The 53,738-nt window shown below is 37.3% G+C and overlaps 2 protein-coding genes across 7 annotated transcripts; both read left to right on the top strand.

Moving 5' to 3' along the window:
* The first annotated feature begins 1,018 nt into the window (after positions 1-1,018).
* Positions 1,019-50,097, top strand: phldb2b (pleckstrin homology-like domain, family B, member 2b). Of its 6 annotated transcripts, XM_084103276.1 has the most exons (21): positions 1,019-1,300; positions 10,140-10,208; positions 10,277-10,400; positions 12,744-12,926; positions 17,793-17,912; positions 19,923-21,079; positions 24,152-24,493; positions 26,417-26,554; positions 27,817-27,954; positions 32,342-32,470; positions 33,663-33,818; positions 34,838-34,948; positions 35,074-35,163; positions 37,291-37,434; positions 38,115-38,220; positions 40,996-41,194; positions 46,475-46,565; positions 46,906-47,052; positions 48,114-48,333; positions 48,411-48,496; positions 48,813-50,097. In XM_084103276.1, the coding sequence occupies exons 1-21, from the start codon at positions 1,277-1,279 to the stop codon at positions 48,951-48,953; spliced, it is 3,915 nt and encodes a 1,304-aa protein (XP_083959402.1). In that variant the 5' UTR covers positions 1,019-1,276; the 3' UTR covers positions 48,954-50,097. The 6 variants fall into 6 exon arrangements, with proteins under 6 accessions (XP_083959402.1, XP_083959403.1, XP_083959407.1 ...); XM_084103277.1 differs by lacking the exon at positions 32,342-32,470; XM_084103278.1 differs by lacking the exons at positions 1,019-1,300; positions 10,140-10,208; positions 10,277-10,400; positions 12,744-12,926 and adding an exon at positions 15,158-15,296.
* Positions 50,098-51,097: 1,000 nt separating this feature from the next.
* On the top strand, positions 51,098-53,317 carry LOC311075765 (phosphatidate cytidylyltransferase 2-like). The gene is made up of 2 exons (XM_084103352.1): positions 51,098-51,362; positions 51,497-53,317. Exons 1-2 carry the CDS (start codon positions 51,228-51,230, stop codon positions 52,010-52,012), a joined length of 651 nt encoding a protein of 216 aa, XP_083959478.1. The 5' UTR covers positions 51,098-51,227; the 3' UTR covers positions 52,013-53,317.
* Positions 53,318-53,738: the final 421 nt, after the last annotated feature.

The following is a 53,738-nucleotide window of genomic DNA, read 5'->3' as shown; positions in this document are numbered from 1 at the left end:
TATTGTATTTAGATATTTCGATATGAGATAATATTTAGATATTTCTAAATAAAGCATATACTTTAACAGTGTGGTTTAATTCAGTGTTATATATTGTTTGAGTGAAATATATCACAAAGGAAACTTCAACTAAATAGATATTACTCAACCTTTTACTAGCCAAGTTAAAATTACTTATTTTCTTTGTAACTTTTACTTAACTTAGTTAAGTAGAGTTTACTTAATTCCATATGTGAAATTATCTTTAAAAATATGTGTGTAATTTACTTAAAAAATATTTGTGCAAAAACTTGCCAAAGAAAAATGTAGTAAATTTTACTTCGTTTTTTTTTTTTTTTCTTCGGTGTGGGCAGGTTTAGGAGTAGGGGGATACACTGTGTATATATATATATATATATATATATATATATATATATATATATATATATATATATGTATTTATGTATATGTATATATATATATATATATATATATATATATATATATGTATATATATATATATATATATATATATATATATATATATATATATATATGTATATATATATATCTATATATATATATAAAATCAATCAACTTGTACTTAAATGTTTAAGTTATTTAAACTTAAATTACATTAGACTGACCTAAAAAACGAATTGAATCTTTAGGAAAAAAAATGAGTTAAAGCAATGTAAAAAAAATAAAAAAATAAAAAAAACAGTGTAGAATATACAGTTTGTACAGTATAAAACTGAGAGTCCCAGTAAACCACATATGCGTGTGTATGTGTGTGTGTAGTAGTAGTAGCCTACTGAATTATGGGAGGGCAGGTGGGTTTGGGGTTCGTAGTGAGTGTTAACGACAACGTATTAATACATTAAACAGAAAACATCAAATCATATACATTTGTGTTAATAACATTCTATCGATAATCTCTGATTAATTTCAAACTGCTGCTTTTTTAAAAGACAGATGTATGTTTTATCCCTTGTGTCAACAAACTGCACGCGCCGGGGGCTCCAATGCGCACGCGCACACCAGCGAACGGCTCAGTTCCAGCTGTTGCGCATTCCACAGCACAGCGGAGTCGCCGCTGGCCAAGAGCGACAGGACAGCGCCTTTCAGTCACCAAAGAGCCTCAAGACTTGTTTAATTCCTTTGGAAATTAATTATTTTGGTCTGATAGTTTCACTTGTTTTCATTTTTTATCATTAACTGGCGGCAGAGGGTTGGTGTTTTCAAAGAAGAGGAAATATTGAATAGGCTTTAAGTGTCTTTGGAGTTGCCATTCAAGATGACAGACATCGTTTCGGCAATGGTGAGACTTTTTATCATTTACACAAATAAACCTTGAAGTAAAAGTCTGTTTACTTAAAATAAGCACACTATCTCTGTCTATAATGAACAGGGTTTATTATTATTATTATTTACTTAAGGACACTTACAATATTGGAAGATTAAACTTAAGTCTATATTATCTCATACATGTGTGATGGATTGTTATTACAGTGACGTCTAATGAAATGAGGCTATGAGGGTAATGACAAAAACTATACAAAATATAAATAATATTAAAGTAAAAAATATATAATATTGCTGAATCAACCTAAATACAATAATTTATACCAACAAAATTATTTTTGTGTTAAATCAAGTAAAAACAGCTCTTTAAGTTACCATTTACAGTGTATTTTTATCATGAATGTAAAAAAAAAAGGCTCTCTGCTGTCCTGGCAGATGTGTTCACCTCTATCACTTTCATTTTCACCATAAACCTTTAAAAAAAAACTTTGTCTGAAAAATTGCTTGGTGTGATGGTAATGACAGCAGTATTGTGACTCAGTCTTCTCTATACTAAGTATACATCAAATGAATTAAGAAATATTATTTTCTTTTTTAATTGTCCCTAACTGAATCAATCAGTACCTGTTTGGTGATGCCTAATGGTTAAAGAAACTACTAAATATGACTGATAATGTTTATTTTGGCTGCAGTCTCTATTTAACTTATTCTACTTGACTCTTGGCACAATTTGGCTTGTGTTTTGTCTGTTGAATTCATCATGGGCACTGAATCATGACTTTGAACTGAGAGATTGGCATCATATAAACATCAAACACCAGAGACAATGATAACCCTCTCTAAACCAACCTGAAAGAAAACAGGTAAAGAACCAAAAAGAGGTGGGATTTCATTGTCTGACAAAAAAAAAAAGAATCAATCAAATTGAACTGAACAAACAGCTGAAGGTTTATAGTTGTTTTTGTGCATTGTTTTGTTTGTTGACTTAAATGACCCATGCACTGTGCAAAAACAATAGCTTTAGAACCCTCAAACCAGATGTTACGGTTGTAAAAACACTGTCTATGACACTCAGCACACAATTGTTATGAGTTACATGCATAAGAGCAGCAATTATTTCGTGAGTCACTGCGACATGATGAAAAGATTTAAACATGCAGACAGACGAGAGGGATGCAGATGCTATTTAGTGAACCAGATGCTATGGTTGTGAAAACATTGGACCTGTCACTCAACACTTTTGCAATTGGCTCAGGTGTGTTAACCTGTGATCCAGCTGACTTACAGAGCTCTCACTGGCGGACAGGTGTGAAATCATTGTTGAGTGTGGTTACAAAGACAGTAATTGCATGTGTTGAGTGATGATTCTGTCAATCAGTTGTGACAAGAGAAAAACATCTGCATGAGGTCTGCTTGCATTCAAAAACACCATCTTGGTTCCAAAACAAGTTTTTCGCAAAATGCCAATTAAACTTAAACTAGTATTTCTACTGTGAAGAGAGTTTTAATAATCAAAAGAACCTTTTGTACAGTGAAAATGTCTCATGGATGCAATGGATTCTTTATGAAACCATAGATGCCTGTAAAGAACCTTTATTTTTAATTTATTTTTAACCCTAAAATGACATTTTAAACAAAAAAATCCATTTAAAAGTTTCACTTTTGACTTCGTCTGAATGGTACAAAACTTGGTGGCTTTTCTGGCAATTACTTTATGAACAGAAAAATTTGGACATGATTAGAAAAGGCTAAATGGACAATGAAGTAGTCTTTGATAATGCCTAAATATATATCCAAATGCAAAACCTATTAAAAGTAAGTTAAAATGTCTGAAAATACTCTTAAATGCAATTAGGAATACACAGCTCTGTAAATATATTTAAGGCTAAGGTATTTAAATACCTTTGCTCCAATTTGAACCTAATCACTGCATTAATTGATTTTTTTTTTTTTATTTGAACTATTTGTATTTAATTAAATAAATGGTGCATCATTTAGTAATCTAGTATCAAGAAATCGCCTCAAAATACAAAATATTAAGGAATAAATATTATTGAAACAAAATGTAGAACATTAATTTTACTATATTTTTAGTATGAAGAAGTAGCCTACTGAATTATGGTCAGAGGGCAGGGGGATTTAGTGAATGTTAATGTAATGTAAATGTCATAAACAGAAAACCAACAACAATCGTACAATGTAAAGAGTTCAATTTGTAAACTGACCTATTAAAGAGGCTTTACGTGTAAAACGCTCTATATGATGGTAATGGCTTCTTCAAAGAAATCTTTGCTTGAGAGGAATACTGTTAAAATAATATTACATAAGGTTTTGCAGCCTAATGTGGATTTCCTTACGGTTCTTATCCCTGCAGACAGATGCAGCTGTAACAACATTCCACACGCTTTCATTTGTTAACTTTGGAATTTGGGACTAATGACTTAAAAGCTCTTAATATGTTTTTTCAGACAATTTTAAAAATCTTGCATTCTAATGGTGCAGGCGAATTATTATTCAGTTCCTCAAGTCGTTTATTAAAAAGCAAAATATCCGCGAGTCACATTTGCCCTGTTCCGCAACAAACTGTTCCAAATTGCTTCCATAATTACAGTCTTTATAGATAACTATTGTTATTTTTAAACATAACAGCATTAATATTACCCTCCTTATGCAACATAATGATTTTCAGTGGCCTGATACACAAGTCAGTGAAAGACTATAGAAGGGGAGGAAACTCAGAACAGAGAGTGGTTTGTCTACCTAAAAGATCTCACATCATTGAGTGTGTCCAGGGGAAGCAAGGGGGCTGCTTCAACCCTTGGTTAATGAGCTGCATGCCATGAAGGGAATCCCATATTAAGCTGAGGTCCAGGCACAATGAGATCATTGTCACATGTGACAGACTGGACTAAATAAGCAACGCAGCTTTGTCACCTTTGAGAGATCAGATGGGCTTTCTATGCTGATATTGTTAAAGATGCGAGTGTGTAACTTTAATCAAAAGATAATGACCCCTGATAAAAGGTAAGCATGTCATGGCTTCTCTTTAATATGACACTATAAATTCAGAGCCAGCACAAAGCCTGCATTCACAATCTTATTTGACTTTTTTTTTTTTTACTGCCAAAGATTAAGACATTTTATTTCCAAGATAATAACTGGACCCCGACGACATGTGATAATGTAACATGCATATGTTTGAAGCTTTTATCATAGCAATAAGACCCAAGAAGCCGTGGTTTACAGTGAATTTAGAACAGCTAAGGGGAGTTGTTAGACACGACACGGAGAGGAGTGCCTAAAAATCCCTAAGCTGTTCTAAATTCACTGTAAAGCCCGGTTTCACAGGGCTTATTGCTTTTAAAAAAGGGTTAGTCAATAAAAATACTTATTTTAATGAGGTCACAGCCAGGTTTGGAGAGTCATTTACAATGGCGAACGCAGCCCAACCAATCAGAATCAAGGATCTGTTTTATAATGTGCTATAATGCCTAAAATTTGTAATTTTGAATAGCGGTGCCATGGAAGAACCATTTTGGTTTCCTCTAAGAGCATTTCAGTAAATAACTCTTAAATGAAGCATTTTCTCATAGGGTGAAGAACAATTTAGCAATCTAAGAACCTTGCAATGAAAATGATCCATCAATGTCAACAAAGAACTTTTAAGAGTGGCGGTATACAGTAAATAGTTAGTATTCCATTCTGAACATAGCCCCTATATGTAGGGCAAAAAGATGAACCCGGCCATCACAACCAATATCAGCCTACCTCAAACGCATTTGGAAATGACCTGGAAAGCAACCATGTCTCTGCCAGAGTTCTTGTTAGATCTGATGAGGGAAAGGAATGAAAACAGGAGGAGGTTGACGGACCGTTTCCCTTTTTAAATCTCCCACCCGTACGCCGAAATGCTAAACTTGTGTGTGGCTGTCACCACCCGTCCTGCAGCTCTGGGCGAGACTATATGAAATGTGTGATCCTTCTTTGATCGTCCCATGTGCGTTACAGCTGAGCTGATAGTTTGTCAGGAATGTCCTCCCACATCATGCCTTGCGTAAAGCAAAAGGACTCAAAAAGCCCTTTGTGTAAGATTTTGGCCTTGTCTGCTCCTTCTGTTTCTTCATCACAGATCTGACGTCTCAATGTTCTCGTAACACTTCTGTCTTTCTCTCCACAGTCTTATCTTTCATCCTGTCTCAGTGGCTCATAAAACAAATGTTGTTTTCAAATTAACACTCTCCCCATTTTCCTTCCCCCATTTGATTTCTTTCCTGCATGTTATTAACCCACCGCAGTCTTTATGAAAGACCTGGCTTCTTTGTTTGCTGTGGATGTCTGAACATGCCTGAACATTGCAGCTTTTACCTGCATCAAGAGGTCTTGACAATTAAAGCCACAGTCAGGGTCACCTAACAAAGATCCGCCTGTGTGTAAACAGCAAACCTGCTCTTATCGCCCCACAGTTGCCCACATCTATAATCCTAAGAGCTGATTGGACGTAGAGGTGCTAGAGAGGAATGTAGCTGGTATTTTCATCCTGGGGTGACATACCCAAGTAGTTCTCAAAAGCAAAACATCTGGGACATTCCTGCAGGAGCATGCCTGTCTACCTGTCTGGAAAGAGGGCAAAGAAAGTTGAGGAAGGGGATTATGGTTCGTGTGCAGTTGGTGTTAAGCTATAAAGTGGGTCATGTTATTGTCAAGTGCCCCCTTTGGGATGTGGCCAAACGTGAACTTAGGGTCTAAAAGTTCTTTAAGGACTTAAGTAACATAAAGTTGACCTTTTTCAGAGAGAATTAAGCTTAGTTTGAATGCAGTGAACGCAGTAATGTTTAATTTCTGTTTACTTTAAAGGCACACTGTGTAGAAATTGTGTTTTTGTCAAACAGCGACCCCTAGAGTCGCTGTGGAATACTTGCACTGTAGTAAATAATCGCAAGAATCAACGTCAACAGCGTCGTCTGATATCCCTCAGGACTACGTGATAAATACACCTGACAACACCTGAGTTCAGCTGGCAAACTAGTTCGTGAGGCAAGCTAGGCAATAAAACATAACGCAAAAAACACATAAGAGAAACGAGTGTTTGTTAGCAAGTCTGTTAACAGCTCTGATAATCGAAAGCTAGCTAGACATATGTGGAAATTATTGGACTGGTCTAATTATCAGCAATGGATGAATGAACAGCATGTAAAAAAAATGACATACTACAAGAAAGCGCAACAACATACAACAGAATGCAAACAAGTTTAAAAATAAGAGATTTATTTACTGGCCACTTCATGCGTTTTCTCAGATCGGATAGCTATCTGATTTATCAAAACGATTCCATTTACACCTGCTCACATAAATGTGTTTTTGCGAAACGGATTTAAATCCGTTCTTCAATTCCCGCACAATATGCAGATTTAATGGAGTGCACGTCACCGAAAGCAACAGATATGAACTGCATTTTATTGATCATCAGCTAAAATTTCAAAATCAAAGACCGCAATAAGAGAGAGCAGCAACAGCCCTGGTAAGATCATTTAATTTCTTTACTTTTAATGATGATGATTGTGTGTTAAGCGCCTGCGACTTACTTTCACTTTGATTTGCGATAGTTTGCACGTTGTCTTGATGAATATGCTCAGTTGCTCATCTGCGGTGATGCGTGTTCCAGTAGCGTCGTCATATCTGGCTATAACATATAGCCTATAACACGCTCTCACACGTTTTTTTATTTATTTATTTTTAGCATTTTTGGGAGGAGTACAATTTACATATGTGGTTTCAACAACCAGATGCATTTACACTTGTCCAGTTTCGTCTGGAATGCGGCACAGACCTCCTCCTGAAGTGGTTTGAGCGATCGGATTCAAATCCGTCTCGAATGCGTTTCAGAGGGCATTTACACCTGGTCTTTTCACGATCGGATGGCTATCCGATCTGAGAAAACACATGAAGTGGCCAGGTGTAAACAGCCCCCATGACAAAAACATACGCACGAAAGCCGAAAACAAACGCTGGTTGGCCTCTCACGTCCAAATTTGAGGAAGTGGTGGGGGAAGTGACGTATGCCGTAAAGCAGTCGAATTTTGTAGTTCTTTTTGTGCTCGGGTTACTACCCGAACCCCGAAGTTACTTAGTGCCAGTAAAAGCGATACAGACCCCGTCAGGCTCTGGCAAATGTGTCATTCAACCTATTGTAAGTCGATGTACCATCACAAGGGTCTTGGAAATATATTATGAAGGTTGAAAAGCTACATAGTGTTCCTTTAAATCAAGAGAGTTTATAGTATAAATAACCTTATCTACATACACTACCATTATGTGAAAGAAATTAATACAGCAAGGAATCATTAAAAACTTCTACAGTATTTCAAATGAACTGTTGAACTTTCTATTCATCACAGAATCCTGAAAAAAATATCATGGTTTCCACAAAAACATTAATAAGCACGTGTGTTTTCAACACTGATAATAATAAGAAATGTTTCTTGAGCACCGAATCAGCATATTAGAATGATTTCTGAAGGATCATGTGACACTGAAGATTATATAACACTAGAAAGTTACAATATTTTGAAATATACTGAGACAGAAAACTTCTTTTAAATTGTAATATTTCACAATATTACCATTTTTACTGTATTTTTGATCAAATAAATGCAGGTAGTTAAGCATAAGAGACTTCTTTCAAAAACAATATAAAAATCTTACCGACCACTAACTTTGAACAGTATAGTGTACCTATACGCAGGCCTAAAAAGTTTTACAAATTTCTCATTCCTTGCATGTTTGTTAAATATTTTATTGAGGCAAATGTAAATGTCTGTTTTATAAAATAAAAAAAAACTTTATAAGTGCGCTAATTTAAAAAAAATGAAATTTTATGACCACTTTAAAAAAAACTAAAATCTTACAGATTCTGCAAGGGGTGTGTAAACTTACTAGCAAAACTGTAGCCTACTGCTAATATAATAAAATGAAATAGTATAGAAGCCTGGTTGTAGGTGCAATCTGATTGGACCCTGGTGTGTGGATTGGAAATTAGGGTGTTTGAACAGCAGTGACCTCATTCAGGAAGTCAGTTTTGTATCTGAGGAAACGGGAACAGCGTGAGGCGGTAATGGTCAAATATTCCTCTCAGGCTGAGTAGGAATAGCACATTAAAGAATGGTATAAGAATAATGGCTGTTTTCAGGTCTGGAGAAACCAAAAAATATATATGTGGACACTTAAGAAACTCTTAAATGTATTGCAAAATATATCAAAATATATTTTTATTTAAAAAATAAGCACAAACAATATTTTGAAGTTTCTAGGGTTTAAATTTTGAAACATGAAGGAAACTAATTTCATACAGTACATCCTAAAAATCATAAAGTAACCAATTTGCAAAAATGGCTCAGAAAACTGAGGTTAATTCTGCAGTCTAGCATGGCATCTGCAACCACTTGGTTTGATATTGACACTGAAATTATTACATTAAGTGTCCATATACATTTTGGGGCATCTGTATACATGTTTATGTGTCTGTTTGGGTGAGTTGGGTTAGCTGCAGTGTACTGTATGTGGTCCCTCCTCTCTATGGTAACTGCAACTGTCAGCACCAAGGCAAGGGCAATTTCTCACTACATATCCAGTGGCATGGTATGCCAAACACTCCCAATGACTCATGGGAAATAGTAGACATGGAAAATTCCTGCCTTTTCCTCCCACTCTCTTTTTTGCCCTTTTGGAATTTTTTCACACACATTCCAACCTATGTTACGTGTGGCGTCTGGATTAGAGAGTGTAAGTATGTTCACTCTGATGTTTATGGCCCTCAGGGACTGTTTGTGAGTGTCTATGTGGTATCTATCTTGTTACTGGACTGCCATTAAACATAATAGCTTTTTCCTTACCTGGATACACTCAATGGTGTTTAAACTAGAACTGAAAGATAACCAGCAATTGTTTGCTAATGTAAACTTCACGATCTAAACCACCATGTTGCAGTATTATATAATTCTCTAAACATCATAGACAAGTAAAATTATAATTTCCTCACCATCGTGCTTTTCCAAACCTGTATAATATTCTTCCTTCCAAGGAACACAAACAATTTTTTAAAGAATGTTCATGTTGCTCTTCTCCATATAAAGTTAAGCTAAACTGATGAGCTAAAGCTTTTGAGCTAAACTGATGTCCCTTATTCACAGAAAAAATCTTTGCCTTCTACCAGACCTTTAAAATCATATTCGCGTTTCTTTAGCATCAAATAGAAAACCGTTATTTTAAATGATTATAATATTTTTACAATATTCTTTTTTACTGTATTTTTGATCAATTAGCATAAGAGACTTTTGAATGGTAGTGTATAGAAGGACTATAAACCCTTTATGCATTTTTTGTAGCTTGACAGTGTCTGCATTTACTTTTATTGTATGGAAAAAGCTAAACTTGTATTTGTGTTCCACTTAAAAACAAATAAAATCTCTGAGGTGGGATTTAAAGGGATAGTTCACCCAAAAACGAAAATTTTGTCATAATTCACTCACCAACATGTTGTACCAAACCTGTATGAATTTCTTTCTTCTGTTTAACGCAAAATATGTTTTAAAGAATGTTGGTAACCAGACAGTTGAAGGCACCCATTGACTTCCATATTATTTTTTTCCTACTATGGAAGTCAATGGCTACCGTCAACTGTTTGATTACCATCTGTAACAGTTCGTTGTTGTGGGAAGAAGGAGGCGGGAACCGGCGAACATTTAAAGACTTTTTTAAAATGTAAAGACTTTATAAGTCTGTAAAGCCTTTAACGATTACATTTAAAGTATGTGCATGTTTAAAACATATCATCCCTTTGTTCTCCTTGTGTGGTACAGGATACACAGTCAAACTGCCCAGCGAGTGTCCTCGAACCGGAGTCAGATCAGAGCCTTGGTTCTTCTAAGGTTAGTGGACCAATTGTTCAGCTTTTCTTTGAGGTCAGAACTGTTAATGCTCTAATGTTCTGTTTTAGAGTCCACCACTGGACCTGATTGACACAGGAAAAGGACTGAAGGTACAAACAGCGACCCCTCACCTAGTCAGCCTGGGAAGCGGAAGGCTAAGTGTGGCCATTACTCTGCTACCTCTAAAGGAGGGTATGTGTTTTTTTTCTCTCTGTTTGATTTTAACTATCTCTCGATCTCCCTCTCTCACACACACAACCCCAAATAACCATGAACAATGGCCTGCAAAGAATAGATCTGTAAATAAGACCCTCTGTCTATATATGCCTTCATGAAACAGTGGATGCGGCTTTTATTGTTAGTGCACTTATCATATAGGAAGAGGGTGGAATGATGGGGATTTTCTGATGCAAATATTCCCAAAGCGGGAACCCAATACATCTTATTTAATCTTTACCTTAAAGAAACGTAAGGAGGCAGGAAGACAGGTCCACCCATCTCTGATTACACACAGGTGTCAAGCTTGTCTTAATGACACAACATCTGCAAACATAAAGCTCCCGCTCATTCCACACCCCTCTTATCATTGTCACCATGGTAAACTCTGGAATGCAATCTCAGAATGGCTCAGGAAATGAAGTGTGCAACCTATCAGAATAGAGACAGGAGAAGGAGTCAAGCTGACTTCCTCCTATGGCACTGAGTAATAAAATCACAAGTATTACAGGACTGACTATGGTGCTGGACACACACAACGACTGATTTTAACTTGCTATTTTAAGGCAGTCTAATTATGTTTAGATTTTAAAAAGAGCAAATATTTGAACATATCCGTTAGTAATAGACTGTGAGGTGTTGAAATAAAACTGTATGGGGGCGATTTGCGTCACTGGCTGAGTGTGTGAGCCAGCAGAGGTCAGAGAAGAGTGGAAATGTAAAACAAAAACACACACACCATTCATTGGAAAAGTACATCTCCATGCCAGCAACATGACTCCAGACAAAATTGGTGCAAATGCGACAAAAAACAATTTACGTTAGTATTTGAAATAACTAAACTGGCGACAGTGCAGAAGATTTTGTATGCATCAGTATGCATTGTAGTCAGATATCATTTTGTGAGGTGGCATTAGTTACTTACAATTTTAGAGCTGGAACAAGAGTATCCTGTATATGAGAGGAAAAAAATAATATTTCAATCCTTTTGCGTTAGCTTGCGAAACTTTAGCATTTCCTAACAAAACTTTTGTGTTCTCTTGCAAAACTTTTGGAAAGTTTCTCGGGGGAATGCAAAAGATTTGTGAGTGAAAAATTCTTCCCATGTATTTTCCATCATAATGTCCCCTTAGGGACTCCCGTAATATGCAATATGTGACCCTGGACTACAAAACCAGTCCCATGATTTATACATCATCTGAAAGCTGAATAAATAAGCTTTCCATTGATGTATTGTTAGGATAGGACAATATTTGGCCGAGATACAACTATTTGAAATCTGAGGGTGCAAAAAAAAAAACGAAACATTGAGAAAATCACCTTTAAAGTTGTCCATTTATGTTTGCGATTGTGCTGCATTCACTCACAAAAATAAATGTTTAATATATTTACGGTAGGAAATTTATAAAATATCTTCATGGAACATGATCTTTACTTAATATCCTAATGATTTTTGGCATAAAAGAAAAATCTATAATTTTGACCCATACAATGTATTGTTGGCTATTGCCACAAATATCCCCGTGGCGTGCTACTTTTTATGGTTTTGTGATCCAGGGTCACATATGGATTGAGATTAGGTCTGAATCTGTTTATTGACTGTTTTTTCATTTGACAATGTAATTAAAAATACATATTTACAGCAGTTTTATTGTAATTTTATTGTATTCAAAAAAAAAAAAAAAAAAAAAATCTAATATTTTACAAAAATATTATTGGTTACTGTTTAATATATTGAGGTGACAGAGACAAAATTTTATGAGTAAGGGGCCGTTTACAACTAAACACTGAAAACTTTTTGCATTTTGGCCATTCATTTACACAACAATAGTGTTTTGGGGGCCCGAAAACACAAACCTTTGATTCAAATGGCAAGTGTTTGAAAACGATACCATTATTGTTGCCATGTAAATTTATGAAAACGGTGACGTCATGGGTATTGTGTTCATTTGCACCATAGTGGTTTTTTTACAAAGTGACATCGCCACCTACTGGCCTGGGATGCATAATACAGAGTTTTTAGTTGTTTTTGCTGATCCGTGTGAACGGGTATCATTTTGACAACGTTGTCGCCTGTCCGTGAAAAACGCGAAGGAAAAACTTTTCGTTGTTGTGTAAATGTATCCCAACACACCCTAAATAACTCGAATTTTTATTTCTAGTAACCGTCTTACAGATGAACTGATTTAAACATAGATAACCACATTGCATAACTACAAATGTATTTATTTACAGTCTTTATTTCTTACACTCCAGATTTAATTTTAATCAGTAGCACTAAATGCTTCATACTTCATATTTAGTTGATTTTTATTACAGGAGTGACACGCATAGGCCGTGACGATGCCCCTGTACCTCAGGACATCACTATTGAGGGTCCCGGCATTGAAGCAGAACACTGCAGGATTGAGAACAGAGGAGGGTTCGTCACTCTTGACCCATGCGGACACCTGTGTTCGCTCGATGGAGTCCCTGTTACCAGACCCACACAACTCACGCAAGGTAACCTCAACAGAATTATGACTGCAGCACTTCAGCGCATTTGAAAAAGTGCAAAAATGCATTCACAACAAAGAACCATCATGCATTGCATGCATGTTTTTGTTTGTTTGGGGAAGGGGGAAAAGGGGAAGAGGTTTATGACCTGGGAATGAAGTGTGTTATAGTAGTAATGCATGATGTGTCTATCCAGCAGGGTTTTGGTTTTGGACGTCAATCAGAGTTTAAATGGTGTGGTTTTGGATCTTTTCTTAATGCGACACTGTGACTCAGAGCTTCCAGAAGCGTTAAAGTAAGCTCCCGAGCTCAGCTTTTCAACCCAAGGTTGTATTTTCTCATAATTCCTGCATTCTTTAGCCTCATCGAGTTCCTCAACAAATGATCCATCATACTCCATGCTCATTTTCTTTCACATCTCAGTGAGAGAGAGTCAGATAAACATTTACCAGACTTATTCTGACACTCTTCAGTCCCGAAATACAAATATTGACAGCATTGCGAGATGGGTCCTCAACTTCTGTCTTTGTTTCCGTTGGAGGGAATGTCAACAGGCACGACTGTGATGCAAATTAAAACAAATTTCTTTTCGTTTTTGAATGTTTTTAGAAGAGAGACCCAGTTGTGAAGGAACTCATATTATACATCTGCATTGCAACAAGCAGCCACATGCTAGTTAAAAGGATGCTCTGCTGTCAATGAGAAAAAAAATAGCATATATTTGAGGCTAACCTCCCGTAACTCTAAATGCTTTGAGCACAGAAGATATAGGACTGGTAATAATCAGCAGAGCTCAGTTAGAGGTCTATTCCACCTCCACCACTCACTGTGACGCAACAAGTGGAGTCACGTCCCCCCGGGCAATTGCAAAACTTCATTTGATTGGAGAATTCTTTGATTGGTGTCAGACTCAATCTATTATTAGACGGTTCCAGACTGTGTGTAGGTATCTGTGTGTAGGTAGACTGTCCAGACGGTAAGGTGTGTGGTATGTAAATAGCAGAAAACCTATTATTAAAAACAGACCGCTGAGTGCATGTTTTTTTGTGTTTTTTATATATATACTTTGTAGAAAAAAGGTTGTTTACGTCAAAATGCTCATAATCAATCATATGCTCGAGAACAGTTTTTATTTGTCTTGTATCTTTCTAGAAAGTTTTTCTTCATCACTATCTTCTTTAGCTTGCGCACTGGCTTATTTTCTAATAGCAATATGAATTGTGAAAAGTTCTATACAAATTACAATGTTTTAAATATTTGTCTTGTATAATAATAATAATATTTTTTATGAATAATTCCAACCTGATTTCCTGGGAAAATGTAACTATGTTATGAGAAGGTGATTTCATATGAATTTGTACGATGTGAATCGTACGTGTGATTATTAGGAAAATATTAAGCATAAAGGTCCACTACCCTACCCCTAAACATACATGTCACTAGGGCATAAGAAGATAAATGTACAAATTAGATAATCTGAATTCATTCGAACTATAGCCACCAATTCGCCATAGATGCATCTATATTTTAGAAAGGGGGTTCCTCGTCATCATTTTGGGGTTCTTCGTTCTTGTCATTAAAAAGTTTGAAAACTATAAATAAAAACTATATTTTATACATACAGTACATCATACATTTTGTGCAATTGACTTGAGCCAGACTGAAATCAGATTTCTCATTGTCTACACCATTATGATTGATGACGGCTGGGAGTTTTGTGCTGACATCATGATGATGTGAAGAGGTCAGAAAATTAAACAAGATTATGTTCAATCTTGTGAAAGAGGAACAATTGATTTCTGTTTCAGTCAAGAGTTGCACAAATTATTACTCAACAGGCAAATCCTGCAGAGGGAATGGAAAATATCTTGGAGAAAGTGCAGAAAATGTTTTGATAAACATTTCTGATACTATAGATTTTGTATAGTGTTTCTTCTCCACTAAACATTCCATCAGGTAACTTTATCTCTGAGTAGGTAGACAAAGAAAATGGAGGGGGTGGGGTTTAGTCTCCCCTTTCACTAAACAAGTGTTTGCTTTAACAAACAGAACAACTTTTGAGATGACCAATGTTCATGTTACGCAACTTTGAAAGACAGTGCTTTTACTTACTTCCAAATGCGAAACAGTGAAACAGCTGGACTTCCCTACTATGTTGTACTTGAGTATGTAAAGAGCACCACCCCTTTAGGTTGGGTTTGGAGCGTTTGCTTTGAGTGACCTCAGGAGAGGAGGAAAGTGAACCGGTCGCGTGAGACGCGCGCGTGTTTGTATCAGTGAAACGCACGCGGGTCATGGCTTTCGGCGTGAAACACTAATTGACTGCAGAACTCCGCTCATGCTTTGAGGTACTCGCTTAATGTGACTTCCTGAAAGGTTTGTTTTCTTTCTAATTTATCGTTTTCTTCCAGCAAATTGATCAGATATGTGGTTTAGACATTTTTACATTGAATCTACACTGCAGGTCAAGGACGCGAACGCTGATCGACGAAGCCCGCCGCCTATACGTGCTCGTTCACTTCACATCGTAGTGTTACGTCAAGTGTCACTTATTTTTTAATTAGTAAAACTTTGTTTTTGTGTCTGCTTGTAAGCGTAAGCCTACTAATATTTATCTTAATTTTTTTACGATGTCATAATAAATAAAAAAATAGGCTACATGTAAATATTTAACCTGTTAATTTATTGACATTTGTGACCATGTATGGAGTAACACGTTTTTGGGCTATGTGTATCTAGCTTTTATAATATTCCTACATTTACAAATAAAAGTATTTTAGAAAAGGTTATGTCAAGTACAAATAGTGCTGTTGCCTATCACACTGTCAGTCAGGGTGTTTTTTTTTAATGAATTTATTGTGATCAATTAAAAGCATATATTTTAAATAATACTTAAATAAATATGACACCCCCGTTTAATTTTAATTCAAAATGGAAAATGTAGGAAACATAATTATTTAACAATGAAGTTTTTCATGCCATTCAATATTTGATTGCTGCATGCATGTGTAATAATTGCTTTCCTCAAATAGTTTTAGAGTATCATATGGTTGGGTGTTGTTGTATTGTTGTTTTCTCTTAGTGCTGTTTGCATGTCAGCACATGAACTGTGACGCTTATGTTTCCTGAGCAAAAGGCCAGATAAGGTTTCCTTCTTCTTAATTATCAAATAACATTTACCTAATATCCATGCTATGATCTTAACTGTTTCTCCTCTCTAATTTATAGCATTACACAGGTATATTAAATGTTTTATTGTACCAGAAGATTGTTTCCTTGTGGTGCTGGGTTAATCCAATAATTTGAGCACGGAACTGTTCATAAACGAACATGCACTTTTGATTATGCGATCAAAGGGATCTCATTTTTAATCCAAGCCTGACTTTAAAAGAGAGAGTTTATAAGATGAAGCAGCTGTGTTTGTGGATTCATTTGTGGGGCAGAAGGGCAGGAAAGGACTTGCTATAAACTACAAGTGTAAACTTTCATGAAAGTCTTGGAAACATTTTTATGAACCTACACAAATGTATTCTGCATGGAAGTACATGAAATAGATTTGCAATACAGTCACCTTGGTTGCCAAGCTTAGATGTGCATATCTTTGTTCTTTTGAAAGTGTATTTATTTAGCCTTAGGAGCACAGCTGTGTAGACTAAACACTTATGAGTGTGTGTGTGTGTGTGTGCACGCACACGTGTGTCTGTTTATGTTTCTGTTTCATGACTGTGAAGTGTTGCTCTGGACGTGTTATGCCTTTGGAAGTGACTGACTCAGGGTTTTATTTTTCTGCACATTGTGTCCATCTGTTATTATGAAATCAGTGCATCCCGCAGGTCAAGCTGTATTTGTCCATTCTGTGACACATTAAATGGAAGTCCAGAGAAAGCTTTGAAGAAATGTTCTGCCAGTGTACCAAACCCCAGAATGTGTGAGGCAGATTTAAGAATGTCAGGGGTTTGGCATGTAATGATTCACAAGCCTGGACGTTTGTAGCATCAGTGAGTAAAAGTGCTGGACAAACACATGCACTGTATAATATTTCTACCTACTTCATCTTAAAAGCTTAAGTTCAGTTGCTGCATTATTTTTAAGTGATTTCAAATTGACTGTTCAAATCGTATCAACTTTTGAACATTTCAAAATGATGAAATAGGTCAAAGTAATGAAAAAAACATACCGCCATGACTTACTGATCATATCATGTTTTACAATGTGGAGATCTTGTTGCACAACTGGGCTAAAAGTTACTTTCACAAGGCTTCTTTAAAGCGTCTCATGAATTGAAATCCAGTGATAATTAACAGACGGTTCCCATTCAGAATCCTTGTTTTGATGGAATTGTTTTCTTCTTATGCTCACATAAGTTCTGTCTGCTTTTACATCCTCAGATCCAGTAAAAAAACATTGAGGCAAATATTTTGGGGTTTCACTGAGGAAGAAAAAGAGGTCCTACATATTTTCCATGAGCTGTTATTCCGCTTTCTATGACTTTTTTCCGGGCTCGCATCCATCTACTGTTCTGTGGTCTCTGATTTCAGATTAGTGGAAAATACAGACCCAGACCCTCATGAAGTAGTACTGTACTAAGACAAAATGAGAAAAAATGATGTATAAGTCAGTTTGTGTGGTGAAACACGCTTTTCAAATTCAGTATGTGCAGCCATGCTGAGTAGCAACTTGAATAATTAAATGATGTGGTTGAAAGATTCATCAATGGTTCAGTGTTTTGAAGATTTCAGTGTTTTTTCACATTTCAGTTTCCCCGTGTCTTCAAATGCTGTTGATTTCAACGGACTGTGAATTTGAGTGACGTGAACACTAATCTTGTCTTTCTCTGATTGATCTGTGTCGTTTATTTTCCTCTCTCTGCAGGTTACACACTCTGTCTTGGTAAATCCTATATCTTTCGCTTTAACCATCCCGAGGAGGCCAACCGTATGAAAAGCATGCTTCCTCAGAAGAGTCCCGTCTCTCCGCTGGTGTACAGCACAGGTAACCTCTCCTTCTTCCAAGTGTTCCAACTTATCTTACCATCACCATAATCTTTCCTTCATCTTTCTTCATTAACTTTCCATATTTTGCACCCTAACGCCCTCAGGAACTGAAACCACTGAACTTTTGTGCACACACACAGCCTTTATCCCATATCACAACATGCCAGCTCATCATCCATGGAGGATCTTCTCTGTCTGTGTGTGTTTGTGTAATACATGGTTTCAGTTACCTGTCACAGCTCTTTCTTTTTACAGTCTGCAATAGGATACGAAGCCTTTGATGAAGCTATTTTACAGACAAGGCATCTTTACACAGCTAGTTAAGGCTGCTCGGAGCAAACTGTGCTCTGATTTCTGTGTAAAGATGCACATGTAAAAGCAGTAGTAAAATATGACCCACCTCAGCACCTAGTATCAGATTTTTAAAAATCTTTTTCTAAAGGGTTTTTAATTTTTTTTAATTTCACCCATTTTTTCTGAAATAATTTTTATGCAAATGCCTTTAATCCACGTAAATGTGTTTACATATGTTTTATTAATTAATTAATATACATGTATACACACACACGGTTTGCCAGATTTAGCTAACTAACTCTAGTATATCTAAGCAAACCCACACACATTTAGGGAGCCAGTCTGTCTCATGGAATGTGTGATCTGTAAACAGATGTGGTTTGGATTCACCCCGTTGATTGATTGAACGTTTTGAGTGAGGTGTAGAGAGCGACATAAATTATTACCACCTCCTCTCAGTCGTTCTCTCGGTCTCACACTGTGTTGCTAGACAGCAGGAATGAATCTTCACATAAACAAAAGTGAACCCACTCACTCAAAGTGCATTGTACATAGCAAACCTGGGAAAAACACACATTCGGGAACTGACTTTGCTTACTATAGTTGAATAAGGTAAACTTTAACCCTTATGTTGCTTTCTAGTTGGTTTATGGGGATTAGAGTTTACCAGAGTGGTATATACTGTAGGCCTATACATCAGCTGCATGCATCAGTTTCTTAAGGTAGCCATAAAAAGTGAGCTTGTTGCTAAATGGTGAGCCAGAACCTTCCCATGTATGGTCAAAGTTTGTGTGATCTTGCATGCCTTTCCTTTAATCTTTCATCCTTGTGATATATCTTTCAGTTTCTGCTTTGTTTCCTTGGTTACGTTCACGTGAGAGATTCTTCCTTGATTTAACTTCTGCTCCAGCCAAATGTACGCACACAAGCACCTTAAAGAGATAAAGGGATTTTTCTTGGCATGTGCAGGTTTATGTGTTTTATGAGCATTCACGTCAGTCATCTGAAGTGGGATTTCTTTGATCTTCGCTGTCTTGGCACGTGGCGGATTGAAACTTAACTCTCGTCCAGAAAGCAGATGAGAAAATTGTGTCTGTGAAGGAGGGAGATAGAATAGCAAACCTAGAGGCCAAATCAAACATAGCTATCTTTTATCCAATCTCTTCTTAGCCTGTGCTGGATCATCTACATTATTTTAAATTATAGTTTTAAACAAATTACGATTTTTAAGGAAGTTTTTTTTTTTACTTTTGCACTCCTAGCTTATCTCATTGTGCAATATTTTGTAAAGAGTGGATTTTGGTCAGTTTCCCTTTCTGTTTCTAGAAAATGTTGGACTTTGGTCAGTATCTGTTTTTAGATAATGTCTTAACTGACCAGGTTTATGCAAGTTTAAGCTGTAGAGCCATGTGGAATAGTTTGACAGCAAGGTGGACAGGCTTTATTTTTATTTTATCCCTAAGGGAAAGCTGATGATCTTTTTGTTCCAGTTCATTGCAGGTCAAATGATTCTCAGGTACAGCAGTCAGAGCTCCCTGTACTCCTGCAAACAATTAAAGCAATTCCAGGAGTTAACAATCGCCAAGCAGACAGTTATATAACTCCCATAACCACTTTCTCATGCTTGTAATAGTCTGACCTTTTCAAAAATTAAGCTGCTTGTAAAAAACTCTTGTTTATTGTTCTGAAGAACCTTTCTTGTGTTTATTTTTAGATTATCTGAAGTTCAGCAGTGACTTCAGTCACTGTCTGGGTGGCTCTGGCTCAAGAGGGATGCGCTCCGTCTCTGAGCTCCGCGATTTGATGGACACTTTACAAAAAAAGAAGCAAGCATTGGAAAACAGCTTGCGAGCCAATGGGGACTCAAGCCCCTCCTACTTCAGCATGACACAGTCTCCACCCACCACACCCAATTTGCTGTCACCTATCACCTCGTCCTCCCCAATATCGTATCAGGAACAAGCCCGCCGATTGTACAGCTCCGAACGGCCACCGCTTGTGGCCAGAGTGCCAATGCATTCATCCAGCAGCATGCCTCCGTCTCCTCGCAGTTCCGACCATCGAGATCGCGACACATCACTTCCCTATTCTCGACCCATGAGCCGGAACCAATCTCAGGATAGTCTGCTCCTCAATACGTCAGACAGCCGCCATGCTGCAACCTCAAGCTCAGCACTCTTAATGTGGAATGGCTCGTCCACCAGTGGGACTGATTCCCTCCCTCCAGCACCAGGGGGCGGTAGTGGTGCAGCTAGCATGCCTTCCAGTCCCCGCCTGGCTCGTCGATTCCTCACCCCAGATGCAGGACGTAACGGTGGACTCGAGCCCGCTCCACGGCAACGAAAGTACTCCGCTGGGTCACTTACAGGAATGAGCTCTCACAGTCGCTCCCTACCACGCCTCTATAGACCCACCGATGCCCAACTCACCCTTCCGCCAAGCTATCGGTCTCCCGATGGCCATCTTTCACACTCAACTGGAGCCTCTGATCCCAAACACCAGAATGGTCATTCTGAAGTAGTCTCCATCTCACTGTCCACCAGACCTGGTACTAAACACACCGTAGCCCCTCCGGATGTCACCATGACATCAGAAGAAGCCACCAGCCCCCGGCAAGCCAAGAAGGTGAGTTTGACTTCCACCAGTTCCTACTCAGAAGTGGACAGGCAAGCCATGCGTGGTCCCTCACAAGCTCTGGAGATCGGTCTCGGGGAAAGGAGGCAGTCGTTCGGAAAGGCAGGGCTGGGTCCGCCGAGTGGCTTCAGGGAGAGAAAGGGCAGCATCAGCTCTCTCAGTGGAAAGGAAGAGCTTCAAGACTACCATCAGAGACAGAGGGATGAAAGATTGCGGGAACAGGAAGTCGAAAGACTGGTGAGAAACTTTTGTCACTTTTTGTTGTTGATGTGTTGCTTTAAATGCATGTTATTGCTCTTATTGTGAATGATTCATCCATGCATTTGTTTTTGTGTTTTTCTTTTTTTATATTTGTTGAGCTCATAATTTTAACCAATGTCATAACGTGACCTTTGACTGAAACAACAGACTTCACTTTGGTGACATATGCATGACATCGGCTTAAACCCTATTTTTTACAGTCTATGCTTAAACCCCACCCCTTACTTACAATCGACAGTAAGCTTGCATTCAGATCTGCCTCCATCCAATCAACTACCAGTGGATGGAACCAAGACCCCGCCCTACCTTTTTCGATAATCCATTTCACTGTACATCATAATATGGAAGAAAAGATCTATTGCTACTTCCATTCAATCACGATTTAAAAGTCAACATGAAAAAAAAAAACTATTTACTTGTGTACATGTTTCTGGTTATCATAAATTCTAATGTAAGAACTTGTTCCGCCTCTGAACGTCATTCCTTTTCTGCTGATGTCAGGTACATATAAATTATCAATAGCCAAGTTACTATTTGTACATACTAACTCCTGACTGTATTTTAATGCCGATTAACGCTTATCTAATGAAGTACTGGCTCCATTCTGAGATAGAACGACCACCTTTCATAATCCAATCAATTCCTGATGACTCAAATCCCACCCTTTTTTTCTTAATGTCACGTAAGTAAAATGGGTTTTAAATTCTGTTTCATGTTGACTTTAACACAAAATACGCATATAATTTTTGAAGAATTCAAACATTTGCATGTCCAATCATCTGTTTCCTTTTTATTTTTATTCTTTATAAGCGTATCATTCTTCTTAAAACTCACCCAATATAAAGAACATATGATTTTGTTCTAAAATATTTAACATTCCTCCTCCATGACCCTGTTTTCTTTCCTCATTGTGAGGGGTATCAAGTGAAAAGCTGGTGATATTTCAATTCTTCTTGCAATAAGGGATCTTGAGGGAGCTCAGATACAGGGGATCCCACCAGCAGTATAATTAATCTCCCCACTAAACCTGTGCTCTGGCATTCCACTCCGTTATAAGAAACAGACCATGTGCAGGAAGGCCCCTCTCGTTCTCTGTAGTGGATGCGGTGGAAGACCCAAGCAGAGGTGTGGCTGTATAAACCTCCTATTAATAGACAGCTTGACAGCCCAGAACCACATCCACTTTCATTGAACCCGGCCTCCTGAACACACTCTCTCTGGGAGGGCGCCCACAGCTGCAGAAGATGCTGGCAAATTGCCTACGCTAACATGCTCCATTCTTGCTTCTCAGCTGCTCTCTGTGGGGTTCAAATGAAAGGCATCAGAGTTTTTGTACGCTGTGGTTAAGGGAGGCCACCTGTGGCGCCGCCCTGCTGGGCAGAGGCCAAACCATCAGCGTAGGCCGCCCACTCATTAGTTAGCACCACAACTACAGGCTGGTGATATTTACAAGGCCAGATCTGAGTGAAAACAAGGCCGCTACAGGTGGAGATGTATATCCACACATAGACCTTCACAGGGTTTCTTAGAAAAACATACTCTCTCAGAGGAATGTAATATTACAGACTTTAGCCCTGGTTGTTTAATGATGGCACACAGTTGCATAGCATGTGCGGTTGTTTTTTCTTCTTTTTTTCTGTTTCAGACCCCAATGAGGTATAAATATTGGGAGAAAACTATGGCAGCAGCACTGGACAATTTAATTTCATGCGTTTGAGATCTATTTTTATATTTATTTGTAATTAATTAATTAATATTAATATGTTGCTTGCAAAAATTTTGACTGATTAAACAATGACTTTGAATGTCTAGTGAACAGAGACGCATTTTTCAGTTAAAACGTCAGCTTCATAATGTAAGAGTGCCATAGATACAATAGATTGACCTTGAATTGGTACAGAAATTTTATGTAAATTGTTTAGGATTATTTACATTGCCTTTCATATCCTTGGTAGAGGATCCAGTGAAGTTTGCCCATCGCTCATGCATTGGGGCTGATAGCGTGTCATGAGTAATATTTGTTATTGCTCATGACTATTTATACGCACTATTTGTATATCCTTTCCCATCTAGTGCCAGCAGTTTTTATTGGGTCCAGTTTCACTCTCTGCTCAGTTCCTGAGAGCACCATAATCTCCCTCTCTCTTTCTCTCTCCCATTCGCAATCTCCCTTCCCACCGGCTCGTCGACCTCCTTTCAGAGGGTTTGTGTTTCTGACACTGGCTTGGTGTGGCGCTGAAGTTGTTGAGTTCATGTCTCTGTCATTTATGCATACTATGCTGAGGAACTTTACTGAACCTAGCATCTTTTTGATGATGGCATGATCTTCTCCTGTGAGGAGGAGGTCACCATGTGCCCTCTGACCTCTGGATATGTTGATAAGGTAAGTAGAGCTCTCTGATAAATAGGACCATGCCAATGCGTAAAAATGCCGGGCTTGTTTTGTGGACCAGGTTTCAGTTTACAAGGAAATGTCTTCTTTATGAATTTAATAACTGTTAATGTGCCTATGGTGCAGGTCAGGTTGTTCATTCACAGTTATATGAACCTGTGTGATCATTTTTCTTGGCTCTGGAAATGCTCGCCTGAACTTGCTGTTTGTATTTCTATATCAGTCGATAAATGCAGGGGCTTTTTTTAAGCCAAGTGCACTCCCTCATAAGCCAGGATTGCTTTTGGATGTATATGCCTGGTTGTCTCCATCTGGTCTTTCTCTGACCACAGTTTGGGGCTGTCAAATGTGCTTTTTTTCATTTAAACGTTTGAATCAAAGATATTTGGATATTGGATCTTCTTGAAGATGTTTGAAGGAATAGAAGTAATGCTCTTCTTTATATTGCCCATGAGCTATTAGTGTGAAATATTTGTTATTTGGAGAAAAATCTCATGCTGACATGTTTAGAACTGCTGCAGGTAAATCTGTGTGCATCTCAAAGGTGAGAAATATTTCCAAACTTATTCCCTCCAGCTGTCTAGTTGATTTGTATGATGTGTATGAATACATTTTGTCAAACAGTTTTTTTCTCTCTCTTTCTGTCTGATCCATAGGAACGTCAGCGTCTGGAGACTATCCTCAATCTGTGTTCTGGGCTGGGTCACGCAGAGCAGGACAAAACTGGCTTGGCCGTCGCAGACTTGCAGAAGATCAACAAGGAGCTGGAGAAATTACAGCTGTCAGATGATGAGTCTACGTTCTCAGACTCTGCAAGTTTGTCAGCCAGCATTTCTGCTGAAAACGACTACGGGCTTAAAGCCCGGGAGACCCAGGGCAGCGAGGAGAGACGGGTACGACAGTTCAAGAACAGTGGACACAGAGAACTTAGGGCGGAGACAACAGCTGTCCTTGGCTCCGCCCCCACCCCTTCTCCTCGGCTGACACGGATAAACAAGGTAATTGGTAAAGCCACTTAAGCTAGTTTTAAAAATGAATGAATGAGAGGAACTAACTTCATGCATCTATTAAAAATCACCTTAATTGGGACGTTTTGGCAGTCATTGCATTTGCATTGCATCAAGACATTTTAAATGTCCAAATACTTTTTGGGGCCATGTAATATATAATATAATGTAATATAATATAATTTCTATATTCAAATTAAAATGTACATATTTTAATTTATTAAACTATTTTTTATATATATATATATATATATTATATTATAGAAACCATGGACTTTGGTTTCGTCATATCAGGCCTCTACAATCATACTCTGAGAGGACCTGAAGTCATGTGTTTGTTTGATTGGTCTGTGCCGGTCAGATGACCTTCAGCTTTACTCCGACAGATTGTTTTCCGCTATGGCTTTATGCAGGAAGTCTTTTCTGCATACAGTGTGTGTTTTAATTTCGTTAGGTAATTGAACCATTTGTAAAGCTAGGCTGTTTCCTTACTGTTAATTCCTGTGACCTTGTGGAGCGGTTATAAGAGTTTCCCACCCTTCCTTGGCATGCACATAACCTCATGCACACTTTAATTCGTGAAGGAATGTGCGGGTGTCTTCCCTTCAACTCCCATATAGACTAATCGAATTAGTCTTCCGCACAGTAGTAGCAGTCATGCGTTGGTTCTGTTATTTATCCATCTAAAGATATATGCTATAGAACACAATATGACTTTAGAAACCAGTTTATAGAAACTATAAATTCCCTTTAAGACCGCACAGAAACAGCCGAAGCAGCTCAGAGACAGGCCCTCAATAGTATAAACTGTGATGAGAAGATATAAACATCACTGTCCAAATATAGCAGGGTCATGCGCATTGTGTTTGGTTGATCTCTGCCTCACACAATGGAAAAATGTCTCTTCACCCATACCTAATCATACATGCACGTGCATGTGGATTCTTCCAGGTCACCGGTCAACTTGTTGCTTATAAAACTCAAAATAAGCAGATCGCCTTTCACGGATATTGAAAACCTAGATAAATAATTGGTTTAGGAAATCGAGTATGTATCTCCCCACCCCTCTGTTCCTCGAAGTTTCCGTTGGACCCATTCATCGTTGGTGTTCATTCAGTGAATCCTGTTTCTCAGAGCTAAAGATCAGTGCAGCTGCCAGAAGGGGGCATGTCCATGCTATGGATTGCATTAAAGGGCTTTACACTACTTGCATTGACATAGCCCTGAATGCAGTTCTAAATGTCTAAATGGGTCAATACAAAATCCAGCATTAATAAAAAATTGAGTTTGGAAAGTTAAACATTCTCTAATAGCTGTTGAGAAATGTGTACATACCTGAACGAAAGAGAAATGCATATGATAGCTCTGTTCCAAAGCCTAGTGAGCTGCCTTGCCGGGTGCTTTCTACATAGGCAGCTATCCTCTAAGGGAGTGTCCTACCTGAAACAGAACCTAATAAGTAACTGCTTTGAAATGGGCCAGTGCTGCTTTGAATTATTGTTTTGTGATTTTTGTGATTTTTTTTTTATTATTATTAGTTTTTTGTTGGTAATTTTAGTACTTCAACTTAAATTTGCCCTTCAACTTAAATCTTCAGGTAATCTACTTTTTAGAACAGTCTATAATGCCTTAATACTAAAGTACAAACCATCATGAGTTGCCTACCTAGACAGCATTATTTTTTATAGTATTTATTATTTTAATATTTATATTTTTAGTTTTTAAGTTTAGTTAAAGTTTTAGTAATTTTGTCATGTGCTAGTCATTTTTATTAGTTTAAAAAAAAAAGTCAGTTTTAGTCAACAAAAACAACACTGTTTGGAACTGAGCTAAAGTCTTTTATAATATGTTTTAATTCTTACTGCATTGTACAGTATAGTTATGTGGTTGCTTACAGCATCATGTTTTCAACAGGTGTCTGAGGACGACACTCGGCTAAAGCTGGACGTAAGACGTATAGAGGAGGAGAGGATCCAGGTTCTGAACAATATGGAAGAGTTAGAGCTGAAGATCAAAGACTTGGATAACCAGATGGAGGAGTCCATCAGAGAGGTACAGTTGACACATCCGTAGGTCATATAGGGAGTGGGAGAGATCAGGGATGGTGGGAGTAATGGAAGAAGAGTGTCTATGTGGGAGAGTTGTGCATGTGGCGAAGTAATCAGGAGCTGTGATGAGGAACGCAGCTAGACAAGGAGGTCTGACCTGCCAAGCCTAAACCTGTTTTACTTTCTCTCACTTCAAGCCTCACTTTCTCTGTTTTTCCCTTTAAACTACACATTTCATCCCTGATTTGATTTCAATATATTCCGCCCTCCACTGTAATGCTCTTTCCCTTCCTGTCATCCTCATTTCTCCTATTTGCTCCTTTCTCTTTGTGAGGTTCTACTGAGGTTTGAAGGCCCAGACAAACTCTTACTGTTTACTCTTTCTGTTACTGCATTTCTTTGGCTGTTGCAGTCGGTCTAAAAACAATTGACCAATGAGAAGAAACTTGGGGTGGGACAAGCAACTTTAGATGTCAGAGAATGGATGTTACAATCATGCAATGAAGTGAACAATAACTAGAAAAGAAGTCTCTTCAAAGTAGTGTAGAAAATTGTTGCAGTAGCTAACAGCATTTCTACTTTATTAGCCTACTTTGACATCTTGAAACTGCTTGTTTTTCAAGGTCAACTTGTTTTGAATTTGCACTACCTGTCAAAAGTTTGAAATAGGTATGAAATATAAAAATGTATTTGAAAGAATAATGCTCACCAAGAATAATGCTCACCAAGGATGCATTTATTTGATCACAAATATAGAAAAAACAGTAATATTGTAAAATATTATTCCTATTTAAAATAACTGTGTTCTATTTAAAGTTAAAAGACAGACAGTTCTAAACTTTAAAGTGTAATTTATTCCTGTGATGGCAAACCTGAATTTTCAGTATCCATTAATCTAGTTTTTAGTATCATATGATCCTTCAAAAAGCATTCTTATTTGGTTGGTCTTGTGCCAGCAGTTCCTGCTAAGTCAGCTGTTCCATTAGACTTCCATTCAACAAACCCATAATGTCAGTGTTGTGTTGTAGTTTTATGAGGTTGGGCTTTTATGAGCTCAGAATGTGGGCCTCTTTTTATTTGTGAGAAATGAGGCACCTTCTTGGTGGTCCTGAACGTGGTGACATGACATCACAGTTGACCACAAAATCATTGAATACGTTGCTGTCAGCGACTTCAATTGTTTTGATGGATTTTTTTAAATGTAGAACTTTAGATTGAGTAAAAATTACTTACAAATTAAGTTTGAGAGTGTGTGTTTGTGTTTAGTTGGAAGTGGAGCGGGCTCTGTTGGAAGGCGAGCAGGATTCGGAGACGGCTCAGCTACAGCAGGAGAAAGACGCTCTGGAGCAACTTAAAGAAAAGATGTCTGACATCGAGAACAAAGCGCAGACGGAAAAATCTCAGGTATGTGGCCATGATGAAGTCTTCATCAGTGTTGAGGACTAGTTATCTAACTGTAGAGATGTAGACTGTAGAGATGAATTATGATAACCTCAGTCAGGATTTTTTTCCTATGTGTTTTTATTGCTCTTAGGGCATGAAAAACAAGAATTGATTTTTATTTTATTTTTTTACAAATTTTTCAAAGAGATTTTCAGATGTCCACTTGAGTGGACAGCATGTGGTTATGGTTTAAACTTAAGATATAATATATTAAATATAAGACAATAATCAAACAGATAAAGTATGTGAATTTAACAAACTAATCAATACAATTATATCAAATCATGTGAAAACTATAAAATATATACAAAAATATAAATGCAAAATATTGCAAAGGCTTCAAACAACTTCATACAAGTTGCACTTCGCGTATCTTTGATATCAGAACATGAGGACGTGATTCCATCAGAATTTTCTACAGTCTGTATGAGTCAGTCTGTACAATCACCAGAGTATGGAGATTTACCCTTATAAGCTGATAATTCTGATTATGTTCAAGATGGACATGCACATTTCTATCATAGCCCTCCTCTGAGAAAACCTTGCGATACGTTTTTTCAATCTCATCTGAAATGATCAGTGTTGGGGGTAACGCATTACAAGTAACATGCATAACGCATTCAAATTACTTTTTTGATGTTACAAGTAAAGTAATGTGTTACAAGTAACATGCATTACGTAATCAGATTACTTTTTGATCTAACAAGTAATTAACTACAAGTAATGTGCATTACATAATCAGATTACTTTTTGATGTAACGAGTAAAGAAACGCATTACAAGTAACATGCATTACGTAATCAATTACTTTTTGATGTTATGAGTAAAGAAACGCATTACAATAACCCACATTACATAATCAGATTACTTTTTGATGTTATGAGTAAGGAAACGCATTACAAGTAACATGCATTACGTAATCAGATTACTTTTTGATCTAACAAGTAATTAACTACAAGTAATGTGCATTACATAATCAGATTACTTTTTGATGTAACGAGTAAAGAAACGCATTACAAGTAACATGCATTACGTAATCAGATTACTTTTTGATGTTATGAGTAAAGAAACGCATTACAATAACGCACATTACATAATCAGATTACTTTTTGATGTTATGAGTAAGGAAACGCATTACAAGTAACATGCATTACGTAATCCGATTACTTTTTGATGTTATGAGTAAAGAAACGCATTACAAGTAACATGCGTATTCAGATTACTTTTTGATGTTATGAGTAAAAAAACGCATTACAATAACATGCATTACGAAATCAGATTACTTTTTGATCTAACAAGTAATGCATTACAAGTGTCATACATTATGTAATCACATGACTTTTTTTGATGTCAATGAAAATTACATTCTAATAATACAAGTACATTTATTTACTGTAAAAAAAAGTCACTGCAGATTAAGTTTTTAAGTTTTAAATTTCAAAAACAATATTCACATTATAATTATGAATTGTAGCTGAAATATAGCAATTGATGCATGACGTCCACTACAGTGGACATGTGATTAATCAGAGTTTTCTCTCAATCTAAAATCAAAACTTGGAAAATTTTACTGTGATATGACTCATTAGATATTGCTTGATGCTGCAATATTTTTTTTTACCAACAAGAGTCTCCTAGGATAGAAGGAATGGGTGGATATTCCGGAGCAACTTGGCATGTCTGACTGACCCTTGGCCATCTTGGTTTGGAGGGAGAAAAAATTTGAAACACAAAGGCTTGCCACTTGGTTGCACTTTAGAGGATGATGCACCAGGGTCCAATGAAGAGGCTGATGTGCAACTTTGCCATAAAAACCCGTGCAAATTCAAGAAAATGCTTTTTTTAATAGCTGTCCACTGTAGTGACCACTATGCGTGAAAGGGTTAACTGTCCTTTCTTTTAGTGTGCAGTACTGGCAAATCAGATTCATTTTAGGAAATCAGTTCATTCAGATGGTTCATTTGAATGTCAAAAGTGTGCCACTTGATTTATGCTACTGTTCAAAAGTTTGGGGTCAGTAAGATTGTTAATGTTTTTTGAAAGAAATTATTTTGATCAATTTAATCTATCCTTGCTGAACAAAAGTGGTAGTTAAGACATTTCCCCTTTAATCCACAGACAAGGCTTAAGCTAGTCCCAGACTAAAATGCATGTTTGAGCTGTTGAGAGAGACATGAAAGAAATGAAATTTTTGAATGAAAGCTTTGGTGAGAGTAAGACTCAAAAACAACAACTTTAGAAACCAAAACTGACCCAAACTTCTGAACAATAGTGTATATGATGAACCATTCTAATGTACAATTTACCTAAATTAATCACTGATTCATTTGAGGCCCTATATGTGGAAGTCCCTGTGAGGCATTTTGTAGTCAAATGCCGTAGTTCATCACTGTTTTAGACCCCGATGTAGAATTTAGAATATTTTATAGTTTTTATTGCAAGTTTATCTTTTCAAGTTTATTGATGTCACCCTTATTGAAATTCTAATTGGTTGTGTGCCAGATAAATGCTGTTAATTTGTATTATCTGATGGAATATTATCTGTATTATTTGAGTGATGAAGTTGTATTATCTGATGGAAAGCTTTAGTGAAGTTGGCTACTAATAGTGTTGCTAATGGCATTTTTTACAGTCGTAGTTTAATTTAAAGTTTTGCAAAGATGCGGTTTCAAAGTTTCCTTTCCAGCACAAAAAAAATGTATATTTATAATACATATTACTTCTGAAATATCAATTATAGAGTCTCCCACACACAGACACACTTGCACTTCCTGGCAGCCTCTCAGTTCATGTCACAGTTGGTAATCCCGGGCCTGCTCTAAATACACCTCTGCTAAACTGAGTGACACCCCACACTGTGTTGATGTGAGGGATTTCTGAGCTAGGAGGGGGTGGAAACCCTGGCACCTGCGTCTCAAGTTCAGCCTGACTTCCGGCTCATTCCATTTTGCCTGGCAGCTGCAGAGACACTTGATATACTGAAGGGCCGTTTTTATCTGTTAGAGGATGGTTGATTTGTTCACTGATCAAGTTCCATGCTGTCTAGGATGCTGCTATGTTGGCAATGGAGCTACTGTAATAAGGTTTTGTAACAACTATCAAGTGAATACTATATTGTGTTTTGTTGCTTGGCAAACATAAACCGCCTACAGTTGGACAATATTACTTGGTGCAAGTAATTTATTGAACATTGGTGGCTGTTATATTGCTGTTGCTGCCTTGGGGCCATTCTTTGCTGTGAGTGTTGCTTGCATGCAAAGTGGCCATTTTTATTAAATGTTTAGTTCACCCAAAAATAAAAATTCTGTCATCATTTACTCACTTTCATGCCGTTCCAAACCCATAAGACGTTTGTTCATCTTCTTCGGAACATATCAAGATTATCGGAACATATCAAAATCAAGATTTTCAATGAAATCTGAAAGATGTCTGTCACTCCATTGACGGCCTATGCAACTACCACTTTGACGCTCCAAAAAGTACATTTAGCGAGATTGTAAAACTAATCCATATGAATCGAGCGGTTTAGTCCAAATTTTACAAAGAGACTGGATCATTTGTATGACAAACAGATTGAATTCAGGCTTTTAATCACATATAAACATTCATCAGCGAACATGAACAGAAGTACAACCGTACTTGCTTGTCCCACTAGAACAAGCCTCATTGGTTCAAACGTGCTGCGTAACACACGAGAATAAAGCTCATTGGTTCTCGCACTTAAGCGAACATGCCTGAGCTTCCGTTTACCATATCTGATGTGCGTTAATGAATGTTTATATGTGAATAAAAGCCTAAATTCAATCTGTTCATCATATAAAGCGATCGTGTCTCTTCAGAAAATCCGGACTAAACCACTCAATTCATATGGACTAGTTTTACGATTTCTTGTTGAATTTTTCGAAGCGTCAAAGTGCTAGTTGCGTATACTGTCAATGGAGGGACAGAAATCTCTCAGATTTAATTTCAAATATCTTCATTTGTGTTCCGAAGATGAACAAAAGTCTTACAGGTTTGGAACGACATGAGGGTGAGTAAATGATGACAGAATTTTCATTTTTGAAAAGTTGAAAAACTTTAATATTTTGTCAATTACAGTTCAGTTTGAACTGATTGCTGAGGTATTTTTCAGTTGTTTGAGTATTTATGTTGATTACATCAGCATTATGCCATTCTAAATGATTATTTTCCTGCATTTCATGTTCTCCATTTAATTCAACACCTCCATATACATCATACCCCACTTGTGCTGTTGCTGACTTTATGTAGTAACTAACCCTACCCACCCCACCTGCCCCAGCACTAACCCTTCTCTCCTCTCTCCCTGCATCATTTGCGCGTGAGTGCAGGACAAAGCCAAGCTAGATGCGGAGCGTGTAAAGTTAGATCGACTGGTGCATCTGCTTGCAGAGCAGAAGACTCAGTTGGACACCTGCCCTGAAGCCTTGAAAGAGCAACTTCAGCTGCAGCTCTGCAGGGTCAGTACTCACACACAGCCTTCATCCTACTCTTCCTCATAACCGAGTCTATCTCCTCTTCATCACTAATGCTTGCATCTGTCTCACTTCCATGAAAGACATTTGGGCTGTCTTGCATGCGCTTCCTGTATATAATAATTTCATGTATTGCATATGTTTGAATAAAAAAAATATTTTATACAATCAAAATGTTGTTCTGGCACCAATGGGTAAAGTCAGGGTTATATTATATTTCCATTTAATAAATTAATTTTAAGACAAAAAAAATTAAAATAGTTTTTTTTTGCATGTGACAATATTAAGCACAAATTCACATTACTGTAATACAAAAAAAAATAATCTAATTCGAAATTAAATTTTTTAATGGAATGTTTTTCTGCATTACAATATATATATATCTCATATTGCAAAAAATCGAAAATCATTTAAAGAAAAAACTAATTAATGAAGATCGTGTTTTTTGTATATCTCATATTGTAATGCAGAAAAACATTACAATAAAGATTATCTTTAATTCACTGATATAAGAGTGATATACATAAATTACTATCCAAATAAACAAAATTTAGTAAATTAAATTGTTAAATTACAATATTGAGAGATGGTAGTGGGTGCTTAATTGTCATTAAGATAATGTAACAATGCTAAAAATCTACAAATACAATTTCATGTTTGTTCCAGACATGTTATTGACAAGTTTCATTATATTCACCCTGATAGGCTGATGCACATTCTCTGGTAGTGACCACATAAGCTGTTAATTAAGTTATAGGGAAGGAACAAGGTTATTTAAAGCCGGTTGGTCTTGAATGAAAGTGTGGAGTACGGTAGCTGTTTCTGTAACAGAGTGGAATGGCTGCTGAGTTTCTTGGTCACAGAAAGTCATGTTATGTGAATGTTGACGTGATTGATCTCTAAAGGTCAGTGGTCACGGGTGAAAGTTGTGGCTGGTCCTCTGTTCACTGGCATGTGGTGGCTGAAGGCTTGTTTGGCCTGGTTCCAGCAGAGTGAAACTTTAACCCCTGTCTCTCCATCCCTGGGGAAGGTGGTGGAGCAGAGGAGATTTGGTGTGAACTGTTGTTGGTTTCTTTGAAGCTGATTGAACTGTGGGAGTATGACAACTTCAATTACTTTCCACTTTGAAGATATGGATCTAGCACAAATGTAGATGGCCATTTTTTTTGTTTATCAGGATGCAGAGACGCTAGAGGTGGAGACCAAGCGTTTTGAAGACCTAGAGTTTCAACAGCTGGAACGAGAGAGTCGTCAAGATGAGGAGAAAGAGACTCAGACTCAACACATTCTCAGGGAGATCGCAGAATACCAGCGGAGCACCGTCACACGCAAGGTGAGTTTCCTAGATATGCATTCATCAGCCTATTGGTGACTTCAAGTCATCCTGAGAAGTTCTTACTTGTGAGTTACTTAAGAGTAAGAACTTATATGTGTTTAAAAGATGATGAGATGGGGACTTTTTCTCTTATTGACAAACACTGGAAGATTTAATCCAGCAAAATGAAGAGCAAAAGACGTGCATTAGGTGTGTAATTGCGTTTTAGCTTTTTAAGTTTGGGGTCGGTAAGACTTTTTTAATCTATTTGAAATAAGCCTCTTATGCTCACCAAGACAGCTTTTATTTTGATCAATAATACAGTAAAAACAGTAATATTGTGAGATATTATTACCATTTATAATAACTGTAATCTATTTCAGTCTATTTTAAAATGTAATTTTTTCCTGTGATGGCAAAACTGAATTTTCATCATCATTACTTCAGTCTTTAGTGTCACATGATCCTTATGAAATCATTCTAATATGCTGATTTGCTGCTCAAGAAACATTTCTTATGTTAACAGTTGTGCTGCTTAATACTTTTGTGGAAAATGTGATACATTTTTTCAGGATTCTTTGAATAGAAAGTTCACAATTTAACAACAATTTAACTGACATTTTTTGTAACATTACAAATGTCTTTACTATCAATTTTTTCCTATTTAATACATTAATTAGTTTCTTTAAAAAAAATCTTACTGACAGTAGTTGTATTTTTATCATTTTAGTGCTAGCACAGAGAATGATGGGAAATGCAATTTTATCACAAGCCTCTCTCTTCTTAAAGTGGCAAATGAGTAATATTTTCTGGCCAGATTTATAGTTATCTACCAACTGTACACAAACTGAGTACAAACTACTGTATATTGCACTCTCAACATTCACAAAATTAATCTAAGACTAAATTAACTGATACCATTTAGCTTCTACCATTCTCTATTTGACTTATCTTTAAAATTGAGACTTAAACAAAATCTGCGTTTTAAATATGATCATTCATTTCCAACACGTCCAACAAATGTGTGACACCTTTAGGAGAGGCTCCTGGCCCTGAAGAAACAGTGTACCCAGATTTCCCAGCAGGCTCAGAGGGACAAGGACAGCTTTGTGAAGGAAAAGAACAATCTTCAGATGATGCTACAGCAGGTCTGTCTTTGTAATATCACCATATAGCCATGCTACAGTGTCTTTTGGTTCCTTTTTTGTACCCTTAATTGAAAATCATTTTTGGTGCTTCTGAACCATGACAGTCTTTCTTGCTTTTTTTCCAGGAAAAGGAGAATCTTGTCAACTTGGAGAAGAAATATTCCGAGCTCACTGGGGCATTGGGTTTCCCTGTCAATCCCATCAGTATGAAAGAGGTAAGCCTCATGTGATTGTGTCTTCTCTGTGTATTTAAGGCAAATCTTCTTTGTCTTGACATGGACTATGGCATCCTCTCTTGGACTACACATGTGTTGTGGGCCTGAGCACTTCAACCATGTGTGGCTGGCCCAAAAGGTTACTATAACACCATGAACTATAGTAAATAAGGAAATCTTCACTTTGATTGCTTTTTCGCCCATGCCCTTATCACAACCCTTGCAACCTGGAAATCTTTAGTTGCAGAGAGTTGTTTGTGTTTCCTCGTGGAAACGGGGTCTTTTTCCCCTGTATTCCAGGACTGCTTCCAGTTGGCTGACGTGTGTCCGCCTCATAGTGAAATTTGCCATGCCCACAAAACCCTGTCTCCACTTCCTGCTGACCTCCTGATGTTTTCTTCTCTTCTTTCCTCTCTGTCTATCAAAAACGCTGAGGTAACACACTAGATAATGCATGCAAGATAATGTTTGTTGCTCATTTCCTGCTTTCCAAAATACCTACTAACATACCACTTCTCTGGGTAGTTAAGATTAATAACGCTCTTTACTGTATATTGAAAGTAACATCCTAATTATTTCCTCTTTTACTGTTTTATCAATGTTTTAAATTCCTATAAATTCCATTTGTTTGGATCCTTTAAAGAGGTAGTTCACCCAAATCATTAACTGAATGACTTTCGTCTTACTGTGGAACATTTAAAGAAGTTATTTTGAGAAGATATTTTGAAAAACAATTTTGGTTACCATTAACTTCCATTGTATGGACATAAAAAACGTTGGTTACTCTTTATTTTAAGGTGACGTAGTTACATTGTACTTACTCAGATAAGTACTGAGACTGAGTAATATTAATTAACTACATGTAGAGTTATTTAACTTACTATAGAGTTAGGGTTAGGGTTTGGTTTAGGGTTAGTTACTTAATTATGCATAATTTTCTGTTATCACTATAGTAAGTACATGTAGTAATGTGTAACTACATGACTTTAATTTTTTTGTTACCAAAACTTTTTTGTTCCACAGTAGAAAGTTAATCAAGTTTGGACCAACATGTGGGTGAATAATGACAGAATTTTCATCTTTAGGGTGAACTATCTCTTTAACATTAACCATTAACTATATTTATTTATTTATTTATTTACATTTTAAATTTAATTAAAAAATATATTTTATTTTAGTGATTCATCTGTTATTCATTTGCTTATTAATCAATTTAACCTCCTTGAATGTCTTTCTTTTCACCCCCTTACCTCTCCCCCATTTTCCGAATGGTTTGTTCCACAGGGCTATGTTACAGTCACTGAGATCAATGAACTGTACTCTCAGCTGGGGGTAGACCCCACCCCAGCCCCCCTCCCCACCAAAACCCAGTCCTCCCCTGACGCCCCTGCAACAGGGACTGACCCCAGCCCTGACCCCAGTCCCTCAGAGAGCACTGCCCTACCAGGAGAGGGTGAGGTGTGTGATCAGGATGGTTTATATGTGTTATAAGCATGTCCAGGATTTAGTTGCACATGCCAAGTACTGGAAACACTGAGTAGAAGGTCATGTTACATGGTCACTATGGGTGTGTGTGTGTGTGTGTGTGTGTGTGTGTATATATATATATACACACACAATTTGATTCCCTTTCTCTTTTACTTTTTTATATTAAAGAGGTCATATCATACCACTATAATTCTTATAACTATATAATATAATAATTTGTCCAGATTTCAGGATGTTTTAATGACTATATTTTTGCTTTTTTATTGTAAAACATTAGTCAAATAATTTTTCCATAATATGACCTCTTTAAACCAACTATCCTATCGGTCTACCTTCTTCTGGCATCCTTATTTTCTGATTTTTCTCTTTTTCTCTCTTTGTCAAAGCTCTCACCCTCTTCCTGTCCACTGTCCTCCACCATCCCTTCTTCCTCTTTCACTGCATGCTCTCGTCCCAACCCTAAACCTCCCTCTGTACACTGGCCTGAAGACATGGTCACCTTTCTCAACCCTTCTCCTCCACCTCCTCCTCTACCTGCTAAAAAACAGCGCCGCCACAGGCAGGTAAACCTTGCGAGTGTATGTACATATGAGTGCAATTATCAGTGACATTTCTTACCTATAACCTTCTGTTCCTCAGCATTTCCGCACCCTAGAGGAAAGAAAACGGTATGGTAAGGAAGGCGGAGCTCATCTGAGTGGCACTCTTCCTCGGAAGAAGACCCAGCCCACTGTAACCCCACAGTTCACCTGTGCCACCCTGGGTCGTAACACACCCTCTAAAGTAAGAATATGTTATGCATTTACATACATACATAGAAGTCTCTAATGTGCGTTTTAGGGCATTTACATACAGTATGTTTTAGTCTTAGAGGGACAGTAGCCAAAAACAACCCAAGGATCAAATAAATCATCATAACAAACTAAATATATACTTATAAAAGGGGTTGGTGATATACTGAATATTTACTGTATATTCAGTATTGCAATTATAAAATATATCCAATATCCAGTGTCGCATTGATTTTACTCTTTATTTAGTAACTTGTAAGTTCTGCTTTAAAATGTTTTATAAAAAAATATATTCTTATATAATTGTTGCTGTATATTACTATATTGTTTTGTTATATTGGTGCATTTAAGTAAAAAGTATTATATAATTCCTCCTTGTTTATTTAGTTTAAAAAAAGTGTGAAATATGCTTTTTTGTGTATTTTTCTGTTTTTTACTTCTTACTTTTAACATTTTACTCATTTAAATGTTAAATATCTACTTGGCAACAGTGGTTAATAATATAATATAATATAATATAATATAATATAATATAATATAATATAATATAATATAATATAATATAATATAATATAATATAATATAATATAACAATCATACCCACCTCAAACTTTTGAATGGTAATGTATGTATGAAGTAAAAGCCCGCTCTAACATCACTCCCTGTGTTTAGTCTCATCCACCTTTAGCTCAAAGCTCCAGCTGTGGGAGTGTGTTGAATCGAGCCCTTGCCATCTCCCCTAAAGAGACACACATGGATACACACCGCCTGCACAAGGGTAGGGCTCTCCACCTCATACACACACTGTTTAAAATATACAGTGTTATTATGTAGCATTACATCATACTCATAAAAAGTGGTGCTTTATAAGTCAAATGTTGCCTAATCTTGGATTACTTTCTCTATCCTGCAGGCAAATCTAAGAAAGGTACAGTAGTCTGCCTACTAGATGTGCCTGTTTGAATTTGCATTCAAATAATGTCCAAAGTTTAGCATGTCCTCTCTGGTGAAGAATGTCCTCCTTTGGGGGATATTGATTGCATCAGTCATTGGCTGATGTCAGCCCCTGTCTCAGTGCTTTTTAATAAGTCTGGTCTTACTGAAATGGAGAAACCTGTAGCATTTCTTCACTTTTGTTAACCACTGCCTTTTATGGGTCTTATCGTATGAGGTTGAATCTTGTATGAAATAAAGCTGCTATTTTTTACATATTACTAAGGCATGAAATGATTTATTTAATACAATGGTATTGTGTTATTTTAGGAATTCAGTTCTGCATGATTGGGTGTTTGTCTTTAGTCATTTTGTTTTCATTTTATTTCTATTCATAGACTCTAATTGTTATGTCACCCTGCCGTTTATGGACTGCAGGGCTGAATGTGGGTGTTTATGGGTATTTTGGAAGGAATGAGGCTTCTATGAAATTCTTCAGAGTTCCTCTGCAGGCAAATAAAAGGTCAATTGTCTAACGTGAAGCACAGCTCACACAAAATTCACTTTCAAACCAAGCAGATTTATTTTGGTCAATGCGGGAAATCCGTTTTACCGAATGAAACCTGTTGCGAAATCTACACAGTGAAATCTTTCGCCCTCACACGAAATTTCCAATCGTGTGCAATCAAATTACTGGATTTATATATCATATAATTATATAAAAATTCGCTAACCAATGGTAAATGTAACCGCACCTTTAGGTGCCGTTTACACGGCATGATTTTCAACTAAAAACGGAAACGTTTTTAATGCATTTCATATAACACTTTTGAAAACCAGTTTCATTCGGTCCACATTATTGAAAACGATACCGTTATTGTCTCCATGTAAACTACAAAAACGCGAATTTGTGAAAACTGGCATCATGCGTATTATGTGTTCAGTCTATAAAGGCTTGTAGTTTTTCTTTACAAAGTGACATCGCCATCTACTGGCCTGGAAGGATAGCACAGCATTTTTAGTCGGTTTGGCGAATTCGTGTGAACTTTGTCGCCTGTACACGAAAAACGCAAAGGAAAAACTTTTCCGTTTTTAGTACATTGTTGTCCTGTAAACGTACCCTTAGATTTCTGAAATAAATAACTTTGGGCTTCATCAAATACCCAGCATGCAACAATTCGTAGTGTTGTGTAGTAACCCCAAATGAAGACTAGCAAGCAAATCAATACTTTAATTAAAGTGAGTCTGCCTTATAAGGCATTGATGTTCTCCAATAGAAGGTTTTTATTACAACTGGGTGGAAACTTTTTGTATTTATTTTTGTTTTTGAAGATAGTGAAAGAATGTTGGGAAGATGAAAAACAGGAAATGCTTCCATTTTATTTTAAGTCAAATATCTGCATTACTTTTCAACCTGACAAGTACAAATGTGACTCTTTTATTTTTAATTTGATAATGTTAATACACTAAAGCTTTTTGATGAAATGTGAGAATTATGACTTTACAAATGTAGGTGGAAAAGCTTGAGTTTGTGTTTTTGGATGGTTTATCTGAAGGTCCCCTGGGTAGGATCATCAGAGAGGCGGGTCTCTGCTCTTTCTCGCTGTGTTTGATGTTATCAAGTTGTAGTGGAGTTGAGTCTCATCCGCTTCTAGCAATACTAGATGTCCTACTTACAAGTTCCAAGAGACAGCAACTAAATGGATATCAAGTGCAAATATATCAATCCATCTTTTTATTCTGGATTTATAGCTGAAGAAGGACATCATTAGGGGCTTGGGATCCAATCTGTGAATCAGAGCAAGGTATTCTCTCACATAAACTACCGTTCAAAAATTTGGGGTCAGTTTTTGAAAGAAGTCTCTTATGCTCAACAAAGCTGCATTTATTTGATCAAAAATACAGAAAAGCGGAAAAATATAGTGAAATATTAGAATTTAAAATAACGTTGAACATTTTGTATTTGAATATATTTTAAAATGTAATTTATTCCTGTGATGGCAAAGCTGAATTTTCAGCATCATTACTCCAGTTTTCAGTGTCACATGATCCTTCAGAAATCTTTTTAATATGCTTCTTTGGTGCTCAAGAAACATTTCTTATTATTATCAATATTGAAAACCGTTGTGCTGCTTAAGATTTCTATAGAAACCATGATTAATATTTTTCAGGATTCTTTGATGAATAGAAAGTTCAAAAGTACAGCATTTATTTGAAATAGAAATCCTTTGTAATTTTATAAATGTCTTTACAGACACTTTTGATCAATTTAATGCATCCTTGCTGAATAAAAGTATTTAATTTTTTTAAATCTTACCCCGAACTTTTGAACAGTAGTGTGGGGTGTCAGGATATTATTGCACGGTGGCTGGTCTTTGCGAGCACAGTGAAGGGCCCCAGGGTGCCCTAGGCATTGCCCGGCCGGAGGACACTGAGCTGGGCAGCAGGAATGGAGAATCTGCTCCTGGGAGTGATGCTGCACTCTCAGGTAAAGCAGAGTTAGCACTGAAAACAGGCAGGAGGACTCCTGGGATGCTTGATATTAAATGGTGCTACTCCACAGTGTTCATTACTGCTGAATAAATTCTTGTTTTCTTTCATTGGTTGGTATGTTTCTTAGGGCACAGTCAGCAGCACATTGGTGAGGAGCACCGAACGAGGTTGAGTGATATCGGTGGTCGCGCGTCCTCCCAGAACAACGTCTACCTGGACTCTTTTGGTTACCAAGACAACGGCCGTGCCTTCGACACGCTGAGTATGGACAGCTCGGATAGCATGGAAACCAGCATCTCCGCCTGCTCGCCCGACAATGTCTCCAGGTGAGGGAGTAATTCAAGGATTTTTGTTACTGATTCTATCTGGGGATATGTGTGTCCTCGAAAGTTAGATAAATCTGACAAAACCTTTGTTTGATAGCATCTGGGGATTTTTGGAAAAAGGATTCATATGCTACTGTAAAAAAAATAATAATAATTAAAAAAAATAATAATAATAATAAATAAAAAAAATTAAAAAAATAAAATAATATATATATATATATATATATATATATATATATATATATATATATATATATATATATATATATATATATATATATATATATATATTAATACTTGAATGAATAAATAATATATAAATAATTATAAATAAATGAATACTTTTTTAGCAAGGATGCATTAAATTGATCAAAAGTGACCATAAAGAGATTTATAATGTTACAAAAGTGTTACATATATATATATATACAGTGAGGAAAATAAGTATTTGAACACCCTGCTATTTTGCAAGTTCTCCCACTTAGAAATCATGGAGGGGTAATCTAAAAAAGATTCTAGAATCTAAAAAAAAGACATAATCTAAAAAAAAAAATCCAGAAATCACAATGTATGATTTTTTAACTATTTATTTGTATGATACAGCTGCAAATAAGTATTTGAACACCTGAGAAAATCAATGTTAATATTTGGTACAGTAGCCTTTGTTTGCAATTACAGAGGTCAAACGTTTCCTGTAGTTTTTCACCAGGTTTGCACACACTAAATACCATGTTGATTATCTTGCAAAGAAATTAAAATTCACATTGGGTTTTTTGTATTGGCTAAAGTCCTGTTTTTCATTGGCCTCACGAAAACGCTTAGTTGCTAGCCTTTTCCTGTCACAGATTGATTATGGGGATACTATCTACAGATTTGCCTCTCTGTCCACCTTGTCCAAACTTGACCCCCTTTATCACTCTTCTCTCAGATACGTCACTAACTCTAGTTTTAGGACACATCATTGTATACTGTACAGTTTGGTAGGATGGTCATCCCTTTATTTGCGCAGGCTTGAACATTGGTATATTTTAATTTACATGGTTATTTTAGGAAAACTTCCAAATTATTTAAATAGGAACTTTTTATCATTTCAAAGTTCACATAATCTCAGGTCACATAACTGGCTACAGTTTAAAGTGCCGGCTATCAGAACAGAGGCTGGAAAGCTAAGCCTGTTCTATTATGGCCCTTGGTCTTGGAATGATGTGCAGACCAAACTCAAACTACAATCTCTCATCTCTTTAAATGATTTTAAACATAGAATAAAGAAGTTGGTTACTGTTAATTGTAGCTGTTTTGCCAATTCTACCACTTAACTCCTTATTATACTTATGATTTAAATAATGTTTTTTTGTGATCAGTACTATGTAGGGCAGGGGTGCCCAATCCTGCTCCTGGCGATCGACTGTCCTGCACAGTTCATCTCCAACCCTAATCAAACACACCTGCCTTTAATTTTCAAGTGATCCTGACGTGCTCTGAAGACCTTAATTGGTTGCTTCAGGTGTGTTTGATTAGGGTTGGAGATGAACTGTGCAGGACAGTCGATCGCCAGGAGCAGGATTGGGCACCCCTGATGTAGGGTATTATGTAATACCTAAATGTTTGTGCTGCTGTGCTGTGTTTCGGTGTTGTACATCATTTTTGTCGTGGAGACTTTTTTGTTGTTGTTGTTGTTGTATCAAATGATTGTTATTGTTTGTATATTGTATATTGATTGTATATGGTTATTGTTTTTGTTTTGTTTTTGGCTTGTTATCTGTCTAATCCTGCTATCTGACCCTATCTTGACTAGGTCTCACTTGTAAAAGAGGTTTTAACCTCAATGTGACTTTCCTAGTTAAATAAAGGTTTTAAAAAAAAAAACACAAAAAAGGAGGTTGTTCCCCAAAATCTCGCAATACATGGCCCCGGTCATCCTCTCCTTAATACAGTGCAGTCGCCCTGTCCCATGTGCAGAAAAACACCCCCAAAGCATGATGCTACCACCCCCATGCTTCACAGTAGGGATGGTGTTCTTGGGATGGTACTCATCATTCTTCTTCCTCCAAACACGTTTAGTGGAATTATGACCAAAAAGTTCTATTTTGGTCTCATCTGACCACATGACTTTCTCCCATGACTCCTCTGGATCATCCAAATGGTCATTGGCAAACTTAAGACGGGCCTTGACATGTGCTGGTTCAAGCAGGGGAACCTTCCGTGCCATGCATGATTTCAAACCATGACGTCTTAGTGTATTACCAACAGTAACCTTGGAAACGGTGGTCCCAGCTCTTTTCAGGTCATTGACCAGCTCCTCCCGTGTAGTTCTGGGCTGATTTCTCACCTTTCTTAAGATCATTGAGACCCCACGAGGTGAGATCTTGCATGGAGCCCCAGTCCGAGGGAGATTGACAGTCATGTTTAGCTTCTTCCATTTTCTAATGATTGCTCCAACAGTGGACCTTTTTTCACCAAGCTGCTTGGCAATTTCCTCATAGTCCTTTCCAGCCTTGTGGAGGTGTACAATTTTGTCTCTAGTGTCTTTGGACAGCTCTTTGGTCTTGGCCATGTTAGTAGTTGGATTCTTACTGATTGTATGAGGTGTCTTTATGCAGCTAACGACCTCAAACAGGTGCATCTAATTTAGGATAATAAATGGAGTGGAGGTGGACATTTTAAAGGCAGACTAACAGGTCTTTGAGGGTCAGAATTCTAGCTGATAGACAGGTGTTCAAATAGTTATTTGCAGCTGTATCATACAAATAAATAGTTAAAAAAATCATATATTGTGATTTCTGGAAAAAAATTTTTTTAGATTATGTCTCTCACAGTGGACATGCACCTACGATGACAATTTCAGACCCCTCCATGATTTCCAAGTGGGAGAACTTGCAAAATAGCAGGGTGTTCAAATACTTATTTTCCTCATATATACATGTGTGTATGTATATGTTTATGTATTATAAATATTATAAATATTTTATAAATGCTGTTTCTGCTTATATTCTATTTTAAATTTTAATAACATTTAACAATATTACTTTTCTTACTGTAGTTTTGATCAAATAGATGCAGCCTTGGTGAACAAAACATTTGTAAAAAATCATACCGACCACAAACTTTTGAATTTTAGTGTGTATATACAGGGTGGGCCATTTATATGGATACACCGTAATAACATGGGAATGGTTGGTGATATTAAAGTCCTGTTTGTGGCACATTAGTATATGTGAGGGGGCAAACTCCTCAAGATGGGTGGTGTGTACTAATATATACTAATGTGCCACAAACAGGACTTTAATATCACCAACCATTCCCATGTTATTACGGTGTATCCATATAAATGGCCCACCCTGTAGTATGGAATAATAAAGATAAAAATATAAAGAGTATTTGTATTTATATGAAAACAACAGAAGTCTATGCTATGTGCCCATTTAGATTCTATTGTGTGTTTCCAGACCTACAGACGGATCATATAAACTCATGACGCTTACCATGTCTTTGTAATCGAAAACATCTCCACAGCTCCTATTGTAGTTCAAGCCAAGAGTTCTGTCTGGGGTACAAGGAATGAAATACTGTGGACAAGGGCAATGTGTGAGGAAAAAATAGAGAGAGAAAGACTGAAATCCAGGAACCATATTTGAATGCTCAGGTAGACGTTCTTGTGTAGGTTACCATAAACCTCAAATCTGTTTGAGAGTGACTAGTTAAAGACTTTAGTGAAAAGACTTTGACAGATGAGACCACATGAGGTCATTTCTCAAAGCGATGTGTGTTTATGCTGTATGCGTGTGCGCTGGAGGCTTGTGTAATTTGAGTGGTTTGCTTGAATAATGTGAGTTCTGAGGGGCCCGAGAAGGACCGTTGGTACCCCCTCCTCTGCTCCGGGGATGGATCCACTCAGGTTACAGCAGGAACAGTTAGAGGAAACAGATTCAGGGTTTTTTCCCCCCAGTTTGAATGTAATCAGACGCAGAGCGCGGGTTCGGACTGTTCTTGGGTCTTTGTGTAGTATGTTCCACTTCTCTCTGTTTGATCTTTGGGTTCTAAATCAGGAATGACCTCCGTTCATCTCCGGCATCACTGGTAAGATACCATAAAGATGAAAGAACTCTTTGATGAAGGACATGAGTGGAATACAATGTGTGCAAGTGAATCGAAAAAACGGAAATAAGGTGGCCAGATGTTACTGCTTGGTGATCAGAAAGAATTTTATTTATGTTTTATTTTAAATCTGTTGTACACATAATGCATGATGGGTTTGATGTTTGCATGATGGCTTTGTCTTGATTTGCATTTTGGATCATCTTTGAATTGTCTCTTTAAATGTAAATTAACCAATACGACTTTAAAAGAAACTTTTTTGATACTATAAGAACAAGAAAGACTTTTCTGTCATGCATGCAGAGGCATCTTGTTAATGACTGACAGCTGTCCATCATCAAATTCCAAGACTAAACAGTGCAATTTCAGCTTTAGACTCACCATGCACAGCATGTTCACAGAAACATCTAGAAAAAGTCGAATTGTACATGCAAGGCTGGCACTGTAATTTAAAAATGTATCTGACAGCTATGATGTCATCAGTATTCATTAAGTGAATTCCAATTGGTCTTCCTTATGTTCATTTGCATATGGAATTGTGATTGGTCTTATTTTTCTTACATCTGCCTAACCATCTATAGCCACAATTATGTGTTGATTTTTATGCACATCTGACTTTGCCCTTTTCTAATGTGGTTGTATTGCAAGCACTCTCATTATCTTCATGCAGATATAGTTAGAAACATCACAAAGGCATTTTGGCGGGGAATGCCAGTGTATAACAAATGGGATGGTAGCAAATGGGGTTTGACATGGAAGATGATTCCCTTATATTCTTTACAGGTGAAAGTTTTAGGGATATATTGAAAAGCCAAGTGGTGAGGTGAAGTTTGTAGGGGAAATTTGAAGTTTTACAGAAAGGAGGGGTTGGTCAGATCTATTCCACGTGTTCTTTTTGAAGTCTAAATGGAAAGCATCAGACGTCAGACTGTGGGCCGCACTCTCAAGCTCTCTTTGCCTGGATTGTTAATGCGTTCCAGTGCCGACCCGGTTTATTGGTTCCTTCTGTGTTCTTCCGCATGCATACATGCCAGTTCACATAAGACATGTTTACATTTGCAAGTGTATGCATTCTTCTCGCCATAGGTAAAATGAGAAGTTTTAGTGCCTGGTTTGGATTTTTGTTGTTGTAGCGTTCACTCTGAGAAGTGAAACGTAATGCCTCATCTCCTATTTTTTCGGCAGCGCCAGCACCTCCAATGTCTTGAAGATGGAGGAGATGGAGCGTCTTCTCCGGGAGGCTCAGGCAGAGAAGCACCAGCTCATGGAATACAGGGTAATGAAACGGCCACACAAACCTGCCACTTCCTGCTAGAGCTGACATCAGGTTCACAGTCCAGACTTTCAGCACGCCATAAACCCACATGAACCCCATTTGGCTTCACGGATATTAAACCGTGAGCTTGTTTGCTCTGTTAGAAGTTTTCAGGTCAGCCATGAACAGCAAATAATTTGGCTTGAAATGCAGGAACGCTGTGGGAATCGAGTCATTCTTCCTGTTTTTTATGTTGTTCATGGGAGTTTGTTCTGGAACGGAGAGTACTAATTGTGTGCAGCTTTAAAAAGAAACTCGTTTGGAAGCATATCTGTACAGTACGGTGTCATTTGTGTATCAGGAGAGAGAGATGGAGAGCAAGAGCAGGGCCCTTGAAGAGGAGAGGAGACGACGAGAAGAGCTAGAGAAACGGCTGCAAGAAGAAACCACCAGGAGGCAGAAACTCATTGAGAGAGAAGTGAAACTGCGCGAGAAACAGCGAGTACAGGTGAGCGCTGTGATAAGACATGCATCGCTATTACTAGTGCTCATATTTAGGGTTAGAGATTAAACAAACGCCTTACAATTTTACAATTACAAGATTACAATTCTGTCATTAATTAGCCATCCTCATGCCGCTACAAACACGTAAGACTTTAATTTGTCTTCGGAACACAAATGAAGATGTTTTTAATGAAATCTGAGAGCTTTCCGTCCCTCCATTGACAGCCTACGCAACTACCACTTTCACTCCAACACGTGTTTACGAGAGCACTTCAACGTTGTTGGAGATAAATATTTTGTGCAAACAAAGCTTTCGTGTCGCTTGACTCGCTTCATAGAATCGAGGTTAAACCACTTGGGGTCACATGGATTACTTTAATGATCTTCACTACCTTTCTGCGGCTTGAAAGTGGTAGTTGCGTAGGCTGTCAATGGAGAGACAGAAATCTTTCAGATTTCATTAAAAATATATTGTGTTCGAAAGATGAACAAATGTCTTGCTGATTTGGAACGACAAGGGTGAGTAATTAATGACAGAATTTGAATTTCCTTTAACTTTTTGTAATTTGCCCCTTTACATTTCAGACATGCGTGATAACCAAAAACACATAAGAATACGCTAACAACGACATAACAAAACGCTAAAACACTCGGAACACATAAGAAACCACATAAGAATGCTCTAGCAACTACAAAGAAACATGCTAAACTCTCAGAACACATAGGCAACCACTTAAGAATACGCTAGCAACTGTTTAACTTGCTAAAAAACACTCAAAACACATTAGCAACCACATAAGAACACCCTAGTAACCACATAGCAACATGCTGTAACACTAATAACACATTAGCAACTACAAAACACTAGCAATTGCACAGAAACATGCTAAAACACATTTGCAAACACATAAAACACTTTAGAAACGGCATAACATGCTAAAACACTCAGAACACATTAGTAACCACATAAAAACAGACTAGAAAATGTCAAAATCTAGTTTTAGATTGATTTATGCACAATAAAAATGGCTTGCCTGTAACGTCCTACGTGTCCCCCTGTCGCAGTCTCGTCCATTGACACGCTACCTACCTGTAAGGAAGGACGACTTTGACCTTCGTGGCCACATAGACTCGGCCGGCCACAACACGGAGACTTGTTACCACGTCTCCATCACAGAGAAAACCTGCAGGGGCTTCCTCGTTAAGATGGGCGGCAAAATCAAAACCTGGAAGAAGCGCTGGTTTGTCTTCGACCGTAACCGCAGGACCCTGAGCTACTATGCAGGTCAGATGATTATTCACATGAAGTTGATCGATTCACATGACATCAATATTGACTTTTTGTACTTTTTATGGTTTCAGATAAACACGAGGCCAAACTGAAAGGAGTGATTTATTTCCAGGCCATAGAGGAAGTGTATTACGACCACTTAAAGAGTGCCCACAAGGTACTTTTCCTCTGCTGCTAATAATTATGAATACAATAAGCTTTATATTTATAATATTAATAATTTACTTTGATTTTAATTAATAAATTCTTTAAATGACTGCTATAAGACAATTGTATGTTGCGATGCTGCCCCCTTGAGGCCAAACTGTAATCTTCAGTGTGTCGCTCTCTCTCTCTCTCTCTCTCTCTCTCTCTCTCTCTCTCTCTCTCTCTCTCTCTCTCTCTCTCTCTCTCTCTCTCTCTCTCTCTCTCTCTCTCTCTCTCTCTCTCTCTCTCTCTCTCTCTCTCTCTCTCTCTCTCTCTCTCTCTCTCAGAGTCCAAACCCTTCCCTAACATTCAGTGTGAAGACTCACGATCGTGTCTACTTCATGGTGGCACCATCTCCTGAAGCTATGAGAATATGGATGGATGTTATCGTAACAGGGGCGGAGGGATACACTCAGTTCATGATTTAGATGATGAATAATAATATGTGCAGTGTGTGGATTTAAAAACCACTGGACTTGATCTGCACCCTTTCACATGCTGGTTTCAGTATTGACTCCTGGACTGAACTTATGTTATTAGTTTTGCGCTCGTATCTGTCTTTCGATCTCAATCCACAGTATTGAAGCTATTCTCTTCGCTGCATTTATATTTTTTTTAAGCAACATGAACTTTTACTTGGCGGTCCAGATGATGGAATGGAGCACATATCCTATAATTTTGTGTGTATGTTTGTGCTTGTGTCTTTTGGTATTTTGTCCGTCTGTTTGTGTAACGAGAGAAAGACGTGTTAAATGATATTCAGTGCCAATGTGCCAAGTTGTGTGTGGTCTGTTTGCTACTTTGTGTGCAGGGCCTCAGGGACACACACATGATGATATAAACAGCTGTTCTGCCAAAGATGAAATTCACACTTACCACACGCTATAGAGTTTATGTATAGATGCATGTGTTGGTGTTTGCCACAGTGCCTTCAGTTCTATATTATACTGATATGTCTTTATACTCAACATTCAGATTAATCGAAGGTGCTATATTTGTGGTCAAAAGCTATTTTAACACTACAGTTATTCATTATAAAAGTCTCACAACTTCCAAAATATTAAAGCTGCTTACCGTTCAGGTATTACACTGATGCAAAGGAATAAAACTAGTTTTTTAGGATTTTTTATAACACTTGATCATTTTCTCTCAATGCATATGTAACTTTTGCATTTTTATGGTCTGGATTCAATGTTTTCGGACCATTTTCAGGCTATGATTACTTAATATTTGGGAAAAAATTTGGTTTCCTTGATTCCTATAATTCAGCTTCAGGTTCAGCCAGTGTTACAACATACCATGTGCTTAATTTCATACAGATTGTGTAGCTTTATTAGTACAAGTCCAATCAGACTGAATTTGAAGTGTAATTTCACTACCACTGACTAGCAGGAGACGACACATTCACATGTACTGAACATGTTAACCATAATCTTGCATCTGTGAATTAGCCAGTAGTCTATTTTGAATTTTCTTTGTATCTCATTTGAGATGAATATTTATACTTTTGTTTACCATGCATGCACCTTTATTTTTGCATACGGCAAAATAAAGCAGATGTATATTGTTTAAGATCTCCGTGTGCTTTATAACCATGCTAAACCTTATGTCCTGTCAGTATGTGTTCATCCATAGACGTCTTACCTCACTCTTTTCAGTCAAACAAAACATGCTGGACTGATATTAAATTAACGACTTGAGCAATAACAGGATGGAGAGTAATACTGTTAAAAATGGACAGATGAAAGTATGAATGTGTCTGGATGATCGTTGATGAATGAACCATCTAGATATGATCATTAGTTCATAAGCAGAAACAATATTGTAACCCTTTTAAAACAACAAATAGCTTAAATGAATCCTAAATTAAACACACTTGTGCCCGGTTCCACAGACAAATCTTAAGATAGTCCCAGACTAAAATGCATGTTTGAGCTGTTTTAAAGCAACTTGCACTGACATATCTTAAAATGTCAATGCCATTGTTTTGTCTCAAGATGCACAACAATAATGTTTTTTCTAAGGTACATTAAAAAATGTATGATTAAATGTAATAATCTAAGAATAATCTAGTAATCTAATTTAACTAAAACCTAATCCTGGCTTAATCTTAATCTAATTAAAAACTTAAATTTTACTACAGATTAGAATTCATAATAAACGTGACACTTGATACAGGACATTACACACCTTTTTAAGTTCATATCTTCATAAATGAATGCATTTACACAGAAATTTTCAATGATTTTAGTCTGTATACTGCCATTTACAAGTCCCGTCCCAACAAGGTGCATTTGCGCATGAATATTAATTACATGATGTTTTCATTTAATTTAATGATGTGACACATAATTTAATGGCCTAAAGGAAAATGTTAAGATCTATTCACATAATATTTATTTCATTACATGGTAACAAGATTAGCAAGCTATTAAACATGCTAAAAAAATGCATCATGCATCTGTACATTGACAACTGAAAAAGTGTCCTGTGTGAAAAACTTAGTTGTAGGTATTTATTAATATGGTTATGTTGATGTTGTTACCCTCTTTAGGTCTGACTTCTCAGAATATCATCAATGACCCTGAGTCCTCCCCACTGCAGAGGAACCCATCACTGCTCACCCTGAAATTGATGATGATGATGACATCTTCCAAGATTGTGTGTGTGATTCATCTGAATGTAATGCTCTCAACAGTGTCATGTGTGACTTTCATGTCAACTCTCTCAACTTTAATGTCCCTCAAATTCCAGTCTCTGCCATGTCAGACTGTAGAGTTGATGTCATCCAAGCTTCAGATTGTCCAAATGAGGACACTGTGGATGATGGCCTTCAGGTGAGGTTTTCATATTTATTACTTAGAACTGTCACACATGCTGCAGTTAGCATGCTTAGAATTGAATTCAAGAAACTTTACATGTCTATCTCCATCTCCAAACACAAGCATCATTAGAATTGTCTTTCTTCTAGGAGGATTATTCTGAACCCCTTCCATTGGAGCGGCAACAGAGAGATAGAGCCTCGGACAATGAGACTAAACCAGACTACAGGGTTCCTGAAGATCCCGTTCCTGCCAATGACACACCAGATGTTCTCTGCAAAGTCCTCTCAAGCCTATCCTCACAATGGATGACTCTGGCTGTGATCTCCTTCATCTTCATCATTTATCTGGGTCTGAAGGCTCTGATGATGAGTGTGCTGTCCATTCAGATCAAGTGCTTCCATCAGATTATCAGAATTGGTTTCAAAGTATGTCACTGTTACCAAATGCCGTGGTTCAGAACCCTAAGCTGGTACTTCCTGCTCTGCGTGATTTACTTCTTTTATGGAGAAACGGTCATGGATTATTTATTCACTCTGGTGCTGAGGGAGTACATACACATGCTCAGCAAATACCATCACTTCATTTCTTCTGCCTTGTACCTCACAGGGTTCTACATGTTTGTTCTAAGTCAGGTGAAGAAACCGTATCGCCAACAGTTCTAAATGTTTGCCTATACTCATGTGATCCTGTGAAGAGATGTGAAGCCCTTATGAGTGGAAGATGTGGTTTAAAGTGCCCATCTCCTGTGTTATTTGAAATAACATAATAGCTTATGTGTTCGGCTTCTTTTTCGGTAGCACCCCTCTCAGTAATTGTCTCCTCAATGTCTTATGGCCACATTTGTAAATCTCACAGCTTCTTGCTCTCTAACCAGAGTAACAACTCCACATCTTTCTTGATCAAGGCGTATCTGACAAGAAAAAGGCCTGCTCCCTCCCCTGGAAGATCTTTATGGACCACCTCAAGAAGAGCCCTCCTGAGTATTTTGTACCAGGCAACACTGTCAGGACTAGCTGAATAAGGGCACAGCGATAGAGAGATTCAAGTCAACCATACAGTTTATTGATAGACAAGATGATAATGCAATGCAAAAAGTGGCAGTGGTTCATGTAGGTTGTCTACAAACCGAAAGGTTGGTGGTTCAATCCCCGGTTCCACCTGACCAAGTGTCGAAGTGTCCATGAGCAAGACACCTAACCCCAGCTGCTCCCGACGAGCTGGATGGCGCCTTGCATGGCTGACACCGCCGTCGGTGTATGAATGAGTGTGTGAATGGGTGAATGTGAGGCTATGTAAAGCGCTTTGGTGGCCACAGGTCTGTGAAAGCGCTATATAAATGCAGTCCATTTACCATTTACCATTAGCTCAAGTGGGCCGAGGGAGCCTGGTTTATATCTTGCAATTCTGAGAAATTAAGTCATATTTTAATTTTAGCCTACTCTATTACTGTAAATGTATGTTAAATGTTATTTTGTTACAACTAAGTGTTTTTTTTTAATGTTTCTGACCAACTGTAAGCTAATTGCAGTATATTTTAATATACTTGTGTTCAAATGAAACCACTTTTGTGTAATTTAATTGTACTTCTTTGAATTTCATTGAAATTGCACGTTTATGTTAAAGTACAGCTGGAATATATTTTAAGCTTCTTATTAACAGGTTTCCAGAACATTTCCAATATTGTGTAAGCTCATAAGTAGTTAGTAATTTATTACCAGTTCACTACATGTAACACAGCAATCAATTTGTGAAGTAGTTTAACTGTGTGTAAATACAAAAGTACCCAGCCTGTAATAATGTATAATGATTTTAATATGATCATTTTTAAAGGCTATTGTTCACTTAGGTCTGTTTATATTACCACATAATTGACTGATTACTCCATAACCAAAATAATCGTTAAAACATTTCAAAATCCACCTTCATTGTTTTGCATTTTGTGACTTTCAGTCAAATAAAAGACTATTTCCCAGTCATATAAGATTTCTTAAAATTTGACCTGGTTTCACAGACGGGGCTTAGATTAAGCCAGGATTAGGCCTTAGTTCAATTAGGACATTAAAGTAGCTTTTATAATCGTGCCTTAAAAAAAAATGTTTGTGCTTGTGTCTTTTGGTATTTTGTCTGTCTGTGTGGAGAGAAATAGATGTGTTAATGATTTTTGTGCCAATGTGCCACATCGTGTGTGGTCTGTTCGCTATTTTGTGTGCTGGGCCCCATGGACACACACATTATGATATAAACAGCTGACAGCAGCAAGTGGTGCTCACTGCACTGCAGAGCCAAATGACATCCAGAACCCCCTCTCTAGACTTAATGAATGACGAGACCTTCAAGCTCCAATCATTACATCCAGAGAGGGGGAGCTGGACTTCAAGCTCCACCCAT

Source organism: Abramis brama, assembly GCF_963993115.1.
Source record: "Abramis brama genome assembly, chromosome: 24".
NCBI lineage: Eukaryota > Metazoa > Chordata > Actinopteri > Cypriniformes > Leuciscidae > Abramis > Abramis brama.
Note: the sequence above shows the minus strand (reverse complement) of the source record. Positions and strands in the feature narration are given on the sequence as shown.

Excerpts from the sequence above, each read along its gene's own strand:
- LOC311075765 (XM_084103352.1), top strand. The coding sequence starts at position 51,228 with ATGTGTGACTTTCATGTCAACTCTCTCAACTTTAATGTCCCTCAAATT. Across the intron at positions 51,363-51,496 it reads CTGTGGATGATGGCCTTCAG|GAGGATTATTCTGAACCCCT; the intron begins GTGAGGTTTTCA and ends TCTTTCTTCTAG.
- phldb2b (XM_084103276.1), top strand. The coding sequence starts at position 1,277 with ATGACAGACATCGTTTCGGCAATG. Across the intron at positions 10,401-12,743 it reads TCTGCTACCTCTAAAGGAGG|GAGTGACACGCATAGGCCGT; the intron begins GTATGTGTTTTT and ends TTTTTATTACAG. Across the intron at positions 27,955-32,341 it reads CGCAGACGGAAAAATCTCAG|GACAAAGCCAAGCTAGATGC; the intron begins GTATGTGGCCAT and ends GCGTGAGTGCAG.